The sequence below is a fragment of the Emys orbicularis genome, chromosome 8 (genome assembly GCF_028017835.1).
Source record: "Emys orbicularis isolate rEmyOrb1 chromosome 8, rEmyOrb1.hap1, whole genome shotgun sequence".
NCBI classification, from domain to species: Eukaryota; Metazoa; Chordata; order Testudines; family Emydidae; genus Emys; species Emys orbicularis.
In genome coordinates, this window is record NC_088690.1 from 18172346 (window position 1) to 18244434 (window position 72089).

General features: G+C 44.5%; 1 protein-coding gene across 2 annotated transcripts; it reads left to right on the plus strand.

The window, feature by feature from the left end:
- The first annotated feature begins 432 nt into the window (after positions 1-432).
- On the plus strand, positions 433-34240 carry PGM1 (phosphoglucomutase 1). 2 transcript variants are annotated; one of them, XM_065408984.1, is made up of 11 exons: positions 433-684; positions 17039-17201; positions 17418-17564; positions 21860-21985; positions 24475-24665; positions 25614-25768; positions 26641-26756; positions 29258-29393; positions 30229-30412; positions 31623-31757; positions 33939-34240. In XM_065408984.1, exons 1-11 carry the CDS (start codon positions 439-441, stop codon positions 34026-34028), a joined length of 1689 nt encoding a protein of 562 aa, XP_065265056.1. In that variant the 5' UTR covers positions 433-438; the 3' UTR covers positions 34029-34240. The 2 variants fall into 2 exon arrangements, with proteins under 2 accessions (XP_065265056.1, XP_065265055.1); XM_065408983.1 differs by lacking the exon at positions 433-684 and adding an exon at positions 13103-13360.
- The last annotated feature ends 37849 nt before the right edge of the window (positions 34241-72089 follow it).

Consider the following 72089-nt stretch of genomic DNA (forward strand, 5'->3'; position numbering starts at 1 on the left):
GTTACCTCGCCCAGGGGGGTGGTTTGCGTCCTGACCAAAGAGGGCAGTCTCCCGCATAATCCAGGTCAGCAGAAGAGGTTGCATATCAGTTATACAGTTCTGCATTGACTATGGATGATTACTGCCAAAGATCACCCAGGGGAAAGTTTATGGTGGCCTGATCTAATCCCCCTGTGGCTCCTCCAGTGCCAGGGTCGCCCTTCCCCACTCAGAGCAGACACGTGGCCACGGCTATTGGGGTGCTAGGTCCCTGCTGCACTGCCCCCTCCCCCAACCTTCCCGCGTGAAGGCTTCGTCTCCTGCCTGTGTCTTTAAGTGGGCGGAGGAGAGGGCTGGGTGCGGGAGGCTGATGACAGCGGCGAGCCCTGCCCAGCGGCTGCTCCGGGAGGAAGCAGGGAGCGCCGCCGCAGCCGCCAGCCCTGCAGCCCGGTGTGCACCATGGTGAAGATCGTGACGGTCCGGACCCAGGCCTACGCCGACCAGAAGCCCGGCACCAGCGGGCTGCGCAAGCGGGTCCGGGTGTTCCAGGACAACGCGCACTACGCCGAGAACTTCATCCAGAGCATCGTGGCCACGGTGCCCGCGGCCGAGCGGCAGGCGGCCGCGCTGGTGGTGGGCGGCGACGGCCGGTTCTACATGACCGAGGCCATCCAGCTGATCATCCGGATCGCCGCCGCCAACGGGGTAGGGGGCCCGGCCCGCGCCCGACGTGCCCGGGGCAGCGCCCCGTGCAACTCCCCTGCGGTGCCCGCGGCTCCCTGCCTCGCAGCGCCCCCCCTTCTTGCTGCCCTCCCCTTGGACTGTGCATCGTGGGGGGCAACGTGCCCCTGAGTTGTGCCCCCCCCCCAGCTGGCGAGGGCCGCCCCGCCGCGGTCCCCGCGCCTGGCATGCCCTACAGCAGCGGGCGGTGCAGCTTCTAGCCAGAGCCCAGTCACGGTGACAGCGGGTGCTTGATTTCCCTTTTCCCCATCGCACGTTCCCCCCCCCCTTCCCCCTCCGTCCGCCCGGCCCAGCGAGACTGAAAACAGCAATCCGCAGTCGATTGGGGGGCTGGGGGGGCTGCAGGGGGCAAACAGTGGCTGGGGGATGAAGGCCCTAGTTATCTTGAGGGTTGGAATCGCTGTGCCCTTCAGGCACCGTCTGGCAGAGGACAGGGTCTGATGGCGCATTGAGGTGCTGCCTACGTGTGGATAGGTGAGTTACTGAGGTTTGGGTTTTCTGTACGGAGATCCTTGTGGGGGAGGGGTGGCCCTGCTCTTGCATTCACCTTGGGGGAAGGCGTTAGGTCTGATGCTCTTTGACATTTAAGTTAACCTTTCAGGCATTAGAGATACAGTTTCCCTAGCTTGCTTCAGCAGCGCATGCAACCCTTACTGGCCAAAGGTTATTCTTATTGACTTTATAGGGCTTTTGTAACATTGCAAGGCAAGACTGCCTAGCTCCTGGGAATCCATCTGATCTGCATGGCAGAAACTTTTCTTGTTAGACACAATGATTTGTTTACCCAGTTGCAGGCTCACACTATGGCCTGTATGTGCAAAGGCTGCAATGTTCCCACGCCACCTGCATTTAAGGAAACAGCTCTGGTCTTGTTATGCTTCTGGTTCCTCACCCGCACTAGAAAACGGGGCCTCAGGGTATGATTGTGGCAGAAGGTGGGAATTGTCTGTCCCCAGCAATGAAACTGGCTCCTAACTGCTCATGAAACTAAAGTAGTAATTATTATTAGGCTATGAAGAAAGTTCTCTCCAGGCCTGCATTTTACACAAGGGCTAATGGCAGAAGTAGGAAACTGATGACATTTTCTGCACCAATACAATGGAAGTAAATTGACTAATTATACAGCAGGCACTGTTACTAAAACCTTGAAACTGGGAGTATGGATTTTAATTGTTATCTAAGATAACTGGAAATTGTAGTCTATTGATGTGGATATGCACAAAGATTCAGAATTTTAGTTTCATTGCGGAGCTATAGAAGCAATCAGATGTCTGTAACTAAAGATGGATGTATAACTTTGTCAGCAGTGTTCCCTCTAATTTTTCCCACCCACGTGCGGAATGAATTTTGTTACATGCACCATTATGGAGGTGATATGTGACACATGATCTTCATATTGGTGCACATAGCAAAATTTGGGGGGGTGGGGCTGAGGGGTTCAGAGTGTGGAAGGTGGCTCAGGACTGGGGCAGAGGGTTGGGGTGCAGGGGTGTGAGGGCTCCAACTGGGAGTGTGGGATCTGGGGTGGGGCTGGAGCAGAAGGTTGGGGTGGGGAAGTGAAAGGGGCTCCAGCTGGGGGTGCAGGCTCTGGGGTGGGGCTGGGGATGAGGGGTTTGGGGTTCAGGAGCGTGCTCTAGTGGGGAGAGAGGACTCCCCCCCAGCAGCACCTGGGCTGGGATGGAGTTGGTCATTTGAATTCGGAATGTGTGACTGCTTGATCAATGATCAATGTTAATCGTGTCCCTTGGCATCTTTCTTCGCCCGCCAGGCGGGGACGTGATGCTGCTAGGATAACTCAGTAGATGCTAAATCTGTGGAGATGAGCCTTGCCTCAGCCGGCTAGTTACATGAAACCTGACAAATGGATCGTGTCATGCTGTTCTGGGCCTCCTGGCTGTTCAGATGCCTCTCATCTGCATGAGACGCTCTCCTTTGTAGAGTGGTGTGTAGGCTGAGCTGAAGATACTGGCTAGTTGCAGACAGTCACTGCAGCAGCGTAGGAGCATGGATAATAAAATCCACTGAAGCCAGTAACATCTCACAGGATAAAAATGTAATTTACAATTTACAAGAAAAGTCATATAGAACTTTGTCTTTTATATTCTTCTCATAGCAGCTGCTCACTTCGTAATCTTCAATCAGTGCACTAGTTTGTCGTTCCTTAACCAGAATGGCCCCTCCTTGTGTATAGTGATGAAAGGAGTGGATGAAGCAGCTTATTTTAATTTAAAAAAGAAAACAGCCGCGGTGGAGCTGAAATTTTTTAGAAAAGGGGTAGAGTGGGAATGTGAATGTTAATGTGTAGCATGCGTACCTAGCTGCACTGGCAGCAGGGAGCACTTCAGAGCCTCATGAATAAACAAATAATGGAATTAGTTTCAGCAGGATAAAGGACTGGTTTGTTCAAGTTTTTGGAAGCATACCCAGGCGTCTAATGGGATCTGGTGCTTTTCCAGGAGGCTGATCACCACACAATTGGTGATGCTTCCGCCCACTCCAGGGCCCCCAAGAGGTATGGCGAGAGGGATGGAAGCTAGGCCAGCCTGCATCATAAATAGCCCTTTCATTATGTGTGGCTAGCGCTCTTAAACTTCCCAATAACTGCTGCATCTCTGAGTGTACTGTAGTGATAGCGTTTTATCTAGGGAAAGGGACCCTCCTTAGAAAAAGTATTTCTGTAGTTTGTGGTTATAGGGTTTTCCTTGTAATGTGCTTTCTGGGGGATTGGGGAGAACAAGCCGGTGTGTTCTTCTTGCACCCTGGTCTTGCAAACACTTATACGCATGTGTAACTTTGTGCACACGAGTAGTTCCTTATAGTTCACTATGTGTGTAAAGTTATGTGTGTGTAAGTGTTTGCAGGAGCAGGGTCCAGGATTAAAGCAATCATCAGCCTGTGCTTCCCATCCCCAGAAAGCACATTAGAAGGGTAAAACTGTAACCCCGACTACAGAAATATTTCTTTTAAGGAGGATCCCTTTTCCTAGGTAAGCTGTCACTACAGTACACACAGCTGAAGCAGTTATTTGGAACCTTTAGTCAGACACAGTTACATGTCATGAGGGGCCTGTTTGCCAAGGGGTGTTTGCATTGCTCAGTAATTGGTCTGATTAGGTTAAAACTGTTTGTTAGGGCAGAATAGGGCTCTGAGAAAGAGAGACATTCTGGAAAGAAACAGGGAAACACGAAGCAAAGGAGGAAGAAAATAACTGATACAGATTGTGTGGGCTAGGAGGCTAAACAGGGCCGGCTCCAGCACCAGATGAGAAAGCATGTGCCTGGGGCGGCACATTGTAAGGGGCGGCATTCCGGCCAATTTTGGGGCGGCCAGCCCAGCCCTGCAGGGGCACGAACTAGCGATCCCCGCCGCTCACCGTGCCGCCGGGCACCCCGGGATGCGCCATTCCCCACCACCTGCACCGGTCTCCACCTCCCGCGCCGATCTGAGCCCGGCCCGGCCGAGCCGCCTTTAAAGGAGTGGCTGAGCCAGCATCTCCTGCAGCCCCCGGGGGCTCTGCCTGCCCGGCCGGGAGAGACACCCCCAGGCCGGAGGGGGGAGCCCCTTGACCGGCTGCGAGTGGGCTGCAACGCCTGGCTGCCCACGGGTGGAGGGAGCGGGCGGGTGCCGCCCTTCACCCCCCTGCAAGCCACCTTGACCGCCCTCCACGCGCTCCCTGTGGCTGCCGTTTTTTAAAATTTTTTTGTTCGTTTCGGCAGTCTGGCCTCCTTTTTTTTTTTTTTTTTGCCTGGGGCGGCAAAAAAGCTAGAGCCGGCCCTGAGGCTAAAGGCTGATACGTGAAGGAAAAAGGTTTACTTTATACACAGCAAGGAAAGGTATTAACCAACTTAAAAACCAAACAGCTACTGCCAAAGACATCAGCAGGCAGATCATAGCTGAAGATTTCAAGCAGGAATATTATGGTGTTGCAACTCCTTGAAACGTCTACTGAGGCAAGCTCTGTATACTTTCCTTTGTGAAGGAATTTAAAAAGAAAGCCACCAAGGAGAAATTTTTGTCATACTGAAAAGGTGAACTAAATTTCACACTGGCAGACCAGGTCTTCACTACAAACTTAGATTGACAGAAGCCGCCTTACCTCCACCTAATAATGTACTGTGTGCGTCTACACTACCAGGTCCCTTCCGCCGACCTACCTCACCTGTAACGTTGACTTAATTACTTCACCTCCGCGAGAGGCGTAGCGCCTAATTCAATGTTGATGGGTCGACAGAGAGGCAGTGTAGCTGCAGCCCTGTGTATGTCAATTGAATTGAAATGTCCCACAATGCTCTGCAGTGACCACTCTGGAGATCGTTTTCAACTCCGCTGCATAGCAGCCAGGTACACAGGAAACAGCCCCTCCCCTGTTAAACCCCCAGGAACTTTTGAGTTCCCATTTCCTGTTTGATCAGGGTGGAGAGCTCGCCAGCCCAGCTGATCATGGCAACTCTACACTCCAAACGGACCTGGAGATAGTGGATCTTATTCACCTGTGGGGAGAAGAGTCTGGGCAGGCACAGCTCCGATCCAGCTGAAGAAACGTAGCGATGTATGTAAAGATTGCATGGGACATGGGGGAGAAGGTCTACAGCAAGGACACGCAGCAGTGCTCCATGAAAATCAAAGAACTTCGGCAGGCATACCAGAAGGCAAGGGAGGCGAACAGTCGTTCTGGTTCTGCACCACAGACATGCAGCTTCTACAATGAGCTGCATGTGATTCTCAGCAGTGACCCCAAATGCAGTGTGGATACCTCCTAAGAGTCTGAGTCCCGGGCCACCTCAGGCAACAACGAGGAAGACATTCTGGATGAGGAAGAGAAGGAGGAGGAGAATGGGAGACAGACGAGAGGTGGATTCATTCTCCCTGAGAGTCAGGAGCTATTTTTAACCCCGGAGCCCAGCCAGTTGGAGGACAGCTCGGTGGCCAAGCATGGTGCCAGGGAAGGCGCCTCTGGTTAGTATACATTTCCAATCAAACTGTAGGGGTTACCTGCACTTATATTTTATGTTTAATCTGAAGAAAACGTGAGGTGCAGGGGGTATCTGCTTCCCGTGGCCGCCACCAGCAATGCAGAGGGTGCCCCCCAGAAAAGACTGTTTATGTGCATAGAGATAGCCCGGGAATCCTCCATGGAGATCTCCAGGAAACTTTCATGGTGGTACTCTACAATCTTTTGCAGCAGGCTTCTGGGGAGGGCTGTCTTATTTCTTCCACCACAGGAGGACGCTTTCGCAGACCGCTCCAATATTAACTCTGCTGGCATCATTGTGATACACAGCATAGCAGCATAAGGACCAGGTCTGTACCCAGATGCTTGCAGCATCTGCTCCCTTGCTGCCTCTGTTACCCTCAGGAGACTAATATCACACAGGGTCCACCTAAGGGAGACAGTGGAAGTTTTCATTACAAGTGCTTTTACCGCACACACTAGAGCCTGTGATCCACCACCCATGGGGTGACTTCTGGATCCCTTAACCATGCTTTCCCTAGCATGCCGGTGATTTGGTTGGCAGGGATTGGCGTTGACCTCAGATTCTGCAAGTCCAAAGTGACTATTACCAGAAGTGATAAGGGAAGGTGTGTGTGTGTGGTGGGGGCTTCCTGTGTTCTCTCATGGCTGCAAATGACCCGCCCCACCCCTGGAGCCAACTCGGACAAAGACTGCAATTTGGGAGACTTAATGCTGGTCCCTGGTCTTAAAGCAATGTCCATGTTGCTAGCAATGTCCATGTTGTCCACCTGCCTACCTGTGCTCCTGACATGGGTTTCCCACAAGTTGTAGCACCAGGCCTGTCGCTCATGCCACTAGCCCATACTCACCATGGCTAAATAGCAAACCGGTTTGTTGAATAGCTAGGGAGTCTCATCATGTTCTGGCTTGCACCTGAGTGTAATAAGGGGAGTGTTTTTTAAATAGCAACATTGCACTAGACTCAGGGTATGCACAGACAGTGGTTGCCTTGTGCTTTGCATGCCTTATAGTGGGAAGCATGGCCTTCAGCACATCCTCCACACTGGGAGAGAGGCTTTTGCAGATTAGAAGGTGGAAAAAGAGAACACATGATGACATGTTCAGCGAGATAATGAATGCCTCTGCGACAGCTGAGACGAGCTAAGAGCCTGGAGGATTTAATTGTCTGAAAAAATGGACATGGAGAGCATCCCAATAGCATGAGCGTGCCATGCAGGATGCATTGCTGTGGATTATGAAGGACCAGTCAGACGTGCTGAGGCATCTGATTGAGCTTCAAGAAAAGCAGCTTGAGGTTAGACTCCCTCTGCATTCCCTGTAGAACTGCCTGCAAGCATCGCCCTGTTCAGAATCCCCCCTCCAAAAACATTCCAGGAGGCAGGAGGTGGATGGAAGGTGCAGTATCCCTTCCACTCAACACCGGGAGAGGGTACTAAGAACAAAAGGAAGACCTTTGATGGGCAAGACTGCTGTGCTTTTACAGACAAACTGACTTGGTTTCTTCCCTCCCAATTTTATCCCACCATTTTCCCAAGGTTAAATTATTTTCCTGTTCTTTCAGTTTCTTTGTTTGTGCAATAAACGTCAACATTTCGAGAATGAAATGCTCTATTTATTCCAGTCATGGGGGCTGGGAGGAAGCGGGGTACAGGGAAACTGATGCAACGGAAGGGATGATATGGGAAGGCACAACACAGATAAGCGGCACACATTACTGTGGCTCATTACTGAAACAGGTTTTCAAAGTCTTCTGGAGACACAGCTCCTTGCTGGGCTCTTCTTATTGCCCTGGTATCTGGCTGCTCAAAATTAGCTGTCAACCTGTCTGCCTCTACCCCTGCGGAAACTTCTCTCCCTTTGCCTCACAGATATTGTGGAGCACACAGCAGGTAGCGATAACAATAGGGATATTGCTTTCACTGAGGTCTAACTTAGTAAGCAAACTGCGCCAACGACTAATTAAACACCCAACGGCACATTCCACCATCATTCTGCACTTGCGCAGCCTATTGTTGAACCGCTCCTTACTGCTGTCCAGGTGGCCGGGTATGGCTTCATGAGGATGGGTCTCCCAGGATCTCTATTGGCATTTCAACATAGTCAGTGGTTATTTTGCCAGCTAGAAAGAAAGTCCCTGATTGCAGCTTTCTGAACAGACCTGCGTTCCTAAAGATGCATGCATCATGCGCCTCTCCTGATCATCCCATGTTGATGTTGGTGAAACGCCTCCTGTGATCCACCAGCGCTTGCAATACCATTGAAAAGTATCCCTTAAGGTTTATGTACTCTTTGGCTAGGTGGTCTGGTGCCAAGATAGGAATATGCTTACCATCTATTGCCCCACTGCAGCTAGGGAACCCCATCGTGGCAAAACCATCCACTATGTCCTGCACGTTGCCCTGAGTCACAACCCTTCTTAGCAGAAGTCGATTAAGGGCCCTGCACACTTGGATCACAACAGCTCCCATAGTGGATTTACTGGGGGCGGAGGGAGGGATAGCTTAGAGGTTTGAGCATTGGCCTGCTAAACCCAGGGTTGTGAGTTCAATCCTTGAGGGGGCCATGTAGGGGTCTGGGGCAAAATCAGTACTTGGTCCTGCTAGTGAAGGCAGGGGGCTGGACTCAATGACCTTTCAGGGTCCCTTCCAGTTCTAGGAGATAGGATAGCTCCATTAAAGAAGAACTTGGAATTGATTCCCTGCTGACTGGCAGTCTGGCATTGTTTGCCACTCGCTTCTCCATTGTCAGAGAAGCTCTCATTTTAGTGTTGCTGTGCTTCAGGGCTGGGGAAAGCTCTGCACAAAGTTCCTGGAAAGTGGCCTTCCACATTCGAAAGTTTTGCAGTCACTGCTCGTTATCCCGTGGCTACATAATGATGCAGTCCCACCAGTCAGTGCTTATTTCCCGGGACCAGAAATCGCGCTCCACCATGTTCAGCTGCTGCGCAACTGCCAGGAGCAACCGGGAATTGTTCTGTATTATGGCTTGCAGCAGGGCTGCTAGAAGGACATCGCAGTGTTCCGTGCGGCAGCTCCTGTCTCGGCTCTGGAAATACTGCAGGATAAGGCGCCAGGTGTTTGTAATGATCACAACAAGAGTGCACGGCTCGGTAGAGTCCATGCTTCTTGGACTATGGCTAAGGCTAAGATTTAGTCAGGGGTATTTTTGGTAAAAGTCATGGACAGGTCACGGGCAATAAATAAAAATTCACGGCCTGTTACCTGTCCATGACTTTTACCAAAAATACCCCTGACTAAATCTCTACTTCTGGGCCCCACTGCTCTGGAGGGCTGCTGCTCCAGGGGGGCCCTGCTCTAGTGCCGGAGGTTGAGTGCCCCCGGCTGCTGCTCCCCAGGGACTGCTCTCCAGACAGCCTCCGGGTGCCCCTAAGGCCGCTGCTCTAGCTGCCCTGTGACCACTGCTGCCTGGGCAGTCCCTATGGCGCCCCCAGGACCTCTGCTCAGGTGCTCTCTGGAGCCAGCTGCACTGGCCACTGCTTGGGCGGTCCCTGGAGCCAGCTGCCCGGGGCCACCCGAGCAGCGGACGGTGCAGCTGGTCCCATGGACCACCCAAGCAGCTGGCCCTGGGTCGCTTCAGCAGCGGCTGGTGGAGCTGGCTGTCGGGCACCTTGGAGTCAGCCATACCAGCTGCTGTGGAAGTCAGAGAGAATCGCAGCCTTAGTTATGAATGCATAGCAGGGTTTATGGGCCTGCTGTATGTGTGCTAACAAATCAGAGAAAAGTGCTAGAAATTAGAGTGGGGAACACACTGAACATTTCATATTCACATGCTGTAGACCCTCCTAGTCATCTTGTGTGTAAACATGGAGCTATATAGACTGTGATTCACTTGGAATTCTTGCAGTTAATCTGGAAAATGATGTCATTCCATCTTGATCTAGAGAGAAAGGCAGGTTCATTCGTTCTTTCTGTGGGCTTCCCCAAAACTGTTTTGATTCCAAAATGTCTCTTTCACTTTAGAACTGATGGTTGTAAGGCTACTTTAGCCAGTAACTTCTGCTCAGGTCTCTCATCTCATAAGATTCTCTGCCAGAAGGTGAATGTCTTTCAAATCAAAAATAGTGCTTATAGTACAGGGTAAGATTCACTGTCACTGGTCATATAGAACTTAAGCAATATGGAAAGGTGACTTTGAGAATCTTAGTACTGAAGGCTAATGGCAGAATTTGGTTCTCTGCATTTTTCAGAATCACACAGGCTTAGTTTGATACAGTTTGTGGTACTGAAAGCCAATATGTAGAAATAGCAGGAAAATGACCTTTTGACTAAGACTCGCAGTCTAAAGTTTAAATTTTCTGAAAACACAATCTTTTTTTATCATTAACCAAAGTCAGCTGTTAGCAGGAAAAAGTGCATAGCCCTGGCCACGTTCTTGCATGTCCAGTTCCTCTTGGTAGCAAACTAGAAAACTGCACCAGTCAATACTCCACAGCTTTTCTATCTTTAAAAACCAGGGGGGAAATCCAGGATTTTGCAAGAGGTGCCCTTCCTCCCCCCACCCCATTCATCCTCAGAACAAGGATGGCATGGGCAGTGGCAGGGCAAGCTTTCCCACCCAATCTCCACTGTGCCAGGGTGGAGACACTGGGTGAAATCCTGAGCCCATTGAAGCCAGTGGCAAAACACCCACTTCATCTCTAGTTCAGCCTCAGACCCTTTTTCTTTCTTCTGGGTCTGTCAAAAGAGGTACTAATTTTAATGGTGATTTTTTTTTTTCATACAGACACTTGCCCATTAAGGGATAAGCTGTGAAACAGCCATCAGGTGAAAAATAAAGGTAAAGGGTCTTGTATTCCATGCCTGTCCCCAACCAGTCACTGTTGATTGGCACTAAGATCAAAGTAAAGTAAAAGGTTGATTCCTGTTATCTGGAAACCTCTAGAGTACCTGGTCTAATTTCAGTGTGAGAACTGCCGGGGCTGCCTGAGATGCCTCTGAAACTTTGTGACAGAAAGTCAAACTAAATGAAGCCACGGAAGATGTATTAGATTTTGGTAGCTGAATTTCACTGCTGCTTAATTATACGTGCAGTGTGTGTGTGTGTGTGTGTGTGTGTGTGTTGTATAAGTATAAATCACTGGGTTCATAGTGGCCTTTCCCCCCTGCCAATGGGTACGTAGTTTCATGTAAATCTCCCCCATGCAATAGAAGGGGAACTTGTTCTAAGAGTTTACTTTTTGCATGTGCTTGAATAATGAGGCATTTCAAGGGGTTGGACATCCTACAGTAAGGGCATGTCTTCACTACCCGCCTGATCGGCGGGTAGCAATCGATCTATTGGGGATCGACTTATCGCGTCTAGTGAAGATGCGATAAAATCGATCCCTGATCGCTCTGCCGTCGACTCCGGAAATCCACCGCGGCAAGAGGCGGCAGCGGAGTCGAGGGCGGCGCAGCAGCGGTCGACTTGCCGCCGTCCTCACAGCCAGGTAAGTCGACCTAAAATACGCAACTTCAGCTACGCTATTCACGTAGCTGAAGTTGCGTATCTTAGGTCGACCCCCCGCTGTAGTGTAGACCTAGCCTAAGTTGAACTTACAGTGCCATCTGGGAGTGAAAAGGGAAACTGCTTGCCTAGTATCAGAGGGGTAGCCGTGTTAGTCTGGATCTGTAAAAAGCAACAGAGAGTCCTGTGGCACCTTTAAGACTAACAGATGTATTGGAGCATGAGCTTTCGTGGGTGAATGCCCACTTCTTCAGATGCATTCACCCACGAAAGCTTATGCTCCAATACATCTGCTTGTCTAGGTGTTTTAATAAATACCAATGGGAATTTCCTATGTAAATCCTCCTGCAGTGAGTGATCAGAAAGCAGACCCGCTGTGTGAACGGAGTACAAGTAGAACCTTGTTAGTCAACCCTGGGAATTGTTTTTCCACTTCTGTACCACAAGAGGGAAACCTATACCTAAGAACTTAACCACAGTGCCTATGCATTTCAGGACACCAAAGTAAAGATGAGTTAGTTAATACTAATACAGAGCTTTAAAGATGTAAAATTATTTTATTTGTCTTCTTAGCCTATTTATTCTCTCCAGTTGCAGAGCTGAAACCTCAAGAAATCATCCCCATAGAACACTTTGCAAATTGTCACAACAATCAAATTGTTTTTAAAATTATGACTTTTTTTTTCTTTTTTTGCTTTAATAGCAGGTAGGCTGGACCGTAATGAAGTGTGGCTTCATAAATTGCTCAATTAATGTTTGTTAAATGTTTAGAGATACTTGGACAAAAGACTCCACAGAAGCACAAAGTATTATTAAAAAGCATTGTTGGTTATTTTTAACCAACATGTTAACTTCCCAGAATTTAGAAGGACGGTCCTGCATGCATTTTAAGAAAGTTGGCATCTCGCCAGCCCAGATGACATTTTCTTGGGATTTCAAATAATTTGGCTGCCATACTCTTCTGCCAGAGTTAATCATGTTTCAATATTCACAGCTTTTTACAAATGTAGTTTTTCTAAAATAATTTTGCATTTTGTAACTGCTTACCTGGGGTAAACTCTGTTCCTAGTTGGACTTGGTCAATCTGGAGTAACTCCATAGAAACCATTGCAGTTATTCTGGATTTTTCCCAAGTGGACTTTGGCCCATTGTGCCCAGCAGGTAACTCCAGTGTTTATTAGAGGAAAACCATTCAATTAAGCACTATAGAATACTGGCAATGGAGAAGTTATTGGCTGTCAATGACAGTAATATAAGGAAACTGTAGGTAACTGAGATCTTCTGATTGCCATTTTAAGAGTGACCTTTAAGTTGCTGGTCTCCACAAAATAACTTTAGCTGTGTACAGCCGTGCTTCCTGAACACTTACCTTCTCAGTATTCACTTCCCAATGAGGGCTCTCTGACAGTGGGAGTCACAACTGGCAGATCTGGCAGAACTTTATGAATCTGCTTGTCTGTCTAAAACGATTCCAGCTCTGCATTGGTTTAGAAAGCAGAGCCTGGCTACAAATCAATGCTTTTGACTGAAGGGCTGACCTACTAAACAGCCTATCTTGCTATCCCCATCCTAACAGATAATTGGACAGAATTAACACTGCTGTGGTCTAGTCTGTGATAATACAAGAACTGCACAGAACTACTGCTGTCACAGTCAGAAGACTGTAGAGAAGACAAATCTCCTTTTTCTTTCCGTTTTCATGAGGGATTGCAGTGTGGAATTATATGTATTCTCTCTGACAGTGATCTTGCAGAACAAGTGCAAGAAAACTTCTTCAGTTACCGAAACCACATTCAGCACAAGGTTCAAGGAGCTATTTTTGGGCACTTGACTGCTTCACAGAACTTCTAACTAGTAGATGTGCCATTACTGGTGTCAAGATTGAGTTTTCTTTTATTTTCACCATAATTTATTTTAAATGTATTTATATGAAAAAGGAACATGGAAGACCGTCCTCTGCTTATATTGACTTTGCCAACAGCAGCTTACTATGACCAGAAACCGGGAACCAGTGGATTACGGAAGAAAATCTATTATTTTGAGACCAAGACAAACTACCTGCAGAATTTTGTCCAGAGTATATTTTTTTCCATAGATCTAAGAGATCGACAAGGATCTACTGTGGTAGTTGGAGGAGATGGGAGATATTTTAATAAATTTGCAATAGAATTGATAGTTCAAATGGCAGCTGCCAATGGGGTTGGTATATGATAAATATGACTAAATTCCTAGTACTGTAGTTGATCTAAGCAGAAGTATAAAGTCATAGTAATTAAGAGGTGTTCTAAGTTTTAATTAACTAATTTCCCATTGCCTTTTAAATGACTGCTATTGGTTAACTGAGAATTATGGATCATTGTGAAGTGTTTTAATGGAAAATTACCTTTAGTGATATTGAAATTACCCAATTAAATTTTTTAAAAGCAATGTTGCCATTTAGCTTTGAAGAGAAGTGAAAATACATTTGAAATAGGGTAGAAACATGTAGAAATACCAGTGTGAACATAAATATTGTTAGTTTCTCACTAATGCTCATTTTGTTGATTTGCAGCAAATTATTGGCATTTGTGCATTTCGTAACTATCTTCATCAGCTCACAATGCCATTGTTAGTAAGTAAGTGATTGGTAGAGAGATGGGCTCTTTGTGCTCAGTGACAATTCTGCTTCGCGCTGCAAAAACAGTTTCATTATGGTCTGAGCTGCTCAACAAATGAAAAGACAAAACACAATGTTTGCAGTTTCTCAATAGATATAAATAGCTATGTCATGAATGTCACCAGAGCATTTGAAAATAAGGAGATCATGTGTTTTAGCAATACAGCTGGACCCCTTTATAGTGAACTCCAGTTGTGGTGACATTCCACCTGTTGGCGTGAGAACAAAAGTCCTAACATCTTTTAGGGCAGTGCAGCTCCCTTCAGTTTTTAATGGATTTCTGGATATGAGGTTTTTCTGTGGAAAAAGGCAAAGATCCCACTGAAGATTTTATTTTTAAGGCAGAGAGAAAATAATACTAGCTGCTTCCACTGCTATTAAAATAGTTCATGGGGAATTTATGTGACCAAACCACTGATCTGATAGCATTATAGTTCATAGCAAACAGGTAGAGAGAGTTCATTTCCTCCCCCCTGCCCCCGATCTCTTGATTGACAAAATAATTGTGGGGGAGGGTAAAAATTAGAAATAGCAGTCCACCTCCTCTGCCATTGTAAATCAGTGTAGCTCCATTGAAGTCAATACATGGTCCAAACAGAAGATCTGTAGGATGCAAATTTACATCAGGTAATGATCAGGCCCACTGTTTGGACCATAAATATTATGTCAACTGCCTTTGATTTCCAGTTTCTTTGTAGTTCATTCACTATTTTAATAAGAAATGCTAAGTTTCAAAAAGCATAAAGCTGGTATCTCAGCTCATCTCCCGTGAAGATGAAGCAATACCCATTTACAGTAGCTGAGGATCTGGCGCTATATTTATTTCCAATAAAATAGCCCACACGTGTCTCTTAAATTTGACTTTATTGTAGTTTTTATATTCTGTCCTTTCTGTCACTGATTAGCAATGCCGCTTGGTTTATTTATCAACTTCATGCTAACCCCAGTGTGTAGAATATAAAGTAGAATTCTGAGAATATTTTCAAGTGTAAAATTATTATAACGCACGCATATCTCATCTTAAAAGTGTAAAAGGCAGTTCCATCAATATGTGATGTAGGTGGATACTGTCACCTCTATGAATGTGTGATCAGAAGGATTTCCAAATAAGACCGCCCACACTTGGTGTCCCAGTAGTCTAATTTATATTGCATACTTTAAATCTGATTTATTTAATTAAAGGAAATGACTAAGCTAGTAGTCCACTAAACCTGGCATATATAAATAAAGACATCTATATTTAGAGGTCGTGATTATGGCATAGTGTAAAGGATTGTTGAGTCTGCATTTAGTGTACTGTATAGTTCAGTCCCCTTCCTGTTGGATAGATGTACTGAAGATGGGGATGGTGGTGCAGACAGCCATCTGCTTGATTGAGAGAAAAAGTCCTTGCTATTTAAGAGCCGTAGAGAGCATCCACCTATATTATCAGTGAAGAGGAGAATAAGAGCTGGATTCTAGCATGTATCTAATTTTTTTTATTATAAAGGACTTGCATCCTATAGGTTTTTCTGTATAACAAGAGGGGTGTATGTGTGTGTGTGTGTGGGGGGGGGGCTGTTGCATGGTATTCCTTTAAAATGTTGTGATCTGGCCTCTCAACAAGTTTAACTGGTGTATTTGAAATTCAGATCTGAGCATTGTGGGAAGGGGATTCCTATGTTATGTACAATATATTTCCCTTGCAACAAGAAACTCGGTAAGTTAAAGCTTTAGCTGCAACTTCCTCCACAAAGAAACAACCTTCACATTGGGGAGTGCACAGAAACTGCTTGGTTATTAAGTGGGGAACGGATGATATTTTGGCATTGGACCAAAATCAGAGGCGAATCTAGATGGTGTACCTTTTTTCCATCCTCTCCCTTCCGATGTGTACATTCCACAAATATAGATTCTCTAGACTTACTTCGGCTCATATACATTTATCAATATGTAGCTTACACTCTCCCTTACACATTGCTTCCGAATTTGGCCTGCTGAGTTTAAGAATCTAAGGGTATGTCTACACTGCAGTAAAACACTCGATGCTGACTCATATCAGCTGACTTGGGCTCATGAGGCTCAGGCTGCAGGCTATAAAATTGCAGTGTAGACATCCGGGCTCAGGCCGGTGCCTGGGCTTTCGGACCCTGCAAGGAGGGGGGGTTCTAGAGTCCATGCTCCAGCCTAAGCCTGGGATGCCTGCACTGCAGTTTTATAGCCCCGCAGCCCAAGCCCAACGAGCCCAAGCCAGCTGATATGGGCCAGCTGCGGGTGTTTATTGCAGAGTACACATACCCCAAAGGCTTGCTAACAGCGGTGCGTATTGCTATTCACACTCCCGTAGTCAGACCTGTGGGGCAGAGTGCTGCACTGTAACTCCCTCATGTGGACGTGGTGGGAGCAAACTAAGGTCTGGTTTTCACTACGGGGATATCGATGCTGCTGCAATCGATGCAGCAGGGATCGATTTAGCGGGTCTAGTGAAGACCTGCTAAATTGACGGCAGAGTGCTCTCCGGTCGACCCCGGTACTCCACCTCTCCGAGAAGAGTAAGGTAAGTCGACCGGAGAGTGTCTCCTGTCAGCGCAGCGCAGTGAAGACACCGAGGTAAGTCGACTTAAGCCACGTCAACTCCAGCTACGTTATTCGCACAGCTGGAGTAGTGTAACTTAAGTCAACTTACCCCCGTAGTGAAGACAAGCCCTAAAAGTAGGCTTGGAAGGATTAAGTTTTTATTGGTAAATGTCAGTAAACGTTGATTTCACTGTACACACACAAACAGATGAAAAAATGTTTCCATCGATAATAGCCGAATTTTACAGATAGGCAAATAAGAAAAACATGGCTTGAGAACTTATTAGAGTTTGACTGAAGGATATCTGCTTTGCATATTTTGACGTTGACAATTTGTGTTTTTAATAGTTATAAAGATTTAACTTTATGAATCTCAACAACTATTGTCTTTAAATAATTGCTTGACTCCCCCCCGCATAATTTCCCTCCACTATGAAAATTTGTCTATAAAAATAGAAAAAATGCTTAAAAATAAACATTGATATCATCTATCAAAATTATATATATATATAAAAATAATTCTGCCAAGTCTAAAATTTACACACAACTGTGTGAGAGTTTTATAAATATTTGCATCTGTTAAGTTGCCATTTCTAACTTTCATGCTCTAGCAGTCTTTAACATTGTGAATTTTTTTGATAGTTTGTTTTAAATCTTTGTTTTAGATTGGCCGTTTAGTGATTGGACAGAATGGAATTCTCTCCACCCCAGCTGTCTCCTGTATTATTAGAAAAATCAAAGCCATTGGTGGCATCATTTTGACAGCCAGTCACAACCCTGGTGGCCCAAATGGAGACTTCGGCATTAAATTCAATATTTCCAATGGAGGTAAAGTTTTCCCTGGTGGCCAACATTTCTTACATCAGTGAATATACCTTCAGTACTGTCAGCAGTATATTTCACTAAACAAAACAAGTGATCTACTTCCCTTGTAAAATAATATTGTTCCCAAGAGAAACATTCTCATCCCTTGTCTTCTGATGTACCTATGGAATGCATACTTGCAGCACACACTAAAAACTTTCCTTCCTTTTTCACTTGTAGGTCCTGCTCCTGAAGGTATTACTGATAAAATTTTCCAAATTAGCAAGACTATTGAAGAGTATGCTATCTGCCCAGATCTGAAGGTGGACCTTGGTACCATTGGAAAGCAGCAATTTGACTTGGAGAACAAGTTTAAACCATTTACAGGCAAGTGACACGTTTATCCTTGTATAAATGTAATTTTTACTTTCATGGGGCAATTACATAGTATGGTAGTGTCTTCATTTAGCAAGGTCATTTAATAGATGTTTAAGGCCAAAAGGGATATGAGCCGCTAGTCTGGCCTCCTACATAACACAGACAACAGAATTTCACTCAGTGATTCCTGCATCGAGCACAACAACTTGTGGATGAACCAGAGCATGGGTTAAATTTTTAGAAGCATCTAAATGTGTTAGGGCCCTAGGTCCCACTTTCAAAAGTGACATAGGTATTTAGGAGGTTACATCCCATTGACTTCCTGTGAAAATTAGGTTCCCAAGGGCCAGATTTTCAGAGGTATTTAGGTGCCAGGTGACATTGTCAGAAACACCTAGGTGCCTAAATACTGTTGAAAATCTGACCTAAGTGCCTATCACTTTGAAAATGTGACTTCTGAAAATTTACCCCCATACTGTTTTTATAAAGGCACCTGATCTTGATTTGAAGACTCCAAGTGATAGAGAATGCACCATATCCAATCGCTGCAATTTAAAATGTCTTATCATAGAATCATAGAAGATTAGGGTTGGAAGAGACCTCAGGAGGTCATCTAGTCTAACCTCCTACTCAAAGCAGGACCAACCCCAACTAAATCATCCCAGCCAGAGCTTTGTCAAGCCAGGCCTTAAAAATCTTTAAGGATGGAGATTCCACCACCTAGATAACCCGTTCCAGTGTAATAATTTTTCCTAACGTCCAACCTAGACCTCCCCCACTGCAACTTGAGACCATTTCTCCTTGTTCTGTCATCTGCCACCACTGAAAACAGCGTAGCTCCATCCTCTTTGGAACCCTCCTTCAGGTAGTTGGAGGCTGCTATCAAATCCCCCTCACTCTTCTCTTCTGCAGACTAGATAAGCCCAGTTCCCTCAGCTTCTCCTCATAAGTCATGTGCCCCAGCCCCCTAATCATTTTCTTTGCCCTCTGCTGGACTCTCTCCAGTTTGCCCACATCCTTTCTGTAGTGGGGGACCCAAAACTGGACGCAATACTCCAGATGTGGCCTTACCAGTGCAGAATAGAGGGAAATAATCACTTCCCTTGATCTGCTGGCAGTGCTCCTACTAATGCAGCCCAATATGCCGTTGGCCTTCTTGGCAACAAGGGCACACTGTTGACTCCTATCCTGCTTCTCATCCTCTGTTATCCCCAGGTCCTTTTCTGCAGAACTGCTGCTTAGCCAGTCGGTCTCCAGCCTCTAGCAGTGCATGAGATTCTTCTGTCCTAAGTGCAGGACTCTGCACTTGTCCTTGTTGAACCTCATCAGATTTCTTTTGGCCCAATCCTCCAATTTGTCTAGGTCACTCTGGACCCTATTTCTACCCTCCAGAGTATCTGCCCCTCCCCCCAGTTTAGTGTAATCTGCGAACTTGCTGAGGGTGCAGTCCACGCCATCCTCCAGATCATTAATGAAGATGTTGAACAAAACCGGCCCCAGGACCAACCCCTGCGGCACTCTGCTTGCCAACTAGACATCACTACCCGTTGAGCCTGACGATCTAGCCAACTTTCTATCCACTTTATAGTCCATTTATCCAATCTGTACTTCTTTAAGTTGCTGGTAAGAATACTGTGGGAGACCATATCAAAATCTTTGCTAAAGTCAAGGTATATCATGTTCACCGCTTTCCCCATATCCACGGAGCCATTTATCTCATCATAGAAAGCAATGAGGTTGGTCAGGCATGACTTTCCCTTGGAGAATCCATGTTGACTGTTCCTGATCTCCTTCCTCTCCTCCAAGTGTTTCAAAATGGATTTCTTGAGGACCTGCTCCATAATTTTTCCGGGGACTGAGGTGAGGCTGACCAGTTTGTAGTTCCCCGGATTCTCCTTCCTTCCTTCCTTCCTTCCTTCCTTCCTTCCTTCCTTCCTTCCTTTTTAAAGATGGGCAGTATATTTGCCTTTTTCCAATCGTTCGGGAACTCCCCCAATCGCCACGAGTTTTCAAAGATAATGGCAGATGACTCTGCAATCACATCAGCCAACTCTCTGAGCACCATCAGATGCATTAGATCCGGACTCATGGACTTGTGCACGTCCAGCTTTTCTAAATAGTCCTTAACCTGTTCTTTCACCACTGAGGGCTGCTCACCTACTCCCCATGCTGTGCTGCCCAGTGCAGCAGTCTGGGAGCTGCCCTTGTCTGTGAAGGCTGAGGCAAAAAAAAGCATTGAGTACTTCAGCATTTTCCACATCCTCGGTCACTAGGTTGCCTCCCCCATTCAGTAAGGGTCCCACACATTTCCTACACACCACACCACAGAAACACCAACCCAGGAACCAATCCCTGTAGCAAACCTCGTTGCCTACTCTGTCCCCATATCTATTCTGGCGACACCATCAGAGGACCCAACCACATCAGCCACACCATCAAGGGCTTATTCACCTGCACATCCACTAATGTTATATATGCCATCATGTGCCAGCAATGCCCCTCTGCCATGTACATTGGCCAAACCGGACAGTCCCTCCGCAAAAGAATAAATGGACACAAATCGGACATCAGGAATGGTAACATACATAAGCCAGTAAGTGAACACTTCAATCTCCCTGGTCATTCTATTACAGATTTAAAAGTCACTATCATTGAACAAAAAAACTTCAGAAACAGACTTCAAAGAGAAACAGCAGAACTAAAATTCATTTGCAAATTTAACACCATTAATCTGGGCTTGAATAGGGACTGGGAGTGGCTGGCTCATTACAGAAGCAGCTTTTCCTCTCCTAGAATTGACACCTCCTCATCTATTATTGGGAGTGGACTACATCCACCCTGATTGAATTGGCCCTGTCAACACTGGTTCTCCACTTGCGAAGTAACTCCCTGCTCTCCATTTGTCAGTATATAATGCCTGCATCTGTAACTTTCACTCTATGCATCCAAAGAAGTGAGGTTTTTACCCACGAAAGCTTATGCCCAAATAAATCTGTTAGTCTTTAAGGTGCCACCAGACTCCTTGTTGTTTTTGTAGATACAGACTAACACAGCTACCCCCTGATACTTGACACATTTCCTGACCTTCTTGTTGCAAACATACCTGTGGAAACCCTTATTTCCAGTTAGAACTTTTCTGGCTTTTATTTATTCAGTCTTGTTGTGGCTTTGTATGCTAGCTTAAAGCATTCTCTAGTATCTGATATCTTCTCCCTGTAAAGGTATTTATAGAACCATATTGAATCACTTCTTTGTCCTCCAACAGGCACTCTTTTCATGTAATGCACGTGGTTCGTAACAAAAAATTTTCACTTTAATTTAAATGAGACTGTTGGGCCCTACTAAAACTAATACGAATGTTATCATTCCATTTGTGCTACAGTATAATGATACCTTTTATGTTAGCAAAACTTAGGTAATTTTGCACTTACATTTTTTTTCCCCACCACAAAAAAATTCTAAAATGTTTTCAGGTGTTTTTAAAAATTTTGAATTGATTTTTATCTCTGCATTTGCACTTAAAAAATCCGTTATGTTACAGGCTTTCTGTAAAATCAGACAATTTTTGCAAACTTGCAATGAAATGTTAATTTTTGTTCAGATTTAATTGCACATATTTCACACTGCTTGTGTGTATGTTAAAAAAAGAAACAATTTGAATATTTTTATAACAAGGAACCTGGTAAAATTCTTAGTTCCTTCAACTCCCAGTGTTAGTACACTGGGACTTTGCATTAATACATTTTCCACCGCATTGCCTTTATGTGGACCAAATTCCATTCTCAGTTACACAGGTGCAACCTTTTTCAAAGGTACAAATGAGAGTTAGGCGTCTGATTACAACTTCCACTAAAAGTCAGTGGGAGTCTACCTCTGGTAAATGCTTTTGAAAGTTCCACCCTCATTGTAACAGAGAGCTGAATTTAACCCTCTGGAATGAAAAACAGAGAGATTAAGTTGTACTGGGAGCTACTTTTACCTTCAGGTTTCTGGCTGTGTTGATTAGGCTGCAAACCAATAGGGAATGGCAGAATGTAGTAATTTTGAAAATCTTCTAGAAAGTAGGACTGTAAAGTGAGCTGTTACCTCAGACGATTTTCTCCATTGCCATTATTAGGAACTGATACTATGGGATGTGCAAAGACCTTATTTTGAATGGCATGCCTTTGTGCTAAGGAATGTCATCATGTTGTCATAAGTAGCAAAGTTACCATTTTGAATAGGATTTTAGTCTATCTGATCAGTCTAGTCATTGCTAGTCTCTCAGTGTATTGGATTGGTTTTTTTTTTTTTTGGCTCTGCAGTTGAAATTGTGGACTCAGTGGAAGCTTATGCGAACATGTTGAGGAACATCTTTGATTTCAGTGCGCTAAAAGAACTACTTTCAGGACAAAACCACCTAAAGATTCGCATAGATGCTATGCATGGAGGTATGAAATAATTACTGTCTCCTTATTTTTTTTAGCTATTTCTTGGAGGGAGAAACTTATATTTAAGAACTAGCTCACTCTTTTTTTTTTTGCTATCTTTTATTTTCCTCTGTTTGAGAAGTGCATTGCACCGTCTTTAGTCACCATGAATCCTCATTTGTTCCAGCAGAGCTTTTGGGGAAAATTTTCAAAAGCGCCTGAGTGACTTAGGATCCTGAATGTAATTGACTTTCTTTCCCCCTCCCCCAACCTCCCACATGCTAATTTTCAGTATTTTATTGGTAATGGTGGCAAAAGGGGAGTAGATAGCTTTAGAGGGGCTCTTATAAACCGAGCCACTTACCACACCAAGTGGAAGACTCACTTCTTGCCTTCTCTAACATAAACAGAGCAACATGTGCATTTAAAAACAAAACCCTACACTACACAAACAAGTATCCCTCTGGGGAGAAGATGAGAATGAACCACACATGACAGATGTTAGTCACATTGTTTAATACCCTACTGGAAGGTGCTCAGATACCACAGTGATGAAGTCAGTATGAGAATCTGTGTAATACATAGATATTATTGTAGGTATGTCATGGGGGGGGGGGGGGAATCTTATTTAATGAGCTTGTGTTTTTGCCTTCCTCCCTCTCATTTGGCATACTGGAGACAAAAAATTGAACATCCAGCTGGTCAATGCTGTGGCTGACTGATAACCTCAGAACCCTGGGACAAAAATTTATTGCATATAACACGGAGTAACGCATTTGTCGTGCCTCCTAGCAGTCTAGAGCTGTATTTGGGAGGGAGGTTGTTGGTTTTTCTCCCTCTGCTCTAGAGAGATGAGCCAAATTCCAGGGAGATGGAAACAACTGTGTAAATTACACTTCTGTGTAAGGAGGGGGGCAAGTTCTACACTGCGGAGAAGGAAGGGCAAGTGGCAGCAGGGGAAACAACCAAGAGGCAAGTATGATGAGGTGAAAGATAAAGAAGGGGCTTTGCTCCACCTATGCAGAACTTGCCCCTGCTTGTTGAGGTGAAATTTACACCATCACTTACATCACTACTGAATTTGGCCCCTTCTCACTCATGCTGCCTCCCTGATGTCAATGGAGTCACTATGGTCTAATGGCAAAATTTGGCCCATAGTATAGAGAACAAATTTTAACTTTCTACTGTTTTAATACAGTGTGTAGAAAGCAGCAAAAGCTAACTGGGGTCCTCAGGCCTGTCAAAACTGCAGAATCAGCTACATAGTTGCTGGACCAATCTCAGTTGATGGTGAATTGACAGCTGACAACTGCTGCTGTAAAGAGAGTGTCATGATATTAGACACGGACAGACTTCAAAAGAATCTTGCTAGTAATCTCATGGTAAATAGAATACGTCCCCTAATAGCAAGGTTACTTCCGAACTGCACTTGAAAAAAAATTTAAGTGAGGGACGTCAGACATGTTGAATCTTTAAGGTTTACTTTTTCTAACTTTTATCTCTGATTTGAGTATTTAACATAATAAAAATACTGTGATCTCAAGAAATGAGTGAGGGGGAACTTTATGGCAGCCAGTGGAAATGCTGCACTGCTCAGGTGTGTCGCTCTCATTAAAACATGAGTCTTTATTTTCTTGAGAGCGAAACAAGGGTGTAGCCCAATCCTGCAACCAGATCCACGCAGGAGGAATTTTAAATCCAGGTAAAGTCCCCATTGAAGTCAATTGGGCTCCACAAAGTGTCTGTCCATCTTGATCTGATTGCAGGATTGGAGCCTTAGACTGTAACTATATAGTATAGAGAGAAATATTTGCTTTAGAAGGCTTGTGTGCCTAGAGACTTTGTAGATAACCTGCCCATGATGTAGCTACAGTAAAGCTTATTCTGTGGGGCATTCTCAGCACCCTGTTTCCATCTTCTTCATACCACAATCATGCTAACTCTGAAATTCCACGCTAACTTTTTTTTTAAATTGCTTTGCTTATTGGTGTGTGAAACACAGAATATCATGCTATATTGTTAGATGTTCAGGGCCAGCCTTCCCATTTTCTCTCCTGTTCCACGGGGCCATCTCAGTGACATATATAGATTGTGAGCTTTTGGGGAGCAGGAAACATCTTTTTGTTGTGTTTTTGTACAGCATGTAGCACTGTGAGGTCCTGGTCCAGGACTTGGACACCCAGGAGCTACCACAGTATAAATAACACATTGAGTAACTAAGTGCTTATCTTGTCACGGGAGCCCCAATCCAGCAAAACATTTAAGCTCTTAACATTAAGCACATGAGTAGTTTCACTGAACACTTTGGGACAACTTGTGTTTAAGTGTCAGGGTCACAGTGCTCTACAGTCCAAAAACCCATATGCTCCCAGTGTATTAAAACGGAACGATCTTCTTATAGTAAACGAGCAGCCTCTGGCTGAATCGTAGTTCGAACAAAATGTGCAGCTGGTTGAAGTTTAATTTAAAAAAATAAAACGTTTAATCGTTTCCCTTTTTTGCTCTGTTAGTTATGGGCCCCTACGTAAAGAAGATCCTGTGTGAGGAGCTTGGAGCTCCTGCAAATTCTGCTGTGAACTGTGTACCTCTAGAGGACTTCGGTGGCCACCACCCAGACCCAAACTTAACCTATGCTGCTGACTTGGTCCAGTCTATGGAAACAGGAGAGTATGACTTTGGAGCTGCCTTTGATGGAGATGGGGTAAATGAGCATGTGGCTGTTCTACAGAACCTCCCATCCCCACCGCACTGTCTAGTTGTTCTTAACTACAAACACTAGGGTACAAGCTATCCTGGGGGGGGGGGGGAGGGATAGCTCAGTGGTTTGAGCATTGGCCTGCTAAACCCAGGGTTGTGAGTTCAATCCTTGAGGGGGCCTTTTGGGGATCTGGGGCAAAATCAGTACTTGGTCCTGCTAGTGAAGGCAGGGGGCTGGACTCGATGACCTTTCAAGGTCCCTTCCAGTTCTAGGAGATGGGATATCTCCATTAATTTCAATTTCAAAAGCCTTGAAAGGAAGTGCTTTAATTTGAATAATGATTGTTGGATTCATTGATGCACAGTCTGCACTGGATTTATCCTGGGCGTAAGCAGATAGAATTCCCATGGATGTCAAAGCTGAATAGGTTGTTGCAGTCGAGTGATACTTGGCAAATGGTAGCTCATCCACATGTTATGCAAAGATGCCAAGACTAGACATTTAATAATGATGCTCCTGTGGGTGATTGGGATTTTTGCCTGTGATTTCAGTGGGAGCAGAATAGGACCAAATGGGTTACAGCAGCGCTGCACTGATGCCCAGTCAGATGCTCACACAGTACAATTGATAGGAGATGAGGGATTTCCCTCCCATTCTATAGTTATGTATGAACAAAAATCGCTTGCTGTAGTTTGTCATTATGACAGTAGTTGGTTACAAAGTTCAGATTATACTTAACAAGCTTTGAAGTTTATGAAAAAACAAGATATTAATGATACAGTGCTGCTTAAATGATTCAAAATGCCACGCTAACTTTAATCCAGTAGAAAGTAACTCTGTGCTGCTGTATGGTTTTTATATGGCGTGCCTGAAAAAGAATGTTTACTCTGATACCTTTGTGCGCACAGTCGTAGCTAGAACTGAATTGTCCTCCTTTGTCATCTTCGTTAGGATCGGAACATGATTCTAGGGAAGCACGGGTTTTTCGTTAACCCTTCAGACTCCGTTGCTGTCATCGCTGCCAATATTTTCAGTATTCCTTACTTTCAGCACACCGGCGTTCGTGGCTTCGCGCGAAGCATGCCTACCAGTGGGGCAATTGATAGGTAGGACTCAGGGTATGGGGGTTGACAATTGTTCCTGTCAGTTTTAAACCTTTCGTGGTGGGTGAATTGTGCTCTCCCCCAGCTGTGACCATATTAAAACATGCCTGAAACAATATCTTTAGTGGGAATAATGTTTAAAAGCCGTTTTCATAAGATACTCTTTCAAAAGCTATTGAGAACTTGCGGTTGGGTTTTCTTCAGCTTAGACCCTGGTCCTGAGAGATGCTAAGTGCCATCAACACCCATTGAGGCCAATAGGGACTGAGGACACTAACCACCAGATGGGGTGCTGGAACAATTTGTGTAGTGGGGGTGCTGAGAGCCATTGAACCAAACTGTAAACTTTGTATATAATGGAAACCACTTCAAGGCAGGGGGCAGCAGCACCCCCAGCACTCCTAGTTCCAGCACCTATGCCATCAGAGAAGAGAGGCTCAGCAGTTTGCACTCATATGATCAGCTGAAACCTATTCATTAGGGGAGGCAGCGCTGGACTGCTGAGTGGCAAGGCCTCTTAGTGGCAAGTGCCTCAGTTTCCCCATCTGTAAAATGGAGATAATGATACTGACCTCCTTTGTAAAGTGTTTTGAGATCCGCTGATGAAAAATTCTACACAGGAGCTAGGTATTTTTTTTTTTTTTTTCTTCTTCTGCACTTACCGATCAGTCCCCTCCCTCCCTCCCCCCAAGGTAACACAAGAATAAAGCAAGGGACGAATATACAAAGGGTTATTTTAAAAAAATCGGACTGACTTGCCTTCACTGTTATGTTAAATGAGATGCTTAATAACAACTAACGTTACTGTTGCAGCATTTCACAAGGGTGTGCTAACAATCCAGCTGTGATATAACTTACCTTTCTTGCCTTTGAAGGGTGGCCAAAGCTACAAAGATCGCTTTGTTTGAAACTCCAACTGGCTGGAAGTTCTTTGGAAACTTAATGGATGCAAACAAACTGTCTCTGTGTGGAGAGGAAAGTTTTGGTACTGGTAAGTTTTTGTTCCTAATCTCATTAATGATGATGATATTCCTCGCATTTAAACACAGTTTAACTCTTTCTGGAGCAGTGGGATTTATCTTCCATGTATAGGAGTTAATGTTTCCTAAATCATAAAAACAAAATTTGTTTACAAAAATTACTGATGAAAATATACACAACTGTAAAAGTTCCCTGGTAAGCTGAGTCAGGGAAAAGCTAGTTTTCCTTTCAGGAAGGTCTATTCAGGAAGTTTAAGGGCCCCTTCACTAGCCGGTCATTGGGTCTGTGGGGATTAAATGCAATGCTAAATGTATTTTTTCAACTCTTGGTGGCCAGGAAAACCTTCTAAATGTTTTCATTTCTGGGAAGAAATATGGTTTGGTGAATGCGGTTTTATTAGGGGAGGTTTCAGGTTGCTATTAAATCTCTGAGCTTAATAGGACCCTGGTTTTCCTGTTCTAAAAACAAGGTTTGATTTATAAAGGTTAAATTAACACTTGCCTTTGAACTGTCGAAGCAAGGTGAATTGAGATACAAAATGAATATCTTAGTAAATCTTTTGGGGGTGGGCATGTGACTTAATACTGCAGTTTGCATAGGGAAATTAAAATGCATAGAACTCCCTTTGCATAAGATAACGTGCTGCAAAGTGTGTGGTATTCCAAGAGAAGTTTCAGGGCGAACTACATAGGTTCTTCTGCATCCATCACATAACATCTGAGTCCTCCTCCTTGCTCTAGCAGTGCTGGTCTTCAGGGTCTTCATTGCTATGCAGGAGATCAGCATCTGGTTCACGTAAAAGATCTCTTGCTCTCTCTGGCCCTGATTCAGCAAAGCACTTAACCATGTGCTTAGAGATTTCGCTGAATAAGGATGGACTTAATCATGTGCTTAATGTTAAGCAGCACATGGTTGGGACTTATTGTGGCAGCTGCTTGACTGAAGTGCCATCAGCCTCTGATGTGAACGCATCACAGCTGTCTGGCCGTGACTTCATGGACGAGCCTCTGGTTGAAGGATGTTTGCTGCAGTCCTGGGCCGGTCTTTACTGATGATAATGTTTTTAGAGGGCAAGTGCTATTCCTCTGGATGAGAGGGAGGATGACAGTTTTGGAAAAATCAGGGCCTCTCTATAAATGGAGCAAAGAAATCTTGGCGATTATCATAAGTAAAAGTGTTTGAGTCATTGCCCTGAGTACATATGCAAATTCCCTAGTGTGGGTAATGTATGAGAGAGCACCAGAATTGAAGTAAATGACTGTACCTAGAAAGGAAAAGCGCTGGATGGCCTAGGGAGTTGCTGGTAGGTTGTGGGATGGTCTCCAGATCAGCGATTTTCAGGTGGTCCCGGATGAATAGTGTCCTAAAATCGTTGCCATCAGATGCCCCATGTGAAATTGCTTGGTGGTTTCCATCCAACCCAGGAAAGTGCGCGCCACACTAGAACTGGCACCCTTTGAGAGCAGGCGAGAGAGTGAAAGGTTTATGATTTTATGACTCCATGGCCATGGAGCCTCTCCTCCCTACAGATCGACATGCTGGCAGAGTTGATGCAGAAGGCAGGATCGCATGTGTTGCACTAACACTGCCTGTGTTGTATCTACTTTGTGGATAAAAAGAGGATGCGTGTCCAGGGTTGCCAATCTAGCACATAATTCACTTCAAAGAATTAAAGAGGAATGAAATCCTCTTTATTGTAAGTTACTAGGGTAGTATGGAGCTTGACGGAGCATGTGGGTCACATATAACTGCTGAGGGGATATGACATATGGCAATCATGTAGTCCAATAAAATGGAAACAAACTTGCACCTTCTGAAATCAATCAGAATCGAAACACAACCTAAAAAATTCTGCGTCATGCAAAATGACAGAATTTCAGACTTCTTACTTGAGCACTTGATTCCAGGGATGAGTGGATACATTATATAGGACTTTTATTTGGAAAAGGGTGCCTGTCTATATGCTCTAGGCTCTCTTGTTGTAACTGTAAAATATCATCAGAATAATACCCCAGTGTAACTAAAGTGCAGCAGTACAATTCAGTATAACCCCACAATGGTAAACCAGCCAGCTTAAGAAGCTACCGGCCAGAGTTTTAAAGGTATTCAGGCACTTCGTGGGATTTTTTTAGGTATTTAGGTGCACTAGGTACTTTTGAAAATCCCACTAGGCACCTAAATACCTTTTTTAAAAATCTGTCCCTAAGTGTTTAGTTCATAGATTCCAAAGCCAGAGGGACCAATGTGATCATCTAGGCTGACCTCCTGTATAACACATGCCGTAGAAGAACTTTCCCAAAATGTGTGGGGTTTTTTGTCTTCATGTATTAAAACAATAGTTAAAAACGGATGAGCTCTGTAAATATTATAATCCAGAGGATGTAGTTCTTAAAATTCATCATATGTGTGGGTTTAAGTCTGTGTGGTTGGCAGCTTGATGGACGAGAGCTTTAACGCGAACTCTCAAGTGAAGGAAATTGTTCAGTTTGTTTCTGCTTTTGCACGTTGCAGGCTCTGATCATATCCGTGAAAAGGACGGGCTGTGGGCTGTCCTGGCGTGGCTATCTATAATAGCTGTCCGCAAACAGAGCGTGGAGGACATCCTGAAAGATCACTGGCAGAAATATGGGCGGAACTTCTTCACGAGGTGAGGGATGAGCCAGGTGATGGCTCACCATGATGAAGCATGACCCTTCGCAGAGAGCAGAACGTGCTCAATCCCCAGCCCTGGGACAGAAGGGAGAGAATGCTAAAAAGGGGCAAGTGCCCTGACTGCTAAATACTGAAAGCTTCTCCAAAGCCATGTGAAGTGTGTCACTTACACTGGGAGAACCTTGATCTCCACAACTAGGATGGCTTCTCCGTCCTTAACTCAGCTTTGTTATTTCTAGGGCATTGCTGATGTCTCAGCAGTTCAGGTTTACATGCCATGAATATTAAAGCATCTCTGGGTAAATTTAAAATGCTGGACTGTTAGTCTTAACTCTGCTTTCTGCCCAGTTTAAATTGAAGCCTGTATGTTGTTTCAACACCTTCTTTTGGGTATTGATCTTTATGCAGGATTTTTATCTTCTATTAGACTAGCATCTGCATTGAGAGCACATATGGCAAATTAATTTGTAAGCTCTTCAGTGATAGAGCTGTACGGGGTGTGCAGCTCCTAGCACATCTTGTTCTTAGTGTGCGGGCCTCTGGCAGTACTGAAATACCAATAAACGATACACCGCAAGCCAGTGCTGTTCTGTCTTACTTCTATAACTGCTAAATTCACACACTCCAACGTATTCCTTTGTTACTGTTTGTGGGATTTGCTTAACCAACTGTAAGACTCTTGGGTGCCTGGAACTGAAGAGCCCATTTATAAGGGACTAAACCCAACTTTTAAATCAAACAAGATATTTTTAAAGTGGTGGCTCCCAAAACATTGTTTGTCACCAATATAAAGCCTCCCTAACTTTTCATTCTACCGTGGCGGGTTCTAGATATGACTATGAGGAGGTGGACTCAGATGGAGCTAACAAAATGATGAAGGATCTAGAAACTGTGATGTTTGACCGTTCTTTTGTGGGAAAGCAGCTGTCAGCTGGTGATAAAGTTTACACTGTTGAGAAAGCCGATAACTTTGAATACAGCGATCCTGTGGATGGAAGCATCTCCAGAAACCAGGTGAAACTGGAAACTACTTTGTCAATAACTTGCAGTGCTGTTTTTGAAGAATGTGTGGTTCTGACTAGATATTTTTCAGTTAAAATTTCAACAAGGTTATCCTTAGCTTTGTGCCAAAAGCTTTATCCCACTGTTAAAAACCATTTCCCCCCCCCAATTACGTGCATTTTATAACTATAGGCCAGATCCTTGCCTCTGGTTGGTGCTGCCAAGGAGGGACTGAAGGAGGAGAGGCCCTGAAGGCTGTTCTAACCTGACCCAGCTGACAGTGGTCCCAACACACTGTTAGGGCAGCCAGGGATCACCATGGTGCAGGGGTGGCCTGTTCTGGCCTCTCCCCATTCCGCCAGCTCGATGAAAGATGGTGTAAGAGCTATGATGATGACTTTGCACTACCTAAGGATTTTTCTGTGCAGGGGAGATCCTTCAGGAGTTGGATTTGCTGGGTTTAGGGCTGCTTTGCACAGAAAGAGTGGCACAAACCAGGTGATGCATGGCTCAGGCCCATAATCTTTAGTTCTAGGTTAGTGATTCCAAAAGGCAAATAAGTTTGTTTTATATCCTGATCCTGTTACTCTGTTGCAAGGCTTTGTTGCCATCTTGCAGAACTCAGGCAGCACTGCAGCCACTGTCAGAGAGCAGCGGTAGCTAAGGACTGAATTCCAGCATTTGAAAGTCAAGGAGCTATTTAATATATACAAGATGAGTTACCTGGTACTATGCAAGTTATTTAAATAAAATTGTCCTGTAGATGGGTCTGGTTTGCAGCATACTGGGGAGAGGGGCATATTAACTGGAAAGGAATAATGGACAAAAGCACCAAGAATTGTTACTTTGCATGTCAAACGTTTGAATTATTTTCTTTAAATAGAGTTTGCACGGATGTGCAGTGGTAGCATGACAGGCTGGTATGCAGAGAATCAGAGTTGGTCTCTTGCTCCCAAGCTAGTAATAGGACTAGGGTCTTCATGATACTTTGGATTCAAAAACTGTCATAATCTAGGAAATGCTCAAGAGTGGCTCAGGAGGGACACATAGTCAGCCAGGAGTAAGAGGAACAAACAGGGTGCTATTTGCAACTTCTATTGCCCTCTGATGAAGAATGACAGGTGAAATGACATGACAGGTTTGCTGGAAGGTACATCAGGTATTTGAAGAGGCATATAAACGAGTGTGTATTAATTTTGTTGTTCTCATTTGCACTTGCTAGGGTTTAAGGCTCATCTTCACTGATGGTTCTCGCATCATCTTCAGACTAAGCGGTACTGGCAGTGCTGGAGCGACCGTGCGACTATACATTGATAGCTATGAGAAAGATGCTCCAAAAATATATGAAGATTCACAGGTAACTGTCGTATCCAGACTATTGGTACCACTCTGTTCTGCCTTTTCTTAAAAGCTCCCTTCTTTGAGGAGGGCATGACTGAGAGAGCCACTATGAGCGTAGGTGCTGGAAGTAGAGGTGCTGGGGGTGCTGCCGCACCCCCGGCTCGAAGTGGTTTCCATCATATACAGGGTTTACAGTTTGGTTCAATGGTTCTCAGCTCCCCCACTATGCAAATTGTTCCATCCCCTCTGACTATGAGGTGACAATTATTTCAAAACCAGGTGTTACAGTTCCTTAAATCTCTCTACTCCATATGGAGCAAGTAGGGGGAGGGATAGCTCAGTGGTTTGAGCATTGGCCTGCTAAACCTAGGGTTGTGAGTTCAGTCCTTGAGGGGGCCATTTGGGGATCTGGGGTACACAAAAAAACCAAAGAACTGTCAGGGACAGTACTTGGTCCTGCTAGTGAAGGCAGGGGACTAGCCTTGATGACCTTTCAAGGTCCCTTCAAGTTCTATGAGATAGGTTATGTGAGGTTATGTGACAGACCCAGACCAGTGGGGTACAGGAGTCTGGTAGAGGGCAAATATACTGGTCACTGGATGAGTAGTTTTCTGTTCCCTGAGTGACCAGAGCAGGGGCTGCACTAGAGTAATCAGAAACCTGCTAGAACCAGTTAAGGCAGGCAGGCTAATTAGGACACCTGGGTTTTAAAAAGGAGCTCACTTCAGTTTGTGGTGCGAGTGTGAGGAGCTGGGAGTGAGAGGGTGTGCTGCTGGAGGACTGAGGAGCACAAGCGTTATCAGATGCCAGGAGGAAGGTCCTGTGGTGAGAATAAGGAAGGTGTTTGGAGGAGGCCATGGGGAAGTAGCCCAGGGAGTTGCAGCTGTTACAGGAGGCACTATAGACAACTGCAGTCCACAGGGCCCTGGGCTGGAACCCGGAGTAGAGGGCGGGTCCAGGTTCCCCCCAAACCTCCTAATTGACCTGGACTGTGGGTTCTCACAGAGGGGAAGGTCTCTGGGCTGTTCCCCCACATGGTGAATCTCTGAGGCAAGAAAATCTGCCAATAAGCACAGGACCCACCAAGATAGAGGAGGAACTTTGTCACAGTATATCTCCATATATAGTTTATTATTCAGAATTCATCACAGTTTCCTCCACAATTACATTTTATTTTGTCTACCTATCTATGTGGTATGCAGCATGGTTGAGTATTTGGTTACAAGCTGGGGAAGACACTGCTTCAAAGCTGAACGATACTTTTGATTGGAGAATTGAATCCCCAAGGATCAGAAAAACATTTAGGAATTACATGTTTTAAAACAAATCCCCCAAAATCCATGGGGCGTGGAAGACTATGCAGCCCTGAGATAACAGAATCTGTTGTCATGTTCTGCACTAGATTTAATGTACCTTCTCCAAGGTTCCATTAAAAAAATGGTGGTAATCTCTCTTGTGCGCCTTCTTAACATCTCCCATAAATGTCTCTGAACTCTTTTAGGCAACCTGTTAAGCCAGAAAAAAAGAAATAATGTGGTTATATTGGGGACAGGTTACTGTGGTTGAGTGAGTATCGTTTGCCATTTGTGGAATATGGGAAAATCATGATTTCAGAACAGCATAGAACTGAGGCTACGTCCTCACTACGGGGGGGGGGGGGGGGAGGAGGGTGTCGATTTAAGATGCGCAAATTCAGCTACGCGAATAGCTGTGAGGACGGCAGCAAATCGACCTCCGCGGCTCCCCCGTCGACAGCGCTTACTCCTGCCTCCCCTGGTGGAGTACAAGCGTCGATTCGGGGATCGAATGTCGCATCCCGACGAGACGCGATAATTCGATCCCCGAGAGATCGATTTCTACCCGCTGATTCAGGCGGGTAGTGTAGACGTAGCCTGAGAAGTATAGAAGTCACCAAAGCAGCAATATTTGTTAGTTCACTTTGTAAAGTTCCATAGAATTACTACATCTGTCTTCCTATCTGGGGCAGAATTCACCGTTCGTCTTGGTTGTATAGCAGCTACGTTTAACAACGATGAAATAATCGTACTCCAATCCGTTGTGAATGGGGGTTCAGAACTGTGTTTTAGGGACTCAGATCTAACGCCCAACAATCCGTTAGAAGAGAATGAGCGCTAAAGGCTCAAGTGGTAACATGCCTTTGGTCAGTGGTTTTGATGTGTCTTTCTCCTTTCGGCAGGTCATGTTGGCTCCTCTCATTGGTATTGCACTGAAGCTTTCACAGCTCCATGAAAGAACTGGCCGCACCGGCCCCACAGTCATCACATGAAAAGGCTGGGACCTGATGCTAACTGCGTGCAGTGCTGAAACGGCTGGCTGTGCCGAATGAGTCAAACAAAATCATCCAGTCCTTTTTATCAAATTGGTCACTAAAAGCAACGTTAACTCTATTTAAAAGTATTATTTAAACTGATAAAAGGCTAGATGTTATTAATAAACCAGAATCACCCATGTTTACACTGTGTATACTGATGCATTGCCTCTTTGTCACATGGCGCTGTTATAATTTGGGTATAGTCCTCACTTAGCATAGCCTTTTGGTTTAGCAGATGTAATTTTTCTTTCTCTTGCTAAAACAGAAAGCTGTGAAGAGAACAATGAAGCTAAATTCTTCTGTGATAATGGCCTTGTTTTTAATCTCATGATGGTGCAAGTACCTTTTCTTGATTATACGTCATTTCTTTTACATGTTATGTCTCGGGGCTTGTCTACATGGCTCCAGCAAAGCGCACTAGACAGGTTTGATTTGTAAAGCTCGCTAACATGTTACACCCTAGCTGCCCTATGTAGACCCCCCTCCCAAAAGATACCCAGTTCGTGTTAATACATTCCTGTTTCAAACAGAGCACACCGGTGGGGTTTACATGGGGCAGTTAGAGTGCAACAGGTTAGTTGATCTTTACAAATCACACCCTTCTGGCGTGCTTTGCCATGCTATGTAGACAGTTCCTCAGAAAGTGCAATTACTTGTATTGCAGTTTGGTGTCCCTCCCCCCGCCCTCCATGCCCCACCTGATAGTTTTCTTTTTTAAAGAAAGAATTTATATAAATTGATCTTTATTTGCCACATTCGGTGATACAATAACCCCTCTATACAATACTAATAACGAGCATGAGAGGCTATTAAAGTGAAATGGACCGGTATTACTGAACAGTGCTTTTTTTCAAAAATTGCTTAAAATTGTAATACGTTTGTTTTTTGAAGAAGAAAGATACACCATGAATGTAACTCATCAAAATGTAGTGTAAGATAGTTGAAATAAGAAGATTTCAGGCACTAATAACTACATTGTTTGTTATACTCTTGAAGCCATTAAGCCAAAAATGGTTACTCTGTGGATGGGAATGGCTTGAATTGCTTTTCCACCTGTGACTCATATGCTCCTGTAACCTACACTCATACAGTATGGTGCTCTGTCCCTTCTAGTGGTGGCGTAGCCATATACAGAGGTTGATGAACCTGCTACTGTCTCAGTTAACAGACTGGGATCCCATAGCTCAGGCTGTAGAAACTCATGCTTTAACATCCTGAGGTTCCAGGTTCAATTCTGGCTGTGGATGATCCATGCAGAGGTGTGGTATTACACAAGCATTGGGAATTCCTTTTAAAAACTGTTATGAGACTCTGAAGTGGATGAAAACTGAGAGGAGATTCCCTTGGTTTCTGGCTATGAAAGTGAGAGAACCCAACAACAGCCAGTTTAGAAAGCTGATAGGGGAGGCATAGCCAACCAATCTGAGATCTCGTCAGCACTTCCCCCAAATAGTCACCTTTAACACCCTCGGATACCACTTAGCCTCTTAGGAACCAGCCAAGCACTGTGTCGTGAATATATTCAGCTCAGCAACATTTAACAATGCCAAGTGACAATCTCCCCTTTCCTCTGGTCTGATGAGGTGATGCACCTCCATTACCTAATATAGTCTGTGGCAAAATCCTTAACAAGAGTCCCTGTTTACTATGAAAACTGCCGTCAAGAATATACGTGTTCCTCCACAGCTTTCTGTTTTTCTTCCCCCAGGAACAGGAATCCAAATTAATGGTGTCAGACCAGGCTTTCGGTCCAATTGGGGATTTTTTTTTTGGTTGGTGGGTGTTTTGCAAACTTAATAAAGGGGGAGGCCAAGTTCATCAGAAACAGGTATCTAAAGCTCGGCTCCAAAATCCATATTTAGGTACCTCGATAGTTATTCAAAAAAAACTAAGCAGTCAGCAACTCCCATTGTAGCCAATGATTTTAATACAGCTCCATACTGGTGCAGGTACTTGCAAATATGAATGGCTTGTAGGAGTAAGGCCTTAGTTCATAATAAGACTGACTTATTTCTGGTTCATTCTGAATTATAATTTACTGTGGGCTGTAGCCCACGAAAGCTTATGCTCTAATAAATTTGTTAGTCTCTAAGGTGCCACAAGTACTCCTGTTCTTTTTACTGTATGTTGGACACTATTGACCTTTACCTTCGTTTTATAGTACATATTATAAGTAATATATCAAAGGCGGTTTTGCAGGGGTCTGCATACTTGTACTAGATGGAAAGAACAGAAAAAAACTTGAACCAAATAAGACTGTGCCACAGTCATTTAAAGAAGTACAATTGCCTTGAATCTAAAAGCCCAGCAAAGTGTATAATTTCTTCCAAAGGAATTACAGAAAATACATGCTGCATGTGTCAAATCCAGCAATTAAAAGCTGCAAATTAATGTGTTCCAACCCAATTCTTAGGTTTTGGGTTTATATGCCGCTACCTCGATATAATGTGACCCGATATAACACGAATTTGGATATAACGCGGTAAAGCAGCGCTCTGGGGGTGAGGGGGCGGGGCTGCGCACTCCGGTGGATCAAAGCAAGTTCAATATAACGCGGTTTCACTTATAACGCTGTAAGATTTTTTGGCTGTTCAGTGTCTTATGGGGAATGAGTTGGTGGTCTCAATCCAGCTCCTAAGGGACAGATGTCCACAGTACAGAGACCCCCATCACTTTACACAATTTTGGAACAGGACTATGGTAAAGAACTATGAATCCATTTTATTCATGGCCTGTGCTCTACAGGAAGTCAGACTAGATGATCACAGTGGTCTCTTCTGGCCTTAGATTCTATGAAAATTAGCACTTACGAAAATTGTAAAGCCATGCCAGTGCTGCAACTAACACGATGAAGTTTGCACTCCATTTGAAATTTGAACCACTGCCTCTCCCGGTTGCCAACTTAGCTACTTTGTCACTAGATTTAGCGACTTTTTGGTTTCCCTAGTGAGAAAATAAGTGTCAAAGTGACCAGTGACAAATCTAGCAACTTCTACTGCCAATTACAGTGACATTCCCCACCTTCCATCCATGCGGCTCTCCTCACTGGCTAGCCTGCCTCCCCAACCCTGCCCACTTCATTAGTCATCTTTCCATGCATCACAAGGTGTGCTACCTACTACGGTACATAGCAGCGCGAAAGATCACATTTGGCTAAAAACAAGCTCTGGCTAATGTGCTGCTCTCTCTAAAGTGCGCCTGGCTTTAGCAAAGTAATTAGCCTCCACAAACTTCTTTTCCTCGCCAGCAGATTATAGTGATCCCAGCCCAAGAAGCCCTGGAATGAGGTTCCTTCCGAGGAGATGACCAATTGAGACATAGTGATATTGACTTGGTGTCCAGCAGAACGTAGTAAGAAGAACATGAAATGGATTTTAACAACATTATTGCGCTGCCTGTGAATGGTTTTGTGATTATACTTGCCTGTTTTTTTGTGTGTGTGTGTGTGTGTGTAGTGACTTTTCAGAGTTTGTCTGGTGACTTTCTGTAGGCAACACTGCCTCCTGCTCTCTGCATAATCTCTCCAAGTGGGGGGCAGTATCTGACACACTATGAGCACTGACACAGCAGGGCAGTTCAATCAAGAAATCAGTATCAGGGTTTTTTAAAAAGCTTAAAGAACAAAAACAAAGCCTGCCCATCAACAAGAAAAGCTGACCCCAGAAAACTGACCACTTTAAGCTGTTGTGTATGTGGCATGTGCCTATCTATGCCCACAGGCTTAATTGTACTAACAGCTGATCAACAGTTGTTATACATGTGTGCTCAGCTTTGTCATGCAGCTACAAGGCATTCTGCTGATACAGCAGAAGCTTAAATCTCAGTTTGGGAGAATATTATTCCCTATGCCACAGGTCTATACATGTTACTGTTGAGTTCAATCCTTTAGTTTCATCCCTTTGTCTCTGATCTTAAAGGGAGGGTTGCAACTTGGACCACAAAATAAAAAATTAGAAATTAAGTTACATTGCTGACACTAGTGGGGAAAAACAATTCACCCTCATCTCTCAGCCTGATCTGTTTTTTACAATCTTTGTGCCCAAGTGACCCTGCAGTTTATGGCTGGCCTCTTTTTGAAGCAGGTCAGTCTTGAGTTCTTTTTGATGAAATGATGCCAGTTTCAATAAAATGCTACTTATTAAAAGCTGTTGTCTTTTAAAGAGCCTAGTCCATTGGAAGTGTGATCCAATCATCTAAAGGGACTCCAGAATTATTATAAACATATCCAGAACTTGATTCATAGCTTGCTTCATTGCTGTTGCTTTATTTGAGAGACCATACAAATAGCTGTGAGGTGATTCCAATTGTTTCTTTCCAGTTCACCTTGTAGTATTACAAAGCAAAAATTGAAATGTTCCCCTCTGTCATTACCCCTCCCTCACAGAGACAATTTGTCATTTGGGCTTGTTCTGAACATGGCAATTTAGGTCAGTTGCTTTGGATGTATGAATGGAACAAGGAAAATGTTTTAGGCAAAAGTGAGTCAATAACAATTCCATGCTAGCTGCATATATTTTTTTTTAATGGAGATATCCTATCTCCTAGAACTGGAAGGGACCTTGAAGGTCATTGAGTCCAGCCCCCTGCCTTCACTAGCAGGACCAAGTACTGATTTTGCACCAGATCCTTAAGTGTCCCCCTCAAGGATTGAGCTCACAACCCTGGGTTTAGGAGGCCAATGCTCAAACCACCGAGCTATCCCTCCCCCCTTTATGTAACTACCCAAAGCCTATCAGGTACCTTATGAGTGTTTCCTGTTGGTGGCTGCTATAGATAGAGCAGTACCCTTGCAAATTTGCTCATTTGTTCTTAGAAAAAGACTTTGTACCTCGGTATTTCTATTAGTGCCAAAAACTCCTCTATATGCTTACTATAGGGAATCCCTAGGATGCTGCAAATACAGAGGTAAAGTCATGGTACTTGGATAAATCAACTGGCCTGGTACTAAGGGTAACTGGTCTAGCCCAGGGTGAGTGGGGACAGCTATTCTAAACCATCATGCTGAGTTATTCAGATTATGCTGAGTTATTCAGTTATTCCTCAGGGAAAAAAAGTGGGCTAGAAGTCTTAGCCCAAAAGTGGATTTTTCCAGAAGGTTTGAGCTAATTCCATTCTACTGCTTTTAAATTATGTTTGTGCAATGCAGTATATATTGCCTGGATTCTCCTGAGCATTAGTAATAGTAATATGAATATTACAAACTGAAAAATCTGTTTGCCAAACTTCACGTGTATTCCTCAAAAAGAACAGGAATACTTGTGGCACCTTAGAGACTAATAAATTTATTTGAGCATAAGCTTTCATGGGCTACAGCCCACTTCATCGGATGCATAGAATGGAACATATAGTAAGGAGATATATATACACATACAGAGAACATGAAAAGGTGGGAGTTGTCCTACCAACTCTAAGAGGCTAATTAATTTAGAGAAAAAAACTTTTGTAGTGATAATCACGATAGCCCATTACAGACAGTTTGACAAGAGGTGTGAGAATACTGAACATGGGGAAATAGATTCAATGTGTATACAAAATGCTGATGAGATCAAGTTTATAAAAAAAGCAGAGTTCTTGCCATCACGTGACCCGTCTTCCTCCTGGAAAATGAAGAATCAGAATTTTCAGACCGAGTTTTGTACCACAGAGTGAAAGACATTAAAGACCACAGTGGTATATCAAGGATTATAGATAGACTGTGGACCTTAACTTCCTGCAGACATAGAAAACAAATGCCAGCTGGATACAGGCAGGGTTTGTGTGGTGAGAAGAGTGTGTCTTCCACATGGAATCATTCTCCGCCGATTCTGTGGAAGCCCTGTTGGCCTCACAGACTCCCTGGATTGGAAGGGAACTGTCTAAGGCTGGTCCAGGCCTACAAGATTATCTCCCTCAACCCTGCAGGAGTTCAGTGGGCAAGTTAATGCTGACTCAGCATCTAATTACCAGATTCCTCCTCCATCTTAGGGAAGTTCCGGGGCAGCAGCCCATGGAAGAGACCCTGTCAACATGGTTCCTGCAGGAAATGTGATGCTCATAGTCCAACAGGTGCCAGGAGGCAAAGGCGTCTGCACAGATGGCCCAGACTGCCATCTCCCACTGTTGTCAACGGAACTGAAGCCATAGTTGCCCTCATATGGTGGCAATTTTGAGAAAGGCATCTCTCTCTCTCTCTCTCTCTCGTATTGTGCTCAAGAGGAGTGAGTGTCTCTTCCTGCTCACAGCATAGGTGGGCCACCATCTTCCCTGAGGGCAGCTGTGCCTTCAGCCCAGGGGCACCATTTCAAATTTTGGTGGGGGCGGGAGGATAATTTTAACCGTGATTCCAGAGGCTACTTATGCACTTGAAAACTCTAGTTTTTTGGCAGATAACTTAGCAATTAGCTGACAGAAGCCCTGTATCTAATTCCTTTATAAAAGAAAGAAAAATAAATATTAGACCCACTCAGCTCCACTAATAACATGTTCTGACATCTTGTGGTAAGTAACTTAAGGTACACTATTTAGGTTTAAAATTTTAATGTATATTCTTTCTTTGTTACTAACCCTGCAGAGAGAGAGAGACCTGGTCAGGACTCCTGGGTTCTATCTCAGCTCTGGAAGGGTAGTGGGGTCTAGTGGGTTACAGCCAGGGCCGGCTCTGGCTTTTTTGCCGCCCCAGGCAAAAAAGCCTCCCGCCGCCCCCCCCCCCCCCCACAGGGGAGGGCGGCAAGCCCCGCCGGGGAGAGCAGAGCCCCGGCGGCCAGAGCGCGGGGGGGGGGGGGGGCCGGCGAGCCCCTCCGGGGCTCCGCTGTCCGCGGCGGCCAGAGGCTGCGCCGGGGGGAGGGCGGAGAGCCCCGCCGGGGCTCCGCTCTCCCCGGCGGCCAGAGGCTGCGCCGGGGGGAGGGCGGGGAGCCCCGCCGGGGCTCCGCTCTCCCCGGCGGCCAGAGGCAGCGCCGGGGGGAGGGCGGCGAGCCCAGTCGCGGCCCCGCTCTCGGGCCGGAGCGCCGCGCCGCCCCCCTCCAGGTGCCACCCCAAGCACCAGCTTGGTGGGCTGGTGCCTGGAGCCGGCCCTGGTTACAGAGGGGGCAGATATATCTGGGTTCTATATAAGAATAGAATGGCCATACTGAGTAAGACCAATGGTCCACTAGCCCAGTATCCTGTCTTCCAACAGTAGCCAATACCAGGTGTTTCAGAGGGAATGGGCAGAACAGACAATCATGAAGTGATCCATCCCCTGTTGCCCATTCCCAGCTTCTGGCAAACAGAGGCGAGGGATATGCAGAACATGGTGTTGGATCCCTGCCCACCCTGGCTAATAGCCATCGATGGACCTATCCTCCATAAACTTAACTAGTTCTTATTGGAACCCTGTTATAGTTTTGACCTTCACAATTCCCCTTGCAAAGAATTCCACCGGTTGACTGTGAAGAAATACTTTTTTGTTTGTTTTAAATCTGCTGCCTATTCATTTCATTGGGTGACCCTGGTTCTTGTGTTATGTGAAGGAGCAAATAACATTTCCTTATTCAATTTTTCCACATCATTCATGATTTTATAGACCCCTATTATATTCCCAGTCTTTTTAATCTCTCCTTATACAGAAGGTGTTTCATACCCCTAATCATTTCTGTTGCTCTTCTCGGTACCTTTTCCAAATCCAATATATCTTTTTTGAGATGGGGCGACCACATCTGCACGCAGTATTCAAGATGTGGGCGTACCGTGGATATATATAGAGGCAATATGATATTTTCTGTTTTATTATCTATCCCTTTCCTAATGATTCTCAGTGTTCTGTAAGCTTTGTTGATTGAGCAGATGTTTCCAGAGAACTATTTACAATGACTCCAAGATCTCTTCATTGATGGGTTCAGCTAATTTAGACCCCATCATTTTGTATGTATAGTTGGGATTATATTTTGCCATGTGCATTACTTTGCATTTATCAACATTGAATTTCATCTGCCATTGTGTGCCCCGTCACCCAGTTTTGTGAGATCCCTTTGTAACTCTTTGCAGTCTGCTTTGGACTTACAAATTTACTCAAGATAGTTATCTGCAAATTTTGGCACCTCACTGTTTACCCCCTTTTCCAGATCATTTATAAATATGTTGAACAGCACTGGTCCCAGTACAGTCCCCTGGGGGACACCACTATTTACCTCTGCCTCTCTCCATTCTCACCATTTATTCCTACCAGTATTTCCTATCTTTTAACTGGAGTGCCTGACAATGCTTTCAGGATCATCTAAGGATCCTTAATTTACTTTAACAACAAGCCTTTGGTTATCTTAATCACCCTGCCTCTGTTTATAAACAAACTCCCTGCCCCAAAGGCTGTGCTGCTCCCAGCTTCCGAACTCATCACATTTAAAATTTTTATTAAAGCTAATGGTAAAAAATTATATAGTACACAGGTTAAGAAAAGCGACAGAGTCCTGTGGCACCTTATAGACTAACAGATGTATTGGAGCATAAGCTTTCATGGGTGAATATCCACTTCGTCAGACACATGTGGTGGAAATTTCCAGAGGCAGGTATAAATATGCAGGCAAAAATCAGTCTAGCGATAACGAGGTTAGTTCAAAGGTTAAGAAAAGAGTGTCTGTACATCTGGGTATAGTGCTTAGATCAGGGGTCGGCAACCTTTCAGAAGTGGTGTGCCGAGTCTTCATTTATTCACTCTGATTTAAGGTTTCGCGTGCCAGTAATACATTTTAACATTTTTAGAAGGTCTCTTTCTATATGTCTATAATATATAACTAAACTATTTTTGTATGTATAGTAAATAAGGTTTTTAAAATGTTTAAGAAGCTTCATTTAAAATTAAATTAAAATGAAGAGCCCCCCGGACTGGTGGCCAGGACCCGGGCAGTCTGAGTGCCACTGAAAATCAGCTCACATGCCACCTTTGGCACGCGTGCCATAGGTTGCCTACCCCTGGCTTAGATTATCCACAGATACAAGGTTTGTTTTTAAAGTCATAAGATACTTATAGTGCATAATCAGCAATAACCCAAATTTAGGTGAATAAATTTAAGAATACAATTTAGATATTAGCATCCAAGTATTCAGGTATATCACTCATGAAAAGTTATACAGAGAGTTGGTTGTGGAAAGCAAATATAGCAATGAGTGAGGACTGTCCCTCAGTAATCGAGAATATAGGGTAGGTTGTCCATTTACAATCCATGAGGAAAGTATTTCAGTTACTTTCCCCACTGTGCTTCTCATCGGCACTCCAGCTCATCCCTCCTGGTATTGCCGATGTCCGGTGATGTGTTCTATGTAGATGCCCCTCAACCACCTGATGGCCTCCGACACCAGAGGTGAAAGTAAGCCAGTCCAGTCTGGCGTACCGGCAAGAGAGAGACCCGGTCGGAGACCCAGGCCCTTTAAATTGCCGCCCGATCCCCGCTGCAGGAGCCCTGCAGGTAGCGTCAGCAGGGCTCTGGCAGTGATTTAAAGGGCAAAGGGCTGCCGGCTGACGCTACCACAGCAGAGCCCCAGGCCCTTTAAATCTCCACCTGAGCCCGGGGTAGTGGCGGCAGCCGGGAGCCCCTGGGGCTCTGTTGGCGATTTAAAGGGCCTGGAGATTTAAAGGCCCCGCCTCTTCCTGTTGAGGCCACAGCCTCTTCTGGTTGAGGCTCCTCCCCCTGCTCAGGACTCCAGAGTACCGGTAAATCCTTTAAGTTACTTTCATCCCTGTCCAACACCATGAGTTGCCACATCAACTGAGCGTAGCACTGACCGATTCCGCATTCTCTCAACACTCGCTTGTTACTGGGGTCCCAGGTACCCAGGGCTCCAACGATCAGCGTGTGTGTGAGTCTGGTAACCCTCGCTCTCAAGGTTTCAGCCAGAGGAGACTAGGTAACACAGCAGGGCAGCATTCTTGTCCAAGCAGCAGAATGGCTTTGAAATCCCTTGGTTTTCTGTGAGCTGGTAAGTGTGTAATACTTAATATTTCTCTCTAGGTGTCAGCATTGGTAAAGAGTCCCTGCCAAGCCAACCTGCTGAAAACAGATTCAACCCCCTCTTTACCCCCATATATTTCTGTGAAATTTTATCTGTAAACAGTGAGTTTATTCAGATTTTAAAATTACTGTATATCTTTGAAGTGCCTAAATGACTACATAAACTGTGAAGCCAACGACTAGCTTTTCATATTGAAGTGTGGTCTCCCCATAATTCTGTTTTCAAGCCTGGTAAGTGTTTGTACAAAACCAAAACCAAGCCTGTTAAATCAAAGGTCACTTTTACGCCTGTTAAAACATTTAAGGAAAACGAAGTGTCATGCCATTTACACAGCATGTTGCCACATGGTAAGTGCAAAATGTCAAAAAGACTACCACAAGCAACATTTCTAGTTACCAGTGGGAAAAACTATGTTCATCCACACTAGCCATGAAATATGCAGGGTATTTAGCATGTGTTTCACTTGGAATTATGGAGAATTGCTTTATATTTTGTTTAATAGCTTTAAATTGTAGTTCAGTTTGCACAGGCTGCTCATAGCATTCCTCCTGAATTTTAATTCCCTCTAGAGGGGAGGGATAGCTCAGTGGTTTGAGCATTGGCCTGCTAAATCCAGGATTGTGAGTTCAATCCTTGAGGGAGCCATTTGGGGTAAAAATCTGTCTGGGGATTGGTCCTGCTTTGAGCAGGGGGTTGGACTAGATGACCTTCTGAGGTCCCTTCCAACCCTGATATTCTATGATAAATTCTGAGTTCTTCCAAGGTCTAAATTGTCAAGCATATACATGTTAACTTTGATCATAGGTGACTAATTAAGTGTTTATGAGGAAGAAGCCTCATGAAAAGTACCAGTATTCTCTTGTATATATTAAATATTGCAATCTAGCCTTGTGTACCTACAGTAGAGATGAACCAAAGCAACTGTAAAGTGAGATTGGTTTTATCCAGTAAAGTGATGTTATTAAACATCCATTCTCATGCTATTTTGAATATGTTGCAATTCATAGATTTTTGTGTCTCCTTGTTAAATAAAACCCTGATTATCTGCATGAAAAACAGCCACATGCTTAGATTCTGGGGTGCACTATCAACTACAAAGCAAAAAAACAAGCAGGCCTGTTGGGGACTGACTGGATTCTGTGAACGTTTGTTTTTGGAGCATCTCTCTAATGATGTTGTGGGCTAATTATTAATGTTGAACCTGTGGAGGTGAGATGGTATCATGAAACCATGAGACATGACACAATCTAACTGGCTTATGGACAAATCACAGATTCATTATACATACCCACTGAAATTGCATCAACTCAAAGTTTATGGGTGAAATCTTGCCCTGCTGAAGTCAATGGGAATTTTGCCATTGATGTCTTGGGGCCAGGATTTCACCCTATATACCTCCTTATGTATTTTCATCTTACAGTAGCAATGTAATAGGTAATGACTTCAGCACAGGGCATATCCTGGGGACTAACGACCAGCCAGGGTTAAATGTCCCAGCTGAATCAACTCCTTCTGGCTGGTCATTCATTAGCAGGAAATCACATGGCTGTTCTCTCTCTCTCTCTCTCTCACACACACACACACCCTAGGGAGAAGAGTTCATCAATCCCAAAACATCCCCCACCTATCCACACCATATAAAAGGTTATCACCCAAAAAAGAAAAAAAGCAAGATTGGATGTTGCTGATGGGAAATTACTGTTTGTCAGGAATGCAATGATAGGAACCTCATGGCCAACTTTGTTCTCAGCCTTTTAGCTCCTCAGACCCTGCACCTTCTTTTTTCTGAGGAGGACTGAATGCATCAAATTACTGCATTAAAAGCATAGTCCTTTTAGCATGTGGATGTTTACATCACTTCAATTGGTGCTTGGACTATGACATCACCTGAAGAATTCCCACATGGCTGGAGAGACTGTGTTCCAAGCTTATGGGCGTGTGCAACCATTGAGAGGTTTGGCCCTATTTTGTGTCGGTTAGACATGGTATCTCTCACATTAAATTCACACCAATTTAAGATGAATTCAGAACAGTTTCAAAGGCATTTTGGAGAAGTTGTTAAAACTTTTTCAGGCTACGTGAACCAAATACCCCATAATGTTTTGACACCACACAGGGCCAGATTTTTAAATGCATTTAAGCACTAAAGATGCAGATAGGCATCTAGTGGGATTTCCAAAAGCGCCTAGGTGCCTAACTCCTTAGACTTGACACCAATCTGCATCTTTAGGTGCCTAAATACCTGTAAAAATCTGGCCCATAATGCTTATGTTTGCTTGTGCAGGATATAACCTGTAGGCAGAAGCTCTACACCTTGACTTATACTTAGACTGTAAACTCTTTATAGCAGGGATTGTCTTTTTTGTTCTGGTGTTTCTACAGTGCTAGCATGATGGGGGCCTGGTCCATGACTGAGGCTCTTAGGCATTATAAGACAAATAATAATAAGAAGAAATGAATTCAGTCGGAGAGAGATTAAGGCAGAATACATTATATTGGTGCCAGGATCTAAAAAGAAGTGCCTCGCAGCTGACAATAAGCATTTTTTTCAAGAGTTACAATCAGACAAAACAGAACTTGTAACACTATCTGTAATAGCACCTCTGGTGACTTCCAAGCATATTACAGTCCCCATGTTGCCCAACTCTTCTCTGGGGTAGCAAGTTCCCACATGTGCACCCTGTCATTTTCAGCTGCAATTACATTTCAATGTGTTAATGTCTTATAGCAGGGTAAAAATAATTACCAGTTGAGGGGGGGAAACATCCAGGGAAGAGTCATGTGTCACTGTTAGTGAGTATGCAAAGTTCTGAATCATCTGATTCTGTTTATCTACTGTTCCTTTGAGAGCTAGAAGAGTTTAGGAAGTTAGCAAGCAGAGTGTTGTTCCTGGCATAAAATCACTCTGTACTGGTCATCTGTGTCCATTCACAATGCCTTTAACCTCCCATGGTTAGTCTTATAGAACTTCAGAATATGATAAACTCAACTGTTGTTTTTAAATACTAGGCGCTTGACTCTGGCAGCAATAAAGCTTAGATTCCTGGAAGCAGCAGTGGAAGAGGTGTGGCGGGGTGAAGTTATTCAGAATAAATCTGATAAATGCAAGTTAAAATGTTAATGTTTGAGGTGGCTGCTATTGAAATGAGAAATGGCTCTCTCTCTCCAAACAATGCCAGAGTTATGGAATTACAAGTTAGTAGGCAGGGATAGAATTCATCCAATTCAATATAGAAGCATCAAAAATTAAAGAGCTGGTTTGGATAAAGAAACTTCTTGTGTAATGAAACGATAACATGCTGAAGCTGAGTGTGGAATGTCTTTAGAGCAGCATCCAATGTGCAGTGTTTCACTCTGAGATTGTCTGTGGGTAACAGTTGTAGGGTAATGCACAGATGACTCTAATTAGGGCACATTATCTGCATGATGACCCTTTACAACTAGATAAAGAGGAGGCAGAGTGCCATTATTTAAGTCAAGTCAAGAGCAGAAGCAGGTTGTTCACTGTCAGTTAAACAAGCTTCTGGCTTGAGGGCTTGATCAAGCAGGTAATGTTCTGCCATTTAGGAGCAGGATAAAAGTTGTTAATATTTACCCCTTTTACATGTAGAAAGTTTGCTGTTTTATGTGTGAGTAAGACCAGCTACAACAATACAGAGAGAGAGAGAGACAGGCTGGGCAAGGGCAGCGGGCTAAAGATTTATCCTCTCTCTAGACAATTGCCCAAACCCCCATCTTCTTTTATTGCTGCCCTCCTCTCTTTTCTTATTTGGTTTTTCTCCATGGTTGCTGGAGTGTACTGTAAAGATAAAAGCATTAAACTGCTCTGTAATTGTAGCTAGCCTCACAGAGGAAAGTTTATGATGGCAGTATTGAAATTCTTTGCTTTTAAGGTCCGTGGCACAAAATGAAAGAATGTAATTCTAAACAACCTTGGGCTTTTAATTCTGCTCAGCAGCAGTTTAAAAATCATTCCACTTTGGGTAGAAATTTGAAGTGGCTGCAATATTCAAACCACTTGGGTGACAGCTAAAGTACATATTTTAATTCATAGTCTCTATCTGGGCCTAAACAAATAGGTGCCCACATCACAAAAGCACAAGGGACACACTCCTTTCCAAAAAGGCTGGAACAGGGCTAATGCATTAGTTAAATCCCACTTAAGTTTATGCACCACTTAAGTTCCCAAACATTGTGTTGGCTGTCTGAAAAGGGGTGAATTTCACCCTTAGTTTACTAAAACTAATGTACAAGTAGTGCATGCTCAGGGTCTGATTGTGTTTTGTTTGTTTGTTTTCCCCAGAGGTGGGGAGCACTTGGACTCCCATTGCCTCCACTGAGATTTTTGTGTGCTCAACACCACCACAAATCAGCCCACTAAGTTTTTTTTAAGACAAAATTCTGAATTGAAAAGATGCTACCATTTTGGAGGCTGGAATAATAAAATCCACTCTTATCCAGTTAGTTTATAGAATTTAAATATAGGTTTCCATTTATATAAGATTGCGATGTTAAGCGTGCTTTAATTACCCAAAACTTCTTTTCTTTCTGTGTTCTACTGTGCAATTTTCAAAACAAACAAAACCTATTGTCCCTGATTACATGATCTCATTAGATGACCTGACCTTGATTCACCTAAAGCAGCTAGGAACTAAGGGACAACTAGTGTTCCTTTCATAACTAAAGCATCACATCAGCAGTCTTTGCAGTTTCAGTTTAGAAGAAGACTTATTTTACTATTGTCACATACTTTGGTTTATACAAGTGCTGTATCGAGCAACAGGCATCTATGAAAATTAGAAATAAGGGTCGTAATAACAATACTTAGCTCTTACGTCATGCTTTTCATTGGTAGATCTCAAAGTGCTTCACAAAGGAGGTTGGTATCATTATCTCCATTTTTACAGCTCTGGAAACAGAGGCACAGAGAGTGAGGGAATCTGAATGGGTTTATTTTCCAGATTTATCTTCTTACAGAGATAAGCAGGTGAGCCACACACCTTCCTTCACTATCAACTCAAGTGTCCTGATTTTTTGTTATAAACACCCTTTAAAATGGTGTAAGAGTTTTGCTGCTTCCCATATGAACATAAGAATGGCCATAGTGGGCCAGACCAATGGTCCATCAAGCCTAGTATCCTGTCCTTTGACAGTGGCCGGTGCCAGATGCTTGAGAGGGAATGAACAGAACAGGGCAATTATCAAATGATCCATTCCTGGCATCCAGTCCCAGCATCTGGCAGTCAGAGGTTTAGGGATACCTAGAACATGGGGTTGCATCGCTGACCCTCTGGGCTAATAGCCATTGATGGACCTAATCTCCAGGAACTTCTCTAATTCTTTCTTAAATTCAGTTATACTTTTGGCCTACACAAGATTCTCTGGCCACAAGATCCACAGGTTCACTGTGTGTTGTGTGAAGCAGTACTTCCTTGTTTATTTTAGACTTGCTACCTATTCATTTAAAGAACTCCTGATTCTTATGTTATGTGAAGGGGTAAATAACACTTACTTTCTCCACACCATTTATGATGTTAAAGACCTCTGTCATATCCCCCCTTAGTCATCTCTTTTCTAAACTGAACTGTCCCAGTCTTTTTAATCTCTCTTTATATGGAAGCTTATCTTCTTATCTATCCCTTTCCTAATGGTTTCTAACATTGTTCGTTTTCTTTTGACTACCACTGCACATTGAGCACATGTTTTCAGAGAACTATCCGCAATGACTCCAAGATCTGTTTCTTGAGTGGTAACAGCTAATTGAGACCATCATTTTGTGTATATATAGTTGAGATTTTCCCCCCAATGTACATAACTTTGCATTTATCAATATTGAATTTCATCTGCCATTTTGTTGCTGAGTCACTCAGTTTTGTGAGATCCTTTTATAACTCTTCACAATCTGATCCCAGTACAGATCCTTGGGGGACTCTTCCCCCCCCTCCTCCCGAACTATTTACCTCTCTCCTCTGTGAAAATTGACCATTTATTCGTACCCTTTGTTTCCTATCTTTTAACCAGTTACTGATCCATTAGAGGCCCTTCCTTCTGATCCCATGCCTGCCTACTTTGGTTAAGAGCCTTTGGTGAGGGACTTCATAAAAAAAACTTTCTGAAACTCCAAGTACACTCTATCCATTGGCTCGCCCTTGTCCACATGTTTGTTGGATTAGAGACAATTATTGATGAGTCATGATTTCCTTTTACAAAAGCCCTGAACTCTTCTCCAACATATCGTGTCCATCTGTGTGTCTGATAATTCTGTTCTTTACAATGGTTTCAACCAATTTGCCTGGGACTGGCGTTAGGCTCGCCTCTGGAGCTTTTTTAAAAATGGGCGTTACATAGCAATATGCCAGTCGTCTCGTACAGAGTGTGATTCAAGCAATAGGTTAATAGTAGTTCTGCAATTTCATATTTGAGTTCCTTCGGAACTGTTGGTTGAATACGATCTGGGCCTGGTGACTTCTTATTGTTTAATTTATCAATTTGTTCCAAAGTCTCCTCTATTGACACCTCGATCTGGGACAGTTCTTCAGATTTATCACCTAACCCTTTCCTACCAAAAAATTGGGTTTTGATGAACTGGCATTTTCTGACCAAAAAAAAAAATCACCTAGAAATTCCAACCACTTATTCTCTTTGGCACTAGATCTGGTTCAGCTCCTCCCATGCCTCACCACCCCTAGAAAGATAGGTTTTTTAAAAAAGACAGTTCCATTGGCCTCAGGATCTGGGATTTACAGTCAAGGTAATTCATCTTTTAGCCCCTAAGTATCTCACACAGGGAAGGTGTGAAGTTATGAGACAGAAGGAAATCTGCCAAAGCAGAGTGGAAAAGGCTAGAGGAGGGAGGATAAAACAAAAGGGCATCTTATCAGGCTGGAAAGAGTTTACTATTCAAGTACAACAAGGGTCTGTGTTAGAACTCTGATAATATACCAGGTTATTTTTATAAATAATTTAGATTACAGTAACAACGTGGTATTGTATGCATGATTTCCATATTTGCAGATGATTCTTTGTAATTAAAATCCCCATGTACTGAGGCAATGTGTGATCCCTGGTAAACAAAGGAGACAAAGCTGGAACTCTAGCTGTATGAAAGCCTCTTTGATTGTCTGTAGTTGGAAGCTATTTTCTTTAAAAAGCATATCCTGTTTAAGGAGGATTGTGATTCCATATATCGTGGCACTCCACATCCAAATTTCAATCTCTTTTTATGTTATTTTTTACAGGTGAGAGGCCATTACCTCTCGTCTAAGTAGGTGTTTCTAGACATGAATTGAATGAAGAATGTGCACTCGAATTTTTGAATGCATCTGTGATGAGGATGTAAGTGAGAGGTTGCAGAGCCCTAAACCTTGAAATCGGGTTTGTTAAAGTATTACAGTTTAAGGGTCCAGTCCTACACTTACTGCTTGTGCTTAATACCCCAAATGGTCCTCACCTGCCAATATTTGCAGAATTCAGTCCTTAATTAGCATCTGGGCTTTGGCTCACCATAATAGCATCTGCAACAGAATTTCTGGCAGTGTTTCAGATATAAATTTTCATTTTAATACTTCATCTGTTTCCAAGCATACAGAGCTGATAATTTTTATGCTACTTTCCAGGCAATGTAAGATTTTTTTTTTATTTACTTTTATAAAACAATGGTGATGGATTAAATCATTGCAAACTAAAGATCAGCAAACGATACTACATGTTAATGGTTTCAAATTCCCAAACCATGCTTGGGGGAAAAATTCTCATTCCTCCCATCCAGAAGGGAATGAAAAGTCAGTGCTCAATCTGCTATCACGACTTCTACTTCATCCTGATTATTATAAATGTTTTATAAAAAGTAGTTGAGCGGCATTTTTCAATTTTATAGTGAGGGTTTGAAAGCCACTAACTAGCTAAATATGTGTGTGCATGTGAAACTTATTGCATGATGGATAATAAGGAAATGGGACTTTCATATCTTGCAATATCCCTCCTAGGAGAATGGATTTCTGCTCAGACACATAAATAAAATAAAAATATTTTTAGACAGAACTGAAAATGTTGTTAGTTTTTTTCCCAAGACATTGCAAAGTGAGAGATCTGGGGTTCCTGGTGCCATGTGCAGGGCCGGCTCTAGGTTTTTTGCCGCCCCAAGCAAAAACAATTTTGCCGCCCCTCCCCATCCCACCCCTGGGCTCTCACCCCCACCCCACCCGCCCCCCCTGCTGCCCCAGCGCTGGGCTCACCCCACCAGTGCTGACTCCGCCCGCTCCCCCCTCACCTCCAGCCGGTCTGGCACTGGCAGGGTCGGGGTAAGCAGCAGGGCTCCCGGGCCGCGCCTCAGCCCAGGGTCCCTCCAGCCAGGGCTCCTGCCTCCAGGACCGGCTGGGACCCAGGAGGGCAGAGCTAGGGGACCGCCCTGGCAGGGGGCTGAGGAGCTGGGGCAGGGTAGCTCCAGAGGGAGCGGAGCCCCGGAGAGCGGGATGCGGGCCCCGCACGGCAGCGCCCCTCCCTCTATGGCCCCGCTGCTGCTTCTGGCCGCCCGCCGCAGTCCCTGGCCGGCTCGGGCCACTTCCCCCAGCCCCGGCTGCGGCGCAGGGGGGCGGCCGCCCTGCGGCACCTGCAGGCAACTCAGTGTGCCCCAAGGGGCGGCCCCCAGCCCGAATGTCCCCTGCTAGGAGCCTGCCCGGCCCAGCCACAAGGTGCGGGCGCTGCTCCCCAACGCGAACCGCAGTGGCCCCAGGGCGACGCGCTGCTGCTGCCAGGGCCGGCTCTAGGCTTTTGCCACCTGAAGCAAAAAAAAAAAAAAAAAAAGACGGCCAGAATGCCGCCCTTGAAAATGTGCCGCCCCAAGCACGTGCTTGGTTTGCTGGTGCCTAGAGCTGGACCTGGCCATGTGTCTGCTGGCAATTGTAGCACAACTACCTTTTTGGCTGTAGTGAAGGGTCCTAGATTTTTCTCTCTCTGCTTCCCATTCATGAAGAATGATGTGCAGTGATTTTACAGCACAGTACTACATGCTCCTCCTATCAGACTCTGTTTTCCTGTATCTCTCTCCCTCCTTTGTTTCCAGCCTTCTACCCACTTAGTTTAAAATATTTCCCCAGTCACTTCCTTACATCAATCCATACTGTGGATCACCACTCCCACCCTCCTCATGTGATAAGTGGTCTGTTTGTTCATAAGTACATTACATGGTAATCACCCCTTTCCCCCCCCACCCTCCACAAGCACATTTATAAAGCTACTATTCCCCTCTGCCATTGGCCCATGCAAGTCCCTAATGTGGCAGCACAAAGCATCTCTGACTTCTGTTGCCCGGGTGCATCCAGCTCCAGCTGTGGTAGGTGCACTTTCTGGCTGAGTGTACAGGCTCAGCAGCCCCTCGCTGTCATAGGTCCATTCAGGGGGAAATGGCTCAGCTCTGGATTCAGACAGATTGGGAATCGCACAGCAAGCCACAGTGACATGCACAGTACTGACGACACTGGCATCCAAATGGGTCTGTAGACATCTCCAATGGGATTTCAATCTGCCAAACGCACATTCAGCCACCATTCTATATCGCCTGAGCGAGTAATTACACCACCTTTTGCCAGGGCCTCTGATATCGGGGTACAACTTCATAAGCCCAGGCAAAAGGGGGTACGCAGGGACCCCCAGAATAACAGTAGGAGCGGTAACTCTGTTTATGACAATGTTCTTTGGCAGGAATAGTGTCCTAGCCTGTCTGTGAGTGTAGACTTTTGATTGGCAAAAAACCCTGGCAGCATGAACTTTTCCAGTGCAATCCATGTTGACATTCATAAATCGACCTCTGTGGCTATGAGAGCCTGATAACAATGGAGCAATACTCTCTATGGTTTATGTACGTGTGCTCCTTGAGGAAGGCAAACTATGGGTGCATGAGTCCCATTGGTGGCCCCCTGCACAGTTTGGAAACCTCATTCTCAAAGCCAGCAATTGCTTCAGGATTTTATGCCCAACACATGGGGTAAACCACACACCTGACTGCCTCAGAAACCTCCACCACCACTTTACCCACAGTCGACTTTCAAATACCAAACTGGCTGGCAATGCCCTGTAGCAGTCTGGGGTAGCCAGCTTCCAGATGGCTATAGCAACCTGCTTCTGGACCAGCATGACTTCCCTCATGCATGTGTGTTTATACTGAAGGGTTGGGGTAAGCTGCTCACAGAGCTCCAGAAATGTAGCTTTCTTCATGCAAAAGTTCTGGACCCACTGCTGGTCATCTTGAGTCTGCATGACAATGTGATCCCTTCTACCAGTCTGTGCTGGTGGCCCTGATCCAGAAGCACCAGTTTTTGTAGGTGGCATCAGTGGCTATACCGAGTATCATGAGCTGCATCAGCCAGTTCGAGTCTGCCACATCTGAGTCCTCCTCCTGCTCCATCAGAAGCTCTACCAAAATGGCCACCAGCGTCACTGTCCATTTCCTGATACAGGAGTGAAAGTGCAAGTAAGAGAACTTTTTCAAATGGTGCCTTCGCCATATTGCTGGCTTTGGTTGCTGAGCGCACACAGACCAAAAGGACAACTTGGCAGGATGAGTTGGCAGCCTGTTCAAACTTCCTGTAACATGCAGGCTGGGCAGTCAAGTTTTCCCAGGCTGCACCACGGTGAAAGGGCTGCAGGAGCCACATTTTGTGAAGGTCAGAGAGAATCTGGGTTCTGGTTGGTTTGACTCAGGTCTGTGTACTGCAGTGTGGAGGCCAGAGCCCAGAGTTCAAGCCTGGGTTAGAAAATTCTTCACCTAGGATTGACAATCAGTGTAGACACTCAAGCCCTGGGCTCTCTAACCCAGGGTCAGCTGACTCAAGTCCCACTAACCATGGGCTTACTTTGCAGTTAGATATACCCACAGGGTATGTCTGTGCTGCAGTAAAACACAGCAGCTGGCCCATGTCAGTTGACTCAGGTTTACGGGGCTTGGACTGCAGGGCTATAAAACTGTAGTGTAGACGTTTGGGCTTGAGCTAGGACTCTGAACTCCAGCCTGAGTCTGCATGTCTACACTGCAGTTCTATAGTTGCGCAAACCTGAGTCAGCTGACGGGAGCAGGCGTTTTATTGCAGTGTAGACATACCTGTAGAGACTATGCTTTTCTGACTGCACATTTGGTTGCTCTGATTCAAGGCTGTGCAGTAAGGACCTTGTGAACTGGGTTCAGCAGCTGCTGAGCTGAGCTGACCCTAAGAGAATGGGAGAAAGCCTGCCCCCTTCCTAGAGCAGCACGAGAACTAGGAACACCTCTGGCTGGGGTCAGTTTGGAGGCTTTCTTAAAGGGGACATTTTTGTATTAGTTTGATTTTGGTCTCACCCCTTTAGGATCCCTGACTGGGAGCTGCTTCTTCTTCAACTCTGTGTAAGCTCAAAAGCTTGTCTCTCTCAACAACAGAAGCTGGTCCATTAAAAGATATTACCTCACCCACCTTGTCTCTCTAATATCCTAGTAGGATTTTCAAAAGCACCTAGGTGCTTTTCAATAAGTGTGAGGCGCCTAGATGCTGTTGAAAAACACACTAGGCACCTAAATACCTTTAAAATGTGGCCTTAAGGAACTGTCAAGCACTCAAGTCCCCAAAGCTTATCCATACGTGTTGCTAAGATTTGTGGGTGTCCTTCTCTGGTTCTCCAAAGGAGTGGGAAACAGATGAATTGGAGAGAGAGCAGAAGAGGAAAAATTAATTCTAGTTTATAAACCTAATTGAATGTTTTTATTCCTTAGGTACGGCAGTACAGCTCAGCAGAGGCTGGCTCAAATGACTGACTGTTTCTCCCAACAGCAAAGCCAACTTCAACTTTCACAGGCTGACAAATAGTCATGTAAATTACCAAAAATCCAAGACTTCAAGCTTAAACTTCTCCAATTGTTTTCACATGATGCAACTTTAAATCTCTCTTTTGAACAGTATTACATTTCCTTTCATTCCCATAAACTTCAGAAAAAGTTGACTGTTCTCATATTTCAGACTGTGACCTAGCTAGCTTGCACTTCCCCCCTCCACTAGTCTGGAGAAGGGAATAATGAAATTCAGACAACAATGACCGAATGTGCTGTGTAGAACTTTCCTCTTACAAAACAAATGAATGCTCCTGGGGTCCAAAACACTGCAGGGAACAAAACTTTCAAATCTTGTAGATATAAAATAGTAAGCCTAAGTGGTGACTTCATCTCTTTTATCAGATCAGAAATGTTTTGACAGGCATTGAAATGAAAACCATTTTTTAAAATGATAAGATAAATGAATTTAAAATTCCCATTAAAACAAGTAATTATTAAAATAATTACTGCTTTCCAGAAACACTGATGCAAGAGTGGAAAATGCATTTCAGAGCACTACAGAGAAGAAAATCTTTATACCCATAGTCATAACTTACAGAACTGATGTTGCTGAATATAAATTTGCTTTTGTAATGACCAGAAAAATAAGTTACTTAATATTTGAGTTAAACAGCAGTGAAATGTACTGTATGCTCTGATTCTGACAAGGGCCTATAGAAAATTGCCATGGCTATGCGCAGTGAGGGGCTGATCCTGCAATTTTTGGAGTACTTCTTGTAAGGTGCTGAGCCCCTGAACTCCCATAGAAGTCTATAGGAGTTAGGGCACTCAGTAGCTTGCCAGATTGTGCTCTACACTTACGCAGCAGGAAATATCCACTTTTCTCCAACATCACTGCTGGTGTGAGTGCAATTCCAATGAAGTCCACTGTAAATTTAGCTATTTGAGTCAAAACTAAAGCAGCCAAAATGTATAAATCCAACAGAGAGAGTTTATGGAGAACTAAACCAAACACTCTGCCTAGAAGATTTAGTGTCGCTAAATTGTTATAATTAAATGGGGTACCTACATCATGTTGTCTCCTTGGGGCCTATTCTCTACTCAAGAGGTATGCTGAACTCGCATTGATATCAGCAAGAGGTGTATGTGCAGAATGAGTGGAAAATATGAGATGGTAGATAGCATGCTACAGATCTATAAATCTATCTGATACCTAAAACCTGCCATTTTTTTTGCCCACTCCCAGTAACTTCCATGCAAGCTCTGCTCATGGCTCTGTGACAGAGTTTGTCTTAATTTAGCATCTGAAAGGTGAACTGAAATACCATTGGAATAAATACTTATTTGAGGTGCCAACTCCTTGACTGGATCTCTGTGTAGATTCATAAATACATTTTAAAGGTGAATGTAAAGGCCTTTTATTAACCTGCCAAGACACAGATTCAGGAATCTTTATTTCTTCTGCAAGGGTTGTGATGTTCCTGCTCCCCTACATACCGAAGCATTGTACTGTTTCTGTTCCTGATGGTAAATCCTTTGAGATCTACCGATGAAGTGCTAGATAAAAGATAGGTATTAATTATTATTGCTTAAGAATGTGTTGAGACGCTGCAGTGGAACTTCCCTAATTCACACTAATGATTGGAAAAATCCATTGCCAGTGATGGCATTTTGGGAATTGGTGAGTAAATCTCAGATGCCTCAGCCCATACTGTCATGGGTGAGCCCACTGACTTTGTGAGCTAGGGCTACTTGCAAAATCTTCTAGCACAGTATCATTTCATAAATCAAGATATTCAACAACATTAGTTCAGTCTCCCAAGTTATCTCAGTAACTCACTCCTCTCTGTGCTGTATTGTTGAGGGCTTAGATGCACGCTTTTTTAAACAAATAAGACGACACACTGGCTCCACTGAAGTCATTAGGCATATTGCCATTGACTTCAGTGGGGTCAGGATTTTGCACCATGTGTTTTGCAACAGTGTAAACCCAATATTTTAGTTTAGGAAAGGCCTTTTAAGCCATTACCACCATCTTTTCAAGCGCCACTTCTACTGATCATGGGAAGGTCAGAGGCAGAGATGAAAGTAAGCCGGTACGGTACGGTACAGCGTACCGGCAGGAGCCGGTATGCCGTGCCGGACCGGACCTGCTTCCCCAGGCCAGCGATTTAAAGGGCCTGGGGCTCCCGGCAGCGGCCGGAGCCCTGGGCCATTTAAATTGCCACCAGAGCCCCGCTGCCAGAGCCCCTGGGTGGCGGAGGCAGCTCAGGCAGAGATTTAAAGGGCCCGGGACTCCACTGCGGTAGCAGGGGCCGGGAGACCCTGGCCCTTTAAATCACCACCAGAGCCCCACTGCCGCTACCCCAGGGCTCCAGCAGTGGGGCTTGGGCGGCGATTTAAAGGGCCTGGCGTGGAAGCAGCAGTCGGAGCCCCAGGCCCTTTAAATCGCCACCCGAGCCCTGCTGACGGAGCCCTGGGGTAGTGTCAGCGGGGCTCCGGCGATGATTTAAAGGGCCAGGGGCTCCCGGCCGCCGCTAGTGCAGCGGAGCCCCGGGCCCTTTAAATCTCCACCAGAGCCCCAAGCCCGGGGTAGCGGCGGCAGCCGGGAGCCCCTGGGGCTCTGTCGGTGATTTAAAGGGCCCGGGGCTATGCTGCGGTAGCGGGAGCTGGAGCCCTGGGCCCTTAAAATTGCCCCCTAGCTCCGGGGCTCCCAGCCGCCTCCGCAGCTGGGAGCCCCGGGGGTGATTTAAAGGGCCTGGGGCTCCCAGCCGCCGCTATCGCAGCCGGAGTCCCAGGCCCTTTAAATCTGGATTTAAAGGGTCCGGGGATTTAAAGGCCCCGCCTCTTCCGGTTGAGGCCCCGCCTCCTACTCAGGACTCCGGAGTACTGGTAAGTCCTTTAAGTTACTTTCACCCCTGGTCAGAGGCAAAACAGCAACAAAATACACACAACATTTCCCTCCCAAGACATCACTAAAAAGCCCGATACTTATAATTGCACATAGGCTAGCTAGGTGACCATTTGGAAATATTACCCACATCTTCCTTCACCCTTTCACGCCACTAGCCTGCCACACTCACTTGCCATGTCTTGTTCTAAGTTAATGTTTGTCAAGCGCCCAGCACAACAGGGAACCAGTCCTGACTGGGGCCCTAGGGCACCACCACAATACAAAAAATAAATAAGAATAATGAATGATAACCTGCAAACTAATAATGTGATAGCCTCAGCTTCCATTTCTTGACTCTCATTTCACCCCAGTATTAATACTGTATATTTTTGAGATATTTCTACAATGTAGAGCATAGCGTCCTTGTGCTATACACAAAATTCCAGTATATTATAATTTATCTCACACACATGAGGGGGAGAGAGCTGTGGTCTAATGTTTTCTGTTGTGTTTTCTGCAGTTTCTTGCCAATTTTCAAAATATTCCAGGCTCACAGACTGAAGTGAGCTAAAGTCCAAGATTATACTGAATTCTCTAAATATGGTCTGTTTAGGGCTAGATCCTGCCCTCTCTCTTCTGGTGCAGGGCAGGGATCCAATCTAGCTGTGAAGAAAGTATTGAGTAAGAGAATTGGCTGCTGTGCATGGCTGGCACAAATGTGGCCCCAAGGTAGCATGGCCTGCTAGCTACAAAACAAATCCATGGCCCCATCCAGATGACACTTGTTTCCCTGCCCCATCTCCCTCCACATATACATACACCCACCTAGCCCACTCCATAGGATCCTGCCTTGTCCATAATGATTCAGACAGGGAAGAGTGGTATCATCAGCCAGCATCTGAGCACTGACCGTGCATGACTTGGCCCTCAACAGTGGCGGATCAGCCACTGGGCCGAAGCCCCCAGCGCCCCCCAATCCCGGCCCTGGCAGAAGCTGGGGGACAGCACGAGAAGCCCCAGCACCGGGACCCCTGTTGTGGCCCTGGGACTGGAGGAGCTCTCACTACCTGATGCGGCCTCAGGGCTGGGGGAACTCTCACTGCTCGCTGCGGCTGGGGCCATGGTGAGGGACAGAGTTTCTCTGGCCTTGGGGGCCGCAGTGGGGGGGGGAATGGGGGAGACCCTGGGTGGAACAGGGCAGGGCCCTGGAGAAAAGGGCAGAAAGGGGTGGGGCTGTGGGTGGGATCACATGTAGAGGGGGTGGAACAGAGGTGGGACCACAGGTGGAAGGGGTAGGGAGGGGCCCTTCACTTGCTCTGGCCCAGGGCCCCAGGAAACCTTAATCTGCCTCTGGCCTTCAAGTTCAACTACAAAATAGTAAATCAAGTACAGTTCATTGTCTGTCTTTCAGCACCTGCTCCTATTAAAAACACCAGCATTGATGCCAATGGCTAAATGAAGGTATTTGATTAAACAAGGGATATGAAATATATATGGTTAGATACCTTAATAGTACAGAAAGCAAAAGGAAAGCCTCTGGAATATTGTGTTTTATCATGATAGCCAGTTTGAGCATTGTACTCAAACAATAACAACAAACTGAAAAACACAGTGCTTGTGTTAAATTATCCTAGAATGTTTTACTATAAAAAACAATGTACTCTCATTTCTCAGATTGGTCATATATATTTGTTTTCTTAAACACTGTCTACATCCAACACTTGTAAGAAATTTAACTCGCTGAAAAAGAAAACAGTAATACGTAAACTTTTACTGTCTGAGCCTACTCTAGACATGGTTGATATTTTCAAAACAATCTAGAGGATTTAGACCTATAGTTTCCACTAATTTTAATGGGCTAAATTATTATTATTGTTTGTGGTGCAGTAGTGCCTAGATGCTTCAATTGGGGATCCTTTGTGCTGGGGGGGGGAGGGATAGCTCAGTGGTTTGAGCATTGGCCTGCTAAACCCAGGGTTGTGAGTTTAATCTTTGAGGGGGCCACTTAGGGATCTGGAGCAAAATCAGTACTTGGTCCTGTTAGTGAAGGCAGGGGGCTGGACTCAATGACCTTTCAAGGTCCCTTCCAGTTCTAGGAGATAGGATATCTCCATTAATTTATTTATTTTATTTTATAGACACTTTGTATATATATATGTTATAAAAGATAGTCCCTGTCCCAAAGTATTTACAGTCTAAGCAACGATGTGTGTTTAAATCCTCTAGACTGTTTGGAAAATGTCAACCATTGTTTTGTATATTACACTAGGATTTACAAATCCAAGTAAAAGCCTTGGATTAATACTGCACATGTTTTCTCTCTCCCTCAATCTTTGGCATTTCCAGAAGCAGAATGCACCTTATCCTAAAATTCTAGCTTATGTAAATGGGAGTTTTGAATGAGCAAAGAACGGTGGATCTGGCCCCAAATGATTGAAACATGTCAATAAAATATGGTATTTATTAGTGAGATAAGGAACTATGAAGTGGACAATGGATTTGGGAAAGGAAAACAAGGACATTTTTGTAATGTGACATGATCCTAAGAACCAGCTTGGCCAGTATCTTTGTAATGTTGCTCTTTTAATGTGTTGTACTTCTGAGACTATTCTCTTACAACATTTTTCTTAGCATCCCCTTGTTAGCTTTATTGTACTTACAAATTATTCCCAGACAGTGGGCTTCTTAGCTCTCTTTTCATTTAAAAAAAAAAGTGTGTAATGCGTTTTCTCTGCGGGAACCAATTCTGCAACGATATTAACTACAGGCATTTTGTTGTTTTAAAAATATGTAGACGTGCATAAGACAGTTGCTTCTGCTCCTCAGAGTGACCCTTCTGAAGTTTTATCTGAGCATTACATCACCATGGAATCCAGTGGATTAGGTAGGAGAAATCTAATCTAATCACTATACCCAAGCCAGTGGGTTTATGTTTGCCTTGGTTATTTTTTGCCATTATGTACTTATGAATACTCTGTGCTATTGATTTTTCTTTTTTAATATTTAGTCTAGTGTTTTGCTTATCTAGTTTAGTTTTTGTCTTTAATATATTTTTAGTTCTTCCACTGTGGCACATTACAGATTTCCTGACTGCAAAATGTTAAGGGAAAAATAGGAAAAATATTTGTATTGACTTCGGAATGCTTCAGATTAAGAGCAGATGTATTCTGTATTCCCAAAATATCATTTTAACTTTCATTTATGTGCTGTGCTGAACTGTCTTCAAGCCAGGAAGTGATTTATATTTGCTAATTGAATGCAGTTTGGTAGACATGCAGCTAAAAATAAGTGTTTTTATGTTTTATTGCTATACATTTATTTGTTCCTCCCTTCACATTGAATATATCTGATCTATTTACTTCATAGATCTCTTTCTTGCAGTGATTCCCAACACAATGGCTGAGAAGAAGGGTTGTCCAGTGGTTACAGTTCCCTGCTCTGCCACAGACTTCCTGTGTAATCTTGGGCAAGTCACTTAGTCTATCTTACCTCTATGCCTCAGCTTGCCATCTGCAAAATGGGAATAAAAGTACTTCCTTACTGCACAGGGGTGTTGATATTAGGATAAATACATTAAAAGACTGTGAGGTGCTCAGATACAGTGGTAATGGGAACCTATAATTACTGAAAATAGATAGTGATCATCAATGTTTTATATGCTCATGCAGCCTCAGTATTGTCTTCTTATTAAGAAGGCTGATATGATTTGAGCTAGTCTTTAAATCCCTGTTGCAGATAACGAAGGTATATTATTGTTACCCCTTTTGACCTGCATGGTTAGCCAATATTCGGGGTCTTGTGGGTTGTTTCTGTTAGGAGCAGAAATTGATGATGGAGTCAGGTATTTCTTTGATGCAATCCTGTTTATTTACAAAGTATGTACACAACATTCTGTTTACATTAACACAGTAGGAAGCAAACAACAGGAGGCAGTATTTTTGCTCAATATTCCAAGCCTCTTGTTTCAGCCAGCATTCCACCCAAACAGCTCTCTGACTTAGTTTTTTCTCAGAATCATGCTACAGGTCCTTCTCTGCCTGTCTCTGATGCTTCCTTCCTGCCTCCTCTGTGTGTGTCTATGGTGTTTCTGACTGCATCTGTCCACACAGAGTTCCAACAAAACAATACCCAGCCCTCTGCATTTGCATTCAGCCCCCATAACTCAGTTCCTGACCAGCCTTGCCAACTTCATGGTTATAACAATGATGCAAATCATGGCCCCTTGGAACTTTATGTTGGCAACAGTGATAAAACCCTAACCCTCCTGGTCTAGGAGCACAGGCCCCCAGCTTGAGATAAAAGAGAATCACCATTAGAGTATAGGTACAGTCACAAAGTCACATTGTGATTGGTTGACTAGACCTTTTTTATCATGTGCACAAACTTTCAATGGTGCACAGCTGGAGTCTCATCACAAACACCCAAAGAACACCTCTGCCCATTATATTAAGTGTGTGTGTGAGCCAGAGTTGGATGGGTGGTGGGGAGGAAGGGAAGAGTAAAAAGTGAGTTAAAATGTCACTCCCAAAGTGTAGGGTGACCATATGTCTCATCTTGCCGGGACAGTCCCCTTTTTGAGCCCTGTTCCGGACGTCCCGATTTGTTTGGCAAAACTGGGTATTTGTCCTGTTTGCTCTTGCTAACTGATCATCAGTTGGCAAGAACAAACGGGACAAATGCCCAGTTTTGCAAAAAAAAGTGGGGTGCGCTCTCCTAGGGGGATGAGGAGGAACATTCGGTGGGGCAAGCACTGATGCCAGGCGGCGGGACTCGAGTCGTCAGCGCCAGCCCCAGGCGGCGGGGCTCAGGCGAGCGGCAATGCCAGGTGGCTCGAGCCAGCCCCATGTGTGGGGGGTGCTCGGGCGAGCAGTAACACCAGGTGACTCAGGTGAGCCCCATGCGGGAGGGGTAGGAGGGCCTTGGGCCAGCCCCTCACAGTGTCCCATTTTCACTTTGGGAAATATGGTCACCTTACCAAAGTATAAGGCAGCAGTTTGTTTCCCTTTCACGGACATTTAACTCACTTTTTAGTCTAAAAGCTAAATTGGGAGATATTGAATATACTAATATATATATATATATTTTTTTTAATAAAATGAGTTGAAAATGGCTGCTGGGCTGCAATCTGACGCTGAAAAGGCAGTGGGACCTCCAGGGACCTGACTGTGGGGACAGAGAGAAGGGGTCCAAATAGTCTAGGAAATCTAAAAAAATAAAAAAAAGAGAGTTAGAAAAATTAACACACAAATATATTCAAATTAGTAGAGAAAAAGTATTTATAGCTTTCTCCTAACTACTAATCCTGCTTATTCTTTTTACTAGAAACTATTTTTAAGTATGGGAGAATACACCTATATAGCCACACCAGACTATTTTTAAAAGATTTTTTTTAAAAGATGTAAAATTAACCAGCCATGCTGCATTAGCTCTCAACCACTCCAAGATGTACATTGTAGCAAATGGTGTACTTTTCAGGTATGGAAAAGCAGTCAGCTTTCTGTCTTGTTTTCTCATACTTGCCTAAACTATACACTAATAGCCTCCTAATACACACTGTTAGCTATATAGGACCCATGATCCTCCCTGGCCACACAATAGCAGATGTAAAGGTAGCCATCTTACAGCAAAAAAACTTCAGGACCAGACTCCAAAGAGAAACTGCTTAGCTCCAGTTCATTTGCAAATTTGACACCATCAGATCAGGATTAAACAAAGACTGTGAATGGCTATCCAACTACAGAAGCAGTTTCTCCTCCCTTGGTGTTCACACCTCAACTGCTAGCAGAGCACCTCACCCTCCCTGATTGAACTAACCTAGTTATCTCCATACTGATTTATACCTGCCTCTGGAAATTTCCATTACTTGCGTCTGATGAAGTGGGCATTCACCCACGAAAGCTTATGCTTCAATACTTCTGTTAGTCTTAAAGGTGCCACAGGACCCTCTGTTGCTTTTTACAGATTCAGACTAACACGGCTACCCCTCTGATAACTGAATATTGCTTATTCTATTTAGAGCATTGTAGGTGTGTGTTTTCCATATACACAGTAGCCAGCTTGTCCTAGCACACTAAAGCCTGCTATACCATAATACTGTGAAACTGCTTAACAGTTTCTAGATGATGTGTTGTCAGTATTGTTTTGATGTAGGGGTTTTGAGAGTCGTTCTTCTAAAAACACCAAGAGATCTGTAGAAGTGATTTTTGTCTGTCAGTTTGCAGTTGTTCTGGGTCAATTAGGAGATAAAGGTGAAATATCCAGATGGATGCTGCAAGGTTCAATAAAGTAGAAATTCCTCCTCAGGGCAGGCGGAGTCAAACCCACGTTGTTTAGGGTCAGAGACAAAATGACCTTTTCCTGCAGTTGTGAATTAGCTCAGAGGAGATCTTTGTGTCAATTTTGCCTACTCACTTTCAGATAAAACAGCATCCACTGGGTCACTAACAGAGCCAGTTTTATTTACCATTTTAATTAATAAGATGGAAGAGGGAGTAAACAGCTGCCTCAGTGAAATTTGCAGGGAGTAAATTGATAGATGTTCCAAAACCCCTCAAGGGCAGAGAAATAATAAAAAAAGGTGCCTGGAAAGATTAGGAATACTGGCAGCAATAACAAAATAAAATTCAGCCTGGAAAAATGTAAATTAATACATCTGGGGAAAATAATCTGGAACATGGATATTCAATGGGAGGGAGATGCTTAGAAAGATGAATGGATTGCAAGCTTGCACTGAATTTGCCACGAGTTATCATGACAGCAACAAAAAAGCTAATGCAACTTTGGGTTACAAGTGAAGAGCCCTCATACTACTGAATACAGAGGCAGCAGTCCCTTTCTATTTGGCTACTCAAACCTACAAACGTGTATTTAATTCTGGGCACCTCAAGTGCCAGAAAGATGTTGACAAATGGGAGTGAATTTAGGGAAAGCAACCAAAAAGTAGAATGGGTCTGGAGAGAAGATTAAAAGAACTAAATACGCAGCTTTATTAATAATAACTAAGGAGGATGCAACAGACACCTACAAGTATTTGAATGTTTAAAACAGACAGGAAGATTCAGAGTTGTGAAGGGTAATACTAGCTAGGAGTAGTGAGATTAAATTCAATCAAGGGACATTTTGGCTACATATGGATCTATTAGACTTAAGGCCATGCTGGCACTGATACCCTAAGCAATGATGGGACTGAACCTCTCTCCATCATTTCCCACTCCTTTCCCACCAAATCACCCCACACAGCAAGCCACCAGATCTCCTATTGTTGCTATTTCTTCTCCTTGAAAGTTCTCCTTGCTTGGGCTCATTTGTGTGCAGGGCTTGCATTTAGATCCCAAACATATACCAGAATCCTTTGCCTTAGGATCCTTAGCTTTGAATAGAGGTGACACGTAACTGTTGATAATCAGAGGGAGGGCATAATTTAAAGGTTCTGGAGGTATGTAGCAGAGTTCAGGGCAGGGCACATAAACCCTGGCAGAAATCTCGGAGGGGGACGTGCCCCCATGTGCCTCCCAACCCCCCACGAGACGCACTTGGCTTTGAAGTGGATGTTGCAGCAGCGGGTGCAAAGGATTATAGGGCATATCTGGGCATTAAAGTTTACTGATGTACATGACTAATAGAGAAAACAGGAACCAGATGGCAAACCATCCACAGAAAAACTATTTGGGACTAGTTTTGAGTGAGTGATCCTGGAAGTCCCAGTGATATTTTAGCAGTGCCCCTTAGGATATGGGGCCTTAGGTGGCCAACTGCTTAACCTATGTCCATCTCTGATTAGAGCAATCTCTCCAAAAGGAAGTACTGGAAACTGCAGAGACATAATTAGAGGGGACAAGGAACAAGAAAGTGGCCAAAGGAAACCATTCTGTACCAGATTGGGGCTCCTTATCCTATGGAGTGTGACCCCCGGGGGGGCCTGGAAGGAAGGCCCACGGATCACACCAGTTGCTTGGGGAAAGCAGCATGTGGTAGGACTCAGATGGGGCCAGGTCCTTCCTGATGCTGTAACCACCCTTCCCTGCCCGATCCACCTCACTGCACTGCACTTCTCCCCCTCCTCAGCACAGCCTTCAGCTGGGGCCAACAGTGAGTGCTCCCAGAGGGGGCAGAGTTGCCCCAGAGTTGAGCACTGTAAGGAAGACAAAACGCGCTCCAGCACCCACTCCATCCCTTCACACAGCCACCCCACCGCCCGCAATCAGCCCCTGGCTCCTCGCCAGGATCCCAATTTTGGGTGGCGCCTGGCCCTGGCAAGAAACCAGGGATCGTTTGAAGTCCTGGGGGGGGGGGGGGCACAGAGACTCACTGGATTAAATGACCCAATAGGTTGATTCCGTCTCTCATGGGAGGGGGGAGCGATCTAAGGGGAGGAGGCTCCAGGCACCCCAAGTTCTCCCTCTCCCCAGTGGGGCTGGAACAGTTTTTATAGCGGAGCTGGGTGCCATTGAACCAAATTGTAAACCCTGAATATGATGGAAACCACTTCAAGCCAGGGGGTGCGGCAGCACCCCTAGTTCCAGCCCCTATGCCCCTCTCCCCTGCCTCCCAGCTCCTTCCCTTTCCCAGGCTCCCCCCAGCCCGCTCCTGCCCGCCGGTGCTGACCCTGGAGCTGTGGGGAGAGGCTGGATGAGGGGCGCGGGTCGCTCCTGCGGCTGGGGACGGTGGAGGCTCAGCCAGGCCGAGGTTGGCAGGGGCTGGGAGTGACTCGGCGGGGCCGGAAGGGGGCGCTGCTGGGCCAGGCTGGGCCGCCCGCCGGTGGGGGGTGCGGGGCCGGGCTCTGAGGGGAGGTTTTGGAAAGTGACAAGTGAGGGGCTGAGGGAGGGAAGCAGCCGCCCCGGCTCAGTGCCCGGCCGGCGTGGGGAAGGGCTGGGAGGGCAGAGCCCCCCCCGGCACAGCGCGGCGGGGAGAGCTGGCCCGGGCTCCGGGCGCTGTCCTGCGGATGTCGGAGTAGCGAGAGCCGGCTCAGGAATGCCCCGGCCAGGCGGCTGGGAGCGGAGCCTCCCGCTGCTGCTGCTGCTGCACGCGGGGAGCCTGGCGGAGCTCGGGGGCGCAGCCCGAGGTAAGACGCGCCGCGGTCCCCGCTCGGCTCCCGGCGCCGCCTCGGGCGGGCCCTTTGGAAAGTGACTCGCCGCTGCTCTGTGTCCCCGGGGGGACGCGCTGGGGGGCGCCGCCGCTCCCCCCCTGAGCCTTCCCCAGCGCTCCCCACGGTGCCTGCCTCTCCGCTCCTCCATCCCCTCTGCCCGCCACCCGCCCAGCCCCGCCGCTCCTCCGCCCCCCGCCTCAGCCCGGCCCCCCGGGGCGCCCTCTCGCTGCAGGGAAGGGGGCTCCCTCGGGCGCCGGCCGGGGCGCGCTCCGCTGTCATCTCGGCGGAAAGAGGGTGTTTGGCTTCTCTCTCCCCTCCCGTCCCCGCCAAAGAGCCGCAGCCCGTTTGGCTTGGCCCGCGCCGATGCCAGAGACGGGGGAGTCCGGCGGTCTTTGCGCAGGACGTGCATTTTTGTGAATGAAACTGGGTGACCCCAGACAAAGCCCCGATTCACCAATTGTTCCCTTGTCGCTTCCACCCTTCCCAGCTGCAGCCCAGAGAGGTGGGAGGAGGAGCAGCAGCTGTGTGTGTGTGCGCGTTATTTGCATTTGCAAAGTACGGTAAAAACTGGGTGCATCTGGCCAGTGGGCTGAATGTGGTTTCTAAGCCGCAATCTAATGCATACTTGATTGGGATCCTCTTTAAAGACAATGGCAACATTTAGAGTAAAGCTAATAAGAAAGGCAAAGCGTATTACTTTCCCCTGCGGGAAGCCATCAGTGCTTCCCCCTCCTCTCTGTGCTGGGACACAATGAAAGGGAAGATGGGCTGTTCCTGTGGATACAACTGATTCTTTCTTTGAGGAGGGGTGAAAAGTTGATTCAAGCCGTCAGGGTGTTGGGCTTCACTTTAATATGCAATCTGCAAGAGGCAACCCCAGTTCGAGTCTCCTTGGCAGGATACCTGTGTCTGGTTAAGACAACAGAAAGAAACCCCTTTTTGATATTGTTTTAAGCTGTATTTAGAAAAGCACCGACACAGCATAAGGTACCAAGGAGAAGGAGAGTGAGAATATCTTTTCAAGGGGCAACACTGAACAAGAGGCCTTTTCAACAATCCATAGACATTAGAATTTATTTTTTTTTATTAGCCAAGACTAACCTGGAAGCTGCTTATAACAGAAATTGTATATATCTTTGGGACAGATTCTGATATCTTTACTCCCTTACTGCATGAATAGTCCCATTGATATCAGTGAGGCTATTTACAGAGTAAGGAGGTACTAGAATCTGGCTGTCTAAGATTAAATGTGTATCAGTTGATAACTTATTAACTGGGTTTTTGGAATGAAGGGGAGAGTATAACCAGGAAGCAGACAGAAGTAAAAGCTTGAACATCAGTTTGTTCATCCTGAAGAATATCCTGTGAGGAATTTTAAATCTACATTTTACCTCTGTCAAATTGCAAACATTTTAATCCAGTAGTTAGACAAAGTTCTGTTAGGACTTTAAATTTCACATCAGTATTATTCTTCTTGAAAAATACTATAACCAGGCTTTAATTTTTTTTTAATTAATGGAGATATCCTATCTCCTAGAACTGGAAGGGACCTTGAAAGGTCATTGAGTCCAGCCCCCTGCCTTCACTAGTAGGACCAAGTACTGATTTTGCCCCAGATCCCTAAGTGGCCCCCTCAAGGATTGAATTTACAACCCGGGGTTTAGCAGGCCAATGCTCAAACCGCTGAGCTATCCCTCTCCCCCAAGGCTCTTTCTTAAGAGACATATTTGGCTTATTTTCCGCTGATTCCAAACATTCCTATATTCCAGTTAATGAAGTCAAGTTTTATACTTGATCTGTACTTAATTGCTTTATAAAAACACTTTCCAAGAGTTTGACTGAGTTGTTAGCTAAATGTAACTATACCTAGGCATTTCTTTCTGCTTTTGATATTTGATTTAAGGTCTGTAAGGTAATAATATCAATGATGATTTGTCTTTTTAGTTCCAGCTATGTGGAATGCTTTGCCATCTTACTTATATAGTTCCAGGGCAAATTGATAACAATGACCTTAAAGCAAATCTCTTGTTTAGTTTTAACCAACAATATTTGTGATCTGTTCATTTTAATATTGTTTTGTTTTATTTTTAATTGTAGCCATTTCAATAATTTTTGATTTGAGTCATCATATAACACATACATAAAAAAAATGGAGGCTGATAAGCCTGGATTGGCATTAGGTAAAGTGTGCATATTTAGGCTAAGATATTTAAAAATGACTACTGATTTTGGGTGATTTTTGAAAGGCTTCAAAAAATGCTGAGCATGCATAACCTAACATCAGGCCCCTGTAAGGTGTGTCAAGTTGGTCAAGTCACTTTTGAAAATCTTGGCCATAATGTATATTCAAAAAAGAAAAATATACATTAATGCCATGTTAAGTTTGAGTTTAAATACTCAGAGGTCAAGCAATGAAAAAGTTAAGGTTTTAATAAAGGGACAAGGTGGATGAGGTAATATCTTTTATTGGACCAACTTCCGTTGGTGAAAGATACAAACTTTTGAGCTACAGAGAGCTCTTCTTCCGGTTTTAGGGCCAACATGGCTACCACAATGGTGAAAAAAAGGTTTTAATAACACCAACTCAGCCAATGGCCTTATTGCACATGCTATGGAATGGTTGCCATTAAAAAGTCAACTGTTGCCAACAGTTACCACACAGTAGTCTGAGATTATCCCTATCTTTCACCTGGCCCTGATTCTGCTGTTGGATCCATGTGGATGGATCCTGTTGATGTCAATGTGACTGTGTGGGTACAAGGGTCTAATCATACACATTTAATTGCTGGATCAGGGTCTAGCCTTAGAGAAGGAGTTCTCTGACATCTGTGTGGTGACAGCTGGCTAATGTTGAGTTTGAATGTCTTCTGTTGAATATTTTATGTATATTTAACAACATAAACATTAAAAAGGCTAAATTAATGTTACTATGAACTTTCACATTTTCATTTCCTGACCTTTTAGTGTTTAAATTAATAACCTTAATGTTACCTTAACATGAGGTTTTGTTTTCTTTTTTAATAAAGTAAAAGTTTTTAAAAAAACCCAAACCCAAACCTTATTATGCTCAATCAGCAGAGTTTAAGACCACAATTTCTCTCTTGGGTTTATTATAAATTTTGCAGGAGAGAGGCTCTATTCTGTGCTATTTACAAGCTGTGTAGGAGCATAAGGATTTCAATACAGAATCAATGTCTGCATTGAAATATTGTCTGTAGAAATCTTTGCTATATTGTAAACTTTTCTCCTATATGTTAATTAGTGTTAACTTGGTGCCAGATTAACTATTGTATTGTCTCAGATTAGCAAACATTATCATCATGCAATGAGAAATTTTTCAGTACATAATTAATTTTTGTTCTAAATATGTAAGGATCTAGACCTCAGTGAAGATTAGCTAACTTGAAAATCTTAAATGATAAAATTTAGCAGATTTTGAGTTATGTAAGCAAAAAGATATATTACCATTTACTTAAACTAGAAGTGTATAATTTAATTTTTCCATAATTCAAAAATGGGTGAATGGATTTCTCCATTCCCTGCCTCCCCCACTACCACCACCAAAAAAGGTCCATGTGCTTTGACTGAGACCAAACATGGACATTACAGATATAAAGGAGGATATTTTTTCAGACCTGTGAAAATAAGGCCTTTAATGGACATCCATATATACAGGGAACCTTAACAACTGTACTACTTTCACTATTAAAGGAAAGCTTTAATACTGATTGATTGGGAATCCAAGGTCTGCCTGCCCATTGATTTACATGATTATTATTTAATATTCGCATTACAATAAAACCAGCCTCCCCATCGTGTACAGAAGTTACCATAATAAGACCCGTTCAAACATTTATAAAGACTTGGTTTCTGCTCCAAAGAGTTTATAATCTGACATCCTGATCCTGCAAGCTCTTCAGGATGAGTGTAAATTAATTCATGTCAGTAGTCAGTTCACTAGGACAACTCATATGAGTAAAAATAAGTGAATCTTCAAGCGTATGTAGGACAGGAGCTTAAAAATCTACTCATGTCCACTTTGGGTTACCAAATAATTTAGCAACAGAGGGCCCTGTGGCACCTTTAAGACTAACAGACCCTCTGTTGCTTTTTACAGATTCAGACTAACACGGCTACCCCTCTGATACAAATAATCTAGTTGAGACATGAGCATGTGATGTAAACTAGCTTGCATAGTTATCTTTCTAGCAGTGCTGTCTAATCATTTTAAAAATCGACTGTCTGGTTATTGACTGAGAGAGGATTACATGAGCTAAAATAGAA

Excerpts from the sequence above, each read along its gene's own strand:
- PGM1 (XM_065408983.1), top strand. The coding sequence starts at position 13,103 with ATGGAAGACCGTCCTCTGCTTATATTGACTTTGCCAACAGCAGCTTAC. Across the intron at positions 29,394-30,228 it reads GGGCGGAACTTCTTCACGAG|ATATGACTATGAGGAGGTGG; the intron begins GTGAGGGATGAG and ends GGCGGGTTCTAG. Across the intron at positions 31,758-33,938 it reads AAATATATGAAGATTCACAG|GTCATGTTGGCTCCTCTCAT; the intron begins GTAACTGTCGTA and ends TCCTTTCGGCAG.